The sequence below is a fragment of the Miscanthus floridulus genome, chromosome 5 (assembly GCF_019320115.1).
Source record: "Miscanthus floridulus cultivar M001 chromosome 5, ASM1932011v1, whole genome shotgun sequence".
Taxonomy (NCBI): domain Eukaryota; kingdom Viridiplantae; phylum Streptophyta; class Magnoliopsida; order Poales; family Poaceae; genus Miscanthus; species Miscanthus floridulus.
The window spans coordinates 134,910,721-134,981,727 of NC_089584.1; the positions used below are offsets into that span (position 1 = coordinate 134,910,721).

A 71,007-nucleotide genomic window follows, 5' to 3' on the forward strand; every position below is an offset into this window, starting at 1 on the left:
TGTTTCTATCTAGCTGGGATCCCAAAACCTCCTTTGTCATTCTAGCAAAGGTTGCTCCGGCATTCTTGAGTCCCTCCGGCATTCTGGTGTAGCAGTATGTCCTGAATGGGGTGGTGAAACTTGTCTTGTCTTCGTCTTCTTTTTTCATCCAGATTTGGTGATACCCAGAGAAACAGTCGAGGAGAGAGAACCTCTGGCATCTGGCTGCCTTGTCGACGGAGGCATCTATTCTTGGCAATGGGAAATGGTCTTTCTTGCAAGCTTTATTCAGATCTGTGAAATCTATGCACATTCTCATTTTGCTATTTTTCTTTGGTACCAAGACTACATTTGTAAGCCATTCTGAATACTTGACTTCCCTGATCACTTTTGCATCTAGCAGTCTTTGCACCTCCGCCTTTGCTGCCAGGATTCTGTCCTCCGACATTTTTCTCTGTTTCTGCTTTCTTGGTCTCATGTTTTCGTTGATATCCAGTTCGTGCTGTATGATGTCCCTGCTGACTCCCTGGAGGTCGGAGGCTGACCAAGCGAAGATGTCCTTGTTTTTGACTAGGGTTGCCATGAGCTCTTCCTCTTCTGCCTTGCACAATTTTGAGCTGATTGTTACTTTTCTGTCCGGTAACTCTTTTTCTAGAGGGATCAGCTTTGTCTCTTCTTGACCTACCATATCTGTTTCTCCTTTGGGCATGTCCAGAGGCTCTAGTTCTTTGTTCGCCGACTCGACTGCATTGATGTTTCTTTGGGCTCTGTAGATAGCTTTTTCTATGTTTCTTGCTTCTTTCTGGCTGCCTCGGACTGTGATAATACCATGGAGTGCTGGTATTTTCATGCACAGGTAGGCCATATGCAGGGCTGCGTTGAATTTGGTTGTAAATCCTCTGCCCAAGATGGCATTGTATGGGTAATACAGATCGACGACGTCGAAGGTTATGTACTCGGTTCTGGCATTCGCTTGGGTTCCGAATGACACTGGGAGTGAGATTTTTCCTAATGCTTGTATCTGCTTGCCTCCGAATCCTATTAAAAGGGATTTGGAGGGTTGTAGTTGATTTTTGCTGAGCTTCATTTGGTCGAATATATTTGCAAAGATGATATCTGCTGAACTGCCCGTGTCGACCAGTATTCTGCTTATCTCCCATGCTGCTATGTTCGTCTTGATCACCATTGCATCTGCGTGAGGGTAGCTCTCTAGCTGGAGATCTTCTTCTGTGAAGGTGATTGGGACTCTGGACCAATCTGTGTGTTTCGCCGGGCCTTGGACTGCTACATTGTTTACTAGGCGGAAGTGATCTTTTTTCTGCTTTTTCGTTTGAAACTCCATTGATGATCCTCCGGCGATTGGCAATATCATGCCTATTGTTGGCAGTGCTCCATGAGGGTTGACTTGGTTTTCTGGGTTTGGCTTGTTTTTTGGTGTTGGGGGTTGGTTGTGTGGTGGTGGCGGAGGCAGTTGCTGCATGTGGTGCTGTGGCTGCGGAGGCTCGAACCTTATTCGGTTTTGCTCCGGTGGGTTTGTTTCGAGGTAGGTTATATGGGGAGATTTTGGGTTTATGTAGGTCAGGCTTGCCTCCGACCTGTAGTTGCCCGCCGGAGGCTGCTGCGAAGGTGATGACCGCCATGCTGGTAGGAAGTTTGGGTAATAGGCAGAGGCCAGTGTGGAGGGATGTATTTGGGTTGCGTTTAGCGCTGGGTACATTGGGCAGTACTGCTGGTGGCTAGTTGTGTATGTGGTGTTGACCTCTCTTGCGCTCTGCTGTGTCGAAGGTTGGGCAGTCTGCTTGTTCTTCATCCTTTCTTGTGTTTCTTTTGTCTCCGGACAATCTTTGGTGCTGTGCCCTGCGTTTTTGCCGTGAAAGACGCAATATGGCCTGCGTTGTTTCTGGCTTTGGTTTCTGTTCCAGTTTTTGCCTTGGTAACCTTACCGACCTTGGTTCCTTGTCTGGGTCTCCGGCCGTGTTGGCGCTGCCTGTTGCCCTTGCTCGGGATGGGGTTGACCCTCGATACTGAGCACTTGCCCCTGGCCTAGCTTCTGATTTGATACATTCTGGTTCGTATAGGTTTTCTGGGAATTTTTGCTGCCGTTTTGTTGTCTGTTTTGACCTTGCTCCTCCAGCCTCTTGCGTAGGTCATTGTCTGATCTGTAGTACTTCTCAAACTCGTCATACAACTGCTGAATAGAGGTTGGTTTCTCTCTTGCTAAGTGTGCTGCAAATGGCCCGATTCGGAGGCCTTTGATCGCTGCTTCAATGGCGATCTCGTCTAGGACATCTGGTGCCTTCGCCTTTAGTTGCACAAATTTCCGGAAGTAGTCATGTAGTGTCTCTCCTTGCATTTGCTTGCACTGAAACAGATCTGTGGAAGTCAGTGAGTGTGCTGTTAGCCCTTTGAAGTTTGCCAATATCTTGTCCCGGAGGTTCTCCCAAGAATAGACTGTGCTTGGTTTGAGCATAGAATACCAAGCCAGCGCGTCGCCTTCGGCTGCAATGACAAATGACTTTGCCAAGATGGCATCGTCTCCGTCGGCGGAGGCTACTGCTGCCTCGTAACTCATAATGAACTGATGGGGGTCAGTCTTTCCGTTGAACTTGGGTAGTGTGATTGGCTTGTACGCTGTTGGCCATGGCGACTGTTGTATGCCTTCAGATAGTGGGGACTTGGGATCGATAGGCCTCCGCATCACCTGAGATGGCATCATCGGCTGGCTGATCACTGGCGTAGAACCTTAAAGCATGGCTACAGTTGGTGTTGCTGCGGAGGCTAGGATTGCGGAGGTTGTCGCTGGTACTGCATGCTGCATACTTAGCATCTCAGCATGTAGGACTGCCAATTGCTGCCTTATTTCTGCTGCTTGTGCTGACGCTTGAATAGCTTGCTGATTAGCTACGAATGCTGCTGCCATTCTATCCCTTTCTTGTCGCGCTCTTTGCAACTGTGCTTGTAGCTGTTGCAGTTCTTGGTCGGGTGCTGTGGCTGAGTTTGGTTGGGCCTCCGGATCTTGAATCTCTTGGTCTTGGGGTTCCGGTGGTTGACCCTGGGCATCTGCTCTGGTGTCATCCTCCGCTAGCGAGGTTGCGTAGGCGCTACGAATGTTGCGCCTAGGCCTTCCTCGCTGACCCGTGGTCACTGCTGCTCTGGTGGTGGTCTTTCTTTTCTCTGCCATCGTTGGTTTGCCTTGGCTCACCCACGGTGGGCGCCAATATTGAAACTAGCGGTTTCAATCTGCGTGGTGGAGACCGATGCCTCCGCCTGTCGGACGGTCGGTCTCGGGCGGAGGCTTGGGATACGAACGATAGGAGGGAGAGTGGTGAGTAAGGGAATGACACGGAAAACTATGGTTTCATTAACTCATTCACCAACCAACCTCCATGGTTACAAGTGTCCCCTATTTAATTTATAGGACTCAACTACCACATAACAGAATTTATTATAATGCCCCTCAACTGCTACAGTACATTCCTGAAATATTCTGCCGCTAGCCTCTTGTTCGCGGGGCAATCCTGCCATACCGTCTCCAAGTAATGGGCTTACACGAGCGGTCGGCCCACTGTAGCTTGGTCTTCGGCCCAAAGGCCAGGGTTCCCGGCGCTGGCCTTCATCTCCCGGGGCACGCCGCTGCCTCGGTGGGTCTTCGCCGGACGGTCGGAGATGTTATCCGCGGGTCTCCGCCCGGCCGCGCGGGGGCCATGGTTCTCGCCGCTGGCCTCCGCGTTCAGGGGCGCGCCGTTGCCTTGGAGAATCTTCGCCGGTCCGGGCGGAGGCATTACCCGCAGGTCTCCGCCCGGCCGCTGGCCTCCGCCGTCAGGGGCGCGCCGTCGCCTTGTAGAGTCTCCGCCGGTCCGGGCGGAGACATCATCCGTAGGTCTCCGCCTGGCCGCGCAGGGGCCATGCTGGCGCGCTTGCGCGGACCGCGAGCGCCCGCGCTTGAGTACCTGCGCACACTTAGGCAAGATCGTTTGTTTGATTAGTTTAGAGATAAGGCGGCCTCCGCCCGTAATACCAGAGACACCCGCCTGAGCGGTCGGCGGGATGCGTGCCTGGCCTTGGCGGAGTCCGCGATGAAAAGGAGATTCAGCACCCCTCGAGCATAGCCGGGAGATTTCCTTTAGTCAGCGCCGGGTCTCCGCCCTAAGACGGTCGAAGACGCCTTGGCGACACCCCGCTGCCGGGGGCCTTCACCACCCGCCAAAGCCATGTTACAACACCTTTTATCATACCTCACTTTTATTTTCTCTTCCTCTTCTTTTTTTAGTATGGACCACCTTCTATCTCCCTATTTTCATTGTCTTCGGAATAGTAGAATAATTTAATTTGGAATAGCGGCCAAGATCCTGGGAAAACCTAAGTTAATGATTAGCTTCTGCAAGCCACTATAACAAGTATAGAGCATATACTTTTTTATCCGATCTTGCATGGCACTTACTTATTATATGTGTTCCGTCACAAAGATACCGTGCGATACAGCGATAGGAGTAGAGCAATCCATCTGCAGCAGGGTTAGAAACACAAGATCAGTAGATCATTATGTATTATGCGTGTTACAAATCTGTGGAGTTTCTTCTCTGCGGAGTTTCAGCTAATTTGCAGCTAGGCTGAATAAATACATCTTTTACACAATTGAAGCTTGACAAATGACAAGCAACCATACACTTTCTTTACTTTTGCAAATTTATTATAAAACAACATAATCTACATATATGTCCATGTAGTACATGGCAATATCAGAGTAGCACAAAACAAATAAAAATTGGAACTAATCAACCCTTGGATTAGTAGCCAAAACTCAAAACTCCATTCAGTACATTATTACAGGAATACGATAACTAGAGCACCTAGTGATCATTACAAGGAAACAGCAAAAAGAGCCAACAGGTCCTGCATTTGCAAACGCTGCATTATGCAGACAGCAGACCACCCTGAGGAATGACAAGCTTCTGAATCCTTTCGTAGGAGCTCAGACCATGGATCTCAATCGAGGTCTGTCGCTGTTCCCGATCATGATTCCTCCCCCTCCCAAGTTTTTGCAGAAGCAGATGAGATCACTCATGTTGCTTCCATGCCAGAGAGCAGAAGCACCCCCTTTCGCTCCCCGTATCCCAAAACCATATAAACCAGATTCTTCAACCTCCAACCGACCTTCTTCGGTTCAGCCGTCATAGCGTACACTAACAGAAAGCAGCTAGCCAGCCTCTAGTTTAGCTGCAGAGCTTGACAGTGCATGCTACTGCTTGAGCCCAATACTTCAACCTGGCCTTCACTTCCTCTGGATCGTCACCTGCCAGAAGCAATGCTGATCAGCAAAGAAAAACGGGTCTTTCATAGTAGAAATCAATCAGGCAGAACAGAATCTCAGGACTAAACGGGTAACGGCCAAACTAGGTAATATATACGGTCTCACGGAGGACATGGTTGTGTACTTGTGCTGTTTTTTTTTCTTCTAAAAATATATATATATTTCTGATTACAAAAGTGCCGGTTTCTTTAAAATGGACCTTTGGTAAAGGTAGAATAATCTTTCTTCAAATTTACGCTCCTTTTTTGAGGAAACGTGTGCTGGAAAGGAGATAGCATAATTCAGTGGAGCCTAGTCTTGCTTTGCTTTGTCGTGAAGATTGTCTTGGAGAAGACTGTAAGCACTTACTGAGAAAAGTGACATCACTGAGAATGCATGCTATGTCTGGTCGCTTCTATATGGTGATATAACCAATAATGCAACTATCGCTTTGTTCCTCCACTGTGAATCAAAATGATGAAAGTTTTCTTCATTTTCGTTTGCTACCGAATTCAGATAGCACCAAAAGCATAGAATGGACAATACCCAAAAGGTAGGTAGAATCCCCTGCAGTGTCTACCATCCCTGTTCCTTCTATGAAATAGAGCATAGAAGAAGAGGTTTTTATTCTCTATGCCAAGCGGCCCAAGCCTCCTATAAAGTACTCCTAAAAGCCCGTCAAAAACAAAAGGAATGAATCAGTATGGCTCCTACTAAAGAGTCTAAGACAAAAAAAAGAGTTCTGAACCTGGCAGTCCGAGCACTTTAGTATGACTGAACTCATGACTCATGAGTTTTCGAATTAGTGTTTCTAAAAGAGATACAGTAATCTACTCTGCAACATATTGAGTTCTTTCATAACTAAATGTTGTCACAAATCCTTCTTAAAAAAAGATCTCACTGCAAATTATTAATCAAGAGGCGTTCAGCACCTTACTGAAAACGAGAAAAATGATGCACTAATTGAATCGAGCAAATTGTTATACTAGCAGCTCAAATAGCACCTACTTCATCAATCATCCAACAACACACCAGTTCAGCAATCTACCAAAACATGCTTAATATATTTTTTCTTCTGATTTTCACTATTCTGAAAAAAAATACACGACTGCCTCTTCCTGCTCCTCCACCCTCAACCGGGATGCATAACGTTTGAAACGAGTTACTCAGAAATAAAACATCATATGATTTATTGGTGCAGTGTATTTACACGCATAGTGAAGTATGCTTTGTTAGAAACTTCTGAATTTTTGACCAAAAGTTGTGATTCCTCCAGGACAGAAACCGCCACGCCTTTACAGTTAAAGCTACTAATTCACATCATCCCAGTTGAATTGAGAAAGAAATTTCACCAAATTCGAGAACTGAGTAGATAAAAGTAGTTTTTACCCGGTCCAGAGATCCTCCAATTGGGGAGAGGCGGCCACGCAGGCTCCTCCTCCTGCTCCTGCCCCGGCGCTCTCTGCTCGTCGAGGAACCTCCTGGTCATGGAGTAGCAGAGCTCGAGCGCGGGCAGCGTCCCGCAGAGCTCGGGTATCTCGCTGTACGCGAAGCCGAAACCGAGGTCGAGGCAGCCCTTGAGATCATCCAAGTCGTCCTCCGTGAGGCTCTTCGTCCTGGCCACCCCGCCGTAGCTGCCGCTGGCAGAGGACGTCTCCACCATCACGTAGCTGTTGCTTCGCCGTGGCTGCCGCACCAGCCTGTTGCTGGAGGCGGCGGCGGTAGGGTCCGCGGTGGAGGTCGGCAGCTGCGGCTGCGAGGAGAAGTAGGCGATGGAGGTGGAGGAGACGGCCGCCATTTCTCTGCTCGGCTTTGTTTGCCTGATGCCACTTCAGGTACTCAGGTTCGAGTTGGGCGTCTGGCCTATTTATAAACGAAGCGAGTGTTTCTTGGTTTAAAAATGGTTTTTGTGGGGTAGTATCTTTTAGAGTACTTTATTAGGCAATTTATATTTATGGTTATATTAGGTGGTAATTTAGTTGTGACATTTTTTACCAGGCTAGTACAACTATTTTAAAACTAGACATATATATCTTTAATTTTGTATTTAGACACGATGTATATCTAGATACATAGCAAAAATTATATATTTAAAGAAGTTGAACGACTTATAATTTAGAACGGAGAGAGTATTGAGAAAGGTTTTGGTGGTAGACTTTATGTTGAGGAAGGTTTAAATGGTTTGAGGCATAGGACAACTGTTTGTGTCAAGTACAGTTTAAGCCCATTTAGATTAGTTATTTTTTTTATAAGCTACAGCCTGCAATAGTTACTAGGAGCCAACCAGTAGTTTTTTATAACTAGATGGTTGAATAGTTCAAAATGGACAGTAAGTTAGGCTATTTGAAACAACTAGAGCTTTACCGTGCTATAATATTGTTTAGCTCTGTTTATCAATTGTTAGATAGGCCCTCTACTAAATACTCCATCCATTTCAAGTTATAAATCGTTTTGACTTACTATGTATCTAGACATAGCGCAAAACTAGGTGCATAGCAAAAGCTATCCCTCGCTCCAAATTATTTGGCTTTTCTATATACATAGCTTTTCTATGTACTTATATATAAATTATGTCTAGACACATCAATAAACAAATGTATCCAGAAAAGCTATGTACTCGCTTCATTCCAAACTTAGGGCTTATTTGGAAACATAGGAATCCCTTTCAATCCATACATATTGGGAGGTGTGAAGCGGAAAACTAGTATTGTTTCACTCCATTTCACATGATTCAGTTTTCATGAAGAAACATTTTGAGTGAAACGGGTTTGATTATCCAGAGAAAAGTTTCTCCTAATCTCTAGCAGAATCCAACAGTCATTTTTAATGAAGATAATGTTTGGTAAGAATCCAGATTCTCCTAGAAATGTTTCATATCCATATTCTCTACAAATGTTTCTCTGTTGAATCAAAATCACTTGGTGGAACCGCTTGATAGCTCGTTAGATTCTTGAAACTAGAACCGGAATCAAGAGAAACCAGATTTTGGGATGTTTGCATTGTTTGATGTACTAGTAAAAAAGACTTGTTTGTTTTTTGTGCCCTTTTTTATACTAGTATAAAAATAAGAATATATTCTAAGTGATTCTTCTTGAATCGTTCCTCTTTGTGGAGTTTGACAGGATTGTCCTAGTGATTCTGTTGAGAATCTAAATCGTTTCTCGCCGCAAAACGCAAATCTGACCCTGAATCGTTTGGTACAGATCCTCCGCTTGCTCTCCATAAACTTTTCGTTTAATATGGATTCTCATGTTTCTGCAGAGAGACGGCTCAAAAAATTATATGAAAAATAGGCCCTAAGCATATAAACCCACGCCGACAAGCCTCAGCCAGGAACTAAGTTTCCAAAACTACTTTTATCTAATTGCACGATTAGGTTCAGCTGCCTAAACCGCAGTCCGCAGACGCTAAAACACTTTCGCTCACATTTCCTTCACGAAAGTCTCTTTCATCAACGATTCGATCCAGTTGCCTACATTTTCCTTGCTGTACGTATCGATATATGATGTCGGTATGATGAATCTTAATTTTTGTATACGGGCCCGTCTAGTGGGGATCCAGATTCTTCTAGAAACGTTGCAGATCCAGATTCTGGTGAAACGTTTGGCTATTGATCTAGATTCTCCTTAAAATGAACTGGAATCATCGTGAAACATCAATTTGGGTGATTCTCCTTCCTAGTACAAAAATGAGAAACGTTTCTCTAAGAATTTGAAACGTTTTTTTGTCACCTATTTGGGTGTTTGGCAGCGATTATGGTGATTCACATGAGAATCTGAAACGTTTCTATCTTCCAAACGGGACCTACATAGCTGCTATTGGGTTCTGGCGTTCTGTTTAGGACAAGTCTCTATGTACAATACAACCTGAACACTTATTATGCAGTAATGAATTGAGTGAACTAAATAAGAGATGCAAAAATTGGCAATGGAGACTGAATATTTCAGCTCAATCCAGTTTATTTTATATACTATGTTTTTTTTTAAAAAAATCCTCAGTTTCTCAGTTTCAAAAAATGTTTCAGCTCGCAGCTAGCTGCTTGTCAGTATCAGCCATCACCACTCACCGTGGTCAGTCAATCAAAACCCAGACGAGGACCCTCTCTCCCTTTTCAATCACAGACGAGGACCCTTCATTTATCCACCCGTGGCTTTATTAACAGTCAGTAACAGTCGCATTTTTTTTACGTACTCCACTTGTGTTGTGCATGTGGCGTGTCGCTGTCTTGCCTCTTGCGCATGTGCATACTGCATGTGGCGCATGGCGCCCGGGCGCGGCGGCCCCACGGCCACGGCCACGGCGAGCCAGGGAATCTGCTGCACGGGTATAGGAGTATTGTGTATTTGTGTAGTCCATGTGATGTGGGTTCCGCCTGATTATCGTTCATTATTGGTTGGAGTTGGACACAGCGGCCCATCCCTGGCCACGATTGTGATCCCTCCCCTTGAAGCGCTGTCCGTGTGATATGCCAAATGTGCCTCGCTTTCGCCCCACGTGGCAACGCGTACCGTATTCGACCTGGTGGTGAAGGGTGGATGGCTGGATCATGCACGCAGGGACGTGCGTGCAACCTGCCGTGTGTTGCAAATTCGCAGCAGCATGCATTGTATGCAACGAAATGGAGTTCGTGATGCATGTGCCAAAACCAAAAGGCGAGGAGTCCCGCCCGCGCCCGGGCGGTCGGCGACATGCATGTCATTCTCACGAATTTGGACGGATAAGTGCTTTTGTTTTCTCGTATTGTTAACATTATATTGCGCCGTGCATGTCAACCACAGTTCACGAACAAAGACTTTTCGCTAACCAAAAGATGATCGAGCCACTTATTTGCGCCCTGTTTGCGCCAAACTGTGAAGTCGCAATCCATCTTTGAGAATCTATATTACCGATCGAGGCCCTCGAGCTATGTATTTGATTTGATCCACACAACGTACGTAACCCACATATGATTAAAGCCAGCAGCTAGTGGTGTGGATTCGGCCCCACAGGGACCTTTTCCGTGGCCTACCTAAATTCTAGCACACATTAATTTTTAGCCAAATTACCGATCGAGTCGTCCTCTCTGTCCAATTCGAAGACGCTGATATTCGCTGGACCACCGCCACTAGTCCGGGCACTACACTACACAGTGTCACACAAATTCAGGTCGTTTTTTAATTCTGGCGACTAATATACGTGTCGTGAGTCGGATGTGCTTGCTTCTGGACGTCAACTTGTGCATGATGCCTGCTTGGTGTTCAATCAAAATAAATAATAAATAAGAAAAATAAAGTAAATAAAACTCCAAGGGCAGTGAATAGAAGATGCGCCCTGTGCACGTAGTAGATGAGTATAGTGTCCATCTCAAATTAACTTTTTACTGGAAGATATGTCAGAGGAAGAGGAGTGAAAAAGAAGAAGGAAAAAGGCAGCTACATTTTCTTGCCAATTGCTAACTAGATCACCCAGGCGTTTTTATTTGAGGAGTTAGCAGGATTGCACGAAGTACAGAGGAGGTATCCCTTGTGTGGTTGCAGGCCTCTTGCACGTACCATGCGCTTCCACGATCGATATCAACCCGTGATGGAACGTGAAATTGTTGATAAGAAACGACAAACAACGAGGAGCCTGCGGTGCACATCCAATCCAAGCAAAACACATGTGTTTTTTCATTTTCACTCTACTCCTATATATTTTGGTGACGATCACAAGAGCATTTTATATTTTTGTGCACATTAGCTCCATAATAAAAGTTATTTAAGTTTTGACCTATAAATCAAACTTCTCTAATTTTAGTAGAGTTTATTAAAAAATATGTTAATATATTCATGATGTGGATTTTTTTTATCCAAACAATTTATAGATATTGACATGTTGTGTAAATTTATATGAACTTGTTCATCGAAGTTGACATAATGAGTAGCTTCGAATGGTGTACACTAAATTACTTATATAATTAAAATAAACTTGGTGTTACTGTTAAACTAATCTTTAATTGAGGCTGAAATTTGCATGGCCATCGATGTATCGTAGTATGAACGACGGTGGTGCACGCCTAGCTAAAAGTGGGCAATTCGATGGAATGTCCCATGCATACTCCCATCCGCCGTCAACAGTCAAAGCTGCCTCAACGCAGCGGCCTGCAGGCAGCAGGCTGCAGCGACCTTACATTATTGGCTTGTAAATTAGCGCTGATGATGATGACCCCAGGTTTTTCAAGTCCAGAAAATGGGCGTGTACTTCTCAAACAAAAAAAAAATGCACATATACATGTAATATACTATTAAAACCCCCCTTAGTTTGAACGAACTACTCTATCATGTAGTTCAGTACTAGTAGTCCCGGCAGCTAGCCACACTAATCATGAGCGACCTGCAGGAACCCTTAATTTTAGTAAACAACTAATCCTGCACCATTACCAAATCTAACTACTAATTGTGACCGACCCAACCCTCGATCATTGCGTTCTTCCGCGGCGCACAGCAGGCACAGCGCCGTACTCAGAATGCGCAGGCGCGGCTGATGATTGCACGATGCTCTAGGCTATCTTCACACACATCTTGGCGTTGGCGACAAGTCGATCGCGTCGTGTTCTATCGGTTGTCCCCCTTTTCCCCTTGTCGATCGATCGAAGCGGGACTCAAGGCCAGCAACTCCCTAAAGCCTTCTGCTTCTTTTAAGCACACTGCCACCGTAGTGCAGGCCGGCCGTTATTAGCTAGCTAGGTCCATGTCCTGATGTCCATCCATCACGACGCCCAATTTCAGCTCTCCAAAACCAACACTTATTACAAGTGCTGCTTCTCACTCCCATCAAAAAAACTTGGTCGAATTCTTGTATTGTACGGCCGGTCTTTGTCGGGTAAGGACTAAGGTGACACTGTTGCTGGGATCGCCAATCCAGATGGTACGAGTACGACGACTGTGCAGCTGCAACGGGACCCCCCACAAACGTGCACCAATTATCACATCAAGAGGTATCACCAATAATAACGATGTAGTTCGGCTGATGGTTTAGGATTTCTGCGGCTGATAAGTGAGCATCTCCAAGAGTTTGTCAAATTTTACTTGGCAAATCAAATCTTGTGATTTGCCAATTCTTAAAATTATATGCCAAGTAAAAAAACAATCCATCTCCAAGAGTTTGGCATTTTTGACTTGGTAAAATAAAAAAACCCGTTAACAAAACGAAGAGCCCCGCTAAGCGAACGAAGAGCCCCGCTAAGAAACGAAGAGCCCCGGATGCGAAGTCGTATCCCGCGCGCATATATGCGCGCTGGGGAGGCGTTTTTCCGAACTTGCCAAAGATGGGGAGGAGGGATGGGAAACTGTTGGAGGTTGTTTTTTCTCAATTTGCCAAAAAATAAAGGATGGGGAGGAGGGATGGGAAACTATTGGAGTTGCTCTAATGTTATTTTGTTGTGAGAGAAAAGTACTGTATTATGGCTGATAAGCAGGGCTGATAAGTTCAAGCGAACAGGACGAAGATCGACAGCACTAGCGCCTGGATGTCCGGATGCCTGCGTCTGTCCGGCCGCCCGCGGCTGCTCCGCCCCGTTCGCTCAGATTCGCGCGCGCGCCCACGCCAGCTCCGTTTCACGTGCTCGCATCCGAACCGCCGGCTTGAAAGTGCATCTAGCCTTTTAGTGGATTTTGGATGATTGAATGAAAACATGATTAAATGTCTAACCCGTTTGCTAAGTGTGGACAGGAAATATGTTATCTCACATATATTTAATGAAAGCCAAAATGATGTATTGTTGGAAACAATCTAGTTCAAACACAAGATGACAATGCAAATGTAATTCATGTATGGCTTATTCATTGTGGGATTTCGATAACTCATATGAAACAGGTATGTTAAAAAATAATTAATGAGACAAGAAGGATTGCATATGAAATGGTCTTAAACTTGCTATATGAAAGACAAGTATACAAATGAACTTAATGAATGATTCGACACCAAGTGTGATTAGATGTCTTGAGATGATGAAGATAGCAAGAAAAGGCTTCGAGGTACTAAGCAAGGGTGAAGGACAAGCGATGGCTTGGCGACCAAGGAACTTAGTTAGGGTGAAAAAAGAAGTACTTACATTTAGTCAAGGCACCAATCAAATCATGTTGGTCATATTGAAGTGAAGAATCAAATCCTAGATGACTTTATAAAGGGATGACTTGATATCTTTGAAGCCAACTCTCATATATTGAATAGAATCAAGTCAAATGCTCAAGATGGCAATGCTCAAGGATAAAATCAAAATCAACATGTTAACACCCTCACTTGATGAAGATTGAAGGCTATGGCATTTCTGTTCAAGGAAATTCAACTCAAACGCTTCAAACCCCATTTTCATTTGATCTTGAGTTAATAGGTATGCCGTACTATCAAGAGGGATGCATCATGTTGATAGATAATCATTTATAAGTGCTTAAGCCAACCCATGTGAGATCTGAGTGTTTGAGAGACAAAAGAGCTAACTTGTTTTCTGCTGGTCTGGCAATATTGCCTAGTCACAACAATTCCTTTGTTGTCTCGGCTTTGCTCGTCGGGAGTTTCGACGTCTCGCGCGTCACTGACAAAGTGACCGTTAGGGCTGTATGGCCTTGATACCGGACGTGTCCGGTATTGCCCAATGGTCACATAACGACTAGTTTTTCAAAGAAGCTATAAATACTCCTTAGCCTTCATCTTTGGAGGCTACTGATTTTGCTGACTCTCTCACACATTTTTGAGCCTTGAGAACACTCTCCAACCCTCTCTTAGTGAGTGATTGATTCAATCTTACAAAATTCATCTTGTGGGTTAAGAGAGATTCAAATTTGAGTGTAAGCCACCCTTGAGCACTTGTGAATATTGTTGATCTCGTGATTTGCATTTGTTACTCTTGGACTCTTCGGTCCTAGATGGCTAGGCGTCGCTGGAGAGCACCCAAGACATTGTGGTGTGCCTCAAAAAGTTTGTAACGGTTAGATTCTACCGCCGCAAGGGAAGAAATCAAACTAGTGGAAGGAGGAAAAAGAAGTTGGAAAAGACTTCGACTAGAGTGGCCTTCGTGGTCCTCTAGAGCTGACCTTTGCTGGGTCGCTCGTAGCCCCCTCAACGGAGAGTAGATCTCGATGGAGGCCAAACTTCGATAAAACACATCGTGTGTCTCGATCTCTCTTTTCATTGAGTATTTGTGATCCACTTGTGTTGCTTGAGCTTGTGAACAGGTTACTACTAAGTGCCAGCAGCTTGGTGTGAAAGGAGAAATTAAAAAGGATCAAGTTGAGAGCTGATCGGGAAGAACCTGTGTATACCAGACGCATCCGGTATTGATACCGGACACGTTCGGTATTTGTGGTCTATGTTGTTTTTATTCAATCTCATTTCTAACCTTTATGGTGCAAAGTTTTAGATCCTAGATACCTTACACATACCTTGTTTACTCTGTTAGCTGACTCGTGAGGGGTTTATTTCTCTGATTAGGAGTTTCCAATAATTTTTAGAAACACCTATTCACCCCCCTCTAGGCGGCATCCTCGATTCTTTCAATTGGTATCGGAGTCAGGACTCACTAAAAGCTTCACCGCCGTGAGAAAAGGATGTCGACGCCTAATGAGTCAGAGCCGGTGCTTCTCCAAAATGATGGTTCAAACTTTTAAGCTTGGTCAATTCATGTACTCAATGTTTTAGGGCTATTAGTCCTTTTGTTGAGCATATTATGGATGCAAGTATACCTCTTCCGGTAGTTGATTGGAGCAACTACAAAAATATTTCAAAAAAGAAAGAGATATGTGTGCAACTCAATGTTCAAGCAATTAATGTCATATTGAGTACATTGAGTGCAGAGGTTCTAGATGAGGTTATTTTCAATGAACAACCACTTCCGGAGAGTGCTCATCTCATTTGGACTAGACTTGTTGAGTTATACGAAAAATCCAAATACGATGATGCATATGAGCTCGAGTCTATGGAAAACATGTCCAATGAATCCTTATGCAGTGAAGAAGCCTCAAGGAATCAGCAAAGCATCAAGCTAGAGCAAAAAGTGCAAGTCGCAAATATCGTGTTGTCTAGGCGCAAATACCGGACATGATGGCCACGTGCGCGCAACAGTGGCGGCCTCGAACTAGGCCGGCAGCGACGCAGAGGGTACAACGGACAGGCACGGACGCGACGACGATGCGACGGCAGCGGCAGCGTCGCGGTGCGAGGCGGATCGGCAGCGCGGCAGCAGTGTGCGGACACGACAGTGAGGTGATAGCGCCGGCAGTGGCTTCGTCGTGGCGCGGGACGGCAACAGCTCTGCGCGACGGGCCAGCGGCAGCCGAGCCATAGCCAGGCCAGAGGTAGCCACGTCCGGCCGGGCGCGGTAGCGCGCGCACGCGCGACCAACGCGGCGACGCCGAGCGCCCGAGCGTGGTGACCGCGCCCACGCGGCCAACCAGCCCGAGACGAGTCGTGCACGAATTTTAAACCGTCCAAAACAACTAAACAGTTGCTTCAGGAGCCAAACCATCTTCACCATGCTTAAGATGGCATATGAGACTACCAAATCGAGCCATAACACTACACCACCCCTTAACCCAATCTCTCAAAATAATTTGCTAAACATAGTAATGTCTAGATGTTGACAGACTTGGAAATTTTCTAAGTTTTTGAGCTGAGCTTGATTTCAATTTGTAATTTCTAGGCTAGTAGAAATATTAGCTAGTAATATCATTTTTTGACAGTAAATATTTCACTGTCATCTACAAAGTTTGTACTTCAAGCTTTATTTAAGTATCACACACATGTTCTATAGCATTTTTGCTTAATAAAAATTAGTTTTAAACCCTACTCAATATACATGAACTAGTGAATCAACTTTCGTTTAACATTTTTATTAGTCATTTTAAGTTACAAGAAATTTATATACACATTCTATCACATGCATTAACACATAAACATGATGCTCATGACATGTTTTAGTAAATGATTTTGGGGTGTTACACCCCGTCTCTTCCACAGCAACACCGCGCGGCCTGTGCCTCCACCCCACACCGCCGGTGGCGGCCTACGCCTCCTCCACGCGTCGGTGGCCGCGGCTTGGCCCTGCCCGCCCTCATGGAAGCCAACGCCAGCAGTCTGCACTTGCAACTTGAAACACTCAATGCAACATACATTTGAAACATTTTGGGACATACGCTTGCAACATATGTGTGAAACATATGCAACATCCAGATAAAACAATTGCAACATAAAACTAAAACAACTGAAAATATTTGGAACATACTATTGCAACATATGAGTGAAAACAATATCCAGATAAAAAACGATTGCAACATGCGTCTTTAGCAGGGCTCCCCTGCCTCCGACTCTACGCTACATTAACCAGGGAAGCTGGAGTTGGATGAGCGACAAATCCTGGCTCCTCCTAGGCCCTTGTTGTTTTGGAGAAGATAGAGAAAAGAACTCCTTACTACAGTGGTCACTATAGTGCACTCGGAGGAGGAGCCAAAGCACTTTAGACCTGTGCCAAACAACCCCTTAGCTAATAACTATGGCACTGACTGCTCCAACCCAGCTAATGGATTGCTAATAGCACATAAAAGAGGAAGAGTATTATACTGAAAAATACCGGTGCATCCACAATCTTGATCTGAATAACACCAAGCTAATAATTAGCTAGCCAATTAATGCATAACTAATGTTAGTCATAAACCATTAACCAGCTAACTATTAACAGTAGCGAACCAAACAGGGCAAGTTGTTGAGCAGCAGCAGCCGTTGTTATTAGAGCCGGTACATAGTGCATGCTAGCTAGCAACCAATGAATACGCTTCCTATACGTATGTGCTAAGCACTTGGCTTCGTTCCGGTGAGTGTCGAACTCCAGCCAGCTGTGGTTAGGTGTAACGATTGGAAGATAGATAGGTGATGGTGCACTTGCACGATGATATAAGATATATATATATACATTGTGATGAGTCTGTGACGTGCAAGCCAAGATATTTCCCTAACGAGCGTGCATAACTATAACGATGTGCCGGCAGGTTATATGTGCAGCAAGTACAGTGGCAGTTTGCTAAAACAAATAAGTTCTTAGAATATATGGTTAGGACTAAGAGTACTGCATCATTGAGGACAGCGTGTTCCTAAAAAGATGTGGCTGGATGGATGTGAGTACGTGACTAGGAGAGCCAGCTGGTAGATGTAGAAGCTTGGCATATATGGCCAAAATGAAGCCTCCTAACAGGAAAGGAGACGCATGCACAATCATAGTTTTAGCCGAAAACGTATACTGAAAGATAAAAGCAGTGTTTACTAATAGAATAAGTGATTATGATATATAGTTAGGACTAGGAGTACAGAGTACTGCATCATTGAGAAGTACAGGGTGTTCTGAAAAGGAGTAGCTGGATGGATGTGAGTACATACGCGACTAGGATCGGAGAGCCAGCTGATAGAAGTACAAGCTTGGCATATGGCCAAAATAAAGCCTCCTAAACAGGAAAGGAGAAGCATGGACAACCATAGTTGTTTTAGCTGCAGACATATATTGAAAGGAAAAAAATAATCAATTTATATATTGAAAGTGCAATTTAATAAATACATATTATAAGGAAAAAGATGAATCTGTCTAGCTAGCAACCGGTTGTTTTAGCCCCTCCCAACAACCAGATTTTTTTCATGCACTTACACTGTCTTATAGTTATATTTACATCGCTTTATTACTATATTTACAATGATTTCTTCGGTGTAATTTATTGGATAGAGTGATATAATTTGGAAATAACAGAAATATATGCCATTTTTTCAAAAAAGAATTTAAATTATTTCTATGGATTTCAGACATCAGAAAAAATATATGTCAAATTCTTCATAAATTCTTCACAAATTTGAAAAGAAAAAAAAAATCTTCACAAAATCTTCGCCGTGGGCCTTTTGGGCCACGTGATCTCTAGTGAAGCAGCCTGGTCCTCCACGCGGGCGCTGAAGTCCCAGAAGCGCGTCCAATGCCCCGGCCGGCGCCGACTGCAGCACGGACTGCATCCGTCGTTGGAGCCTTGGCGGATCCGTGCAGCATCAGCATGTCAGCTGTCCGTCCAGCATCCAACGGCCAAGAATCCGCATGTTTTGAAGCTCCAAAACATGCGGTTGCCATTTAGCAAATCTGAAAAAGATAGTTTGGGAGAGGAACCTAAATACCTAAATGGCCGTTGCTCTGATAGGTTGGGTACCATGGTTCGAAGCCAATAATTCTTACCGTGTACTCTGGTTTTATAAAAGGAAATGTATTACAACGTAAAACTGTAGGACACGCTATGCAATTCCTCTGCAAACTACCTAGATTTTTTTTTCTAAAAAAAAGGATAATAATAAACAGTCTGGCATTCAAAGAAATAGATTACAGAGCTGCCTGGACTGCTGAACAGTCACATAATAAACTTTATTTTTAGTATACAAGCAATGTATTATTCACTGCCTAAGATGCAGATACACCAACTCACCATACCATAAAAAGTTCCACACTCGCATTACACACAGCTAGACAACCAGACGCCAGGGCATTACATTTTGTCCATTTACAGGGCTCCAAGCAACCATATCACTTCGCCAATTACCATTTACACATTCACAACTTGAAATACACACATGACACAACAGGTCAACAACTGATAGTAATATACACCAGCTCCTAAGACGGATGGAGTATGCGTTCAGAAGACCTCAAGTTTCATGAAGCCTAAGCTTCCTCTCATCAGAAAGGAGCTTTGCAAACCGTGTGAGCATAGCAGCATAGGTCAGATTACGGCTATCTTTCGGCATTGTCTCGACGTAGTTGATCTTATAATCATCCTTGCTTAGTGGCTTATGCAGAAGGTTTTCTCCAATCTTAACCAGACCTTGAAGCCTCTTCTCCGTTGAGAGGTCGGCTGGCACAGCCCCTATTGGTATGTTGCGGTCCTGCAAGAAATAAATGAACATAGACATAAGTATATAATGAGCATGTCCGTTGGTTGTTTCTGGGCTGATAAGTCTAGCTGGTGCTGGCGTGTTGTGAGAGGAAAACACTGTTGGCTGGCTAATAAACCTTGGCTGAAACCAACGAGCGAACATGCTGAGTATTTGATCGCCGGAGCAACAACTTGGATGGCACTGTGAAATTGATCTGTAACATACTGATGTCTAACCGCAAAACAACCTGAGCCAAATTCAGTTATGCTGCCCATATTTTTGGTCGCCCGCGTCCTACCCAGAGTTGCCTTCGTACTACTATGGTCATTGCCAAATTTTCATCGGCCTGAGTGCCTGACAAACTAATACGGAGCAGCAGTGAAGTCGTAGTTGGGCTGGACTTTGTAGTTTGGTGATTGGGCCGGCCCAGTAACAAAACCGAAACGTCTTCCGTCTACCACCATTGGCCGGAGGAGAGCCGCAGACCACAGCGTTGGCCGCCGCACCCACACGGCGCCGGCGAATAGCGATGCTCCGCCTCGGAGGCCACCTCCTTCCCGCTGTCCGCGCCGCCGCGCCTCTCCCCGCCGCATCTTCCCTCCCCCTCCACCGCTTCTTTCTCTTCAGCACCACTCCCGCCTCTCAGTTCGTCGTCGAGGACTACCTCACCACCAGCTGCGGCTTGACGCCTGAGAAGGCCCGCAGGGCCTCTAGGTACCTGCCCAGTCTCAAGTCGCCCGACAATCCTGACGCCGTCCGGGCCTTCCTCGCCGGAATCGGCGTCTCCAAAGCCGAGGTCGCCGCCGCAATCTCCAGGGACCCGAGGGTCCTCTGCTCCAAGGTGGACATAACCCTAACCCCCTGCATCGCCCAGCTCTGCGACGTCGGCCTTTCCCCACCGCAGATCTCCCGCCTCATTTCCATCGCCCCCACCATCTTAGTCTTCCCCAGATTGGTCCCCCGGCTCGCATTCTACCTCTCTTTGTTGGGCTCCTACGACAATTTACACACCACCCTCAGCAGGAGCATGTACCTGCTCACTCAAAATCTCGAGCGTGTTGTCAAACCCAATATGGTATTCCTGCGACAGTCTGGCCTAACTGATTCTGATATTGCCAAGCTCCTTTTGCGCGCCCCGCGCATATTGGCATTGGAGACAGGCCGTTTCAAGGAAATTGTGGCGTGTGCCGACATGCTTGGTGTGCCACGCAGTTCAGCAATGTTCAAGTATGCCATTGTGGCCGTCTACAACATAAGTCCTGGGAAGATAAATGCTAGGTCAGATTTCTTGAAGAAGGCTCTTGGATGCTCTGAGGCTGAGCTGGGCATTGCCATACACAGGTTGCCAGAAGTTCTGAATTTTTCAGATGGCAGGGTGAGTCGCGTGGTGGATTTCCTGAAGACGGAGGTTGGTCTGGATGCCAAGTACATAGTGCATAGGCCAGCAGTCCTCTGCTATAGCTTGCCAAGGCGTCTTATGCCCCGGCATTATGTGCTAAAAACTCTTAAGGCAAAGGGCTTGGTGGAGAAAGATGTTGACTTCTTTGCAGCTGTTACTCCAAAGGAGAAAGTATTTACCAAGAGGTTTCTTGATCCTTACAAGGATAGTTTTCCCGGGCTTGCAGATGCTTATGCTGCTGCTTGTGCAGGCTAGGTTCCTGTAATCCAACCATGACTGCCTGAAATGGAGACATCTTTTGACATGTTCAATCATTCTCATTTAAGTTTGGTTTTCTTGTGGATTGATTCGTCATGCTATGATTAAGATTGTACCTTGGTAGCATCACATGCATTTGGAAGGTTTGGTTATTTGCTGCTCTTCTTTCGCCTCTTTATATGGCTTACACATTTTTGCATGCTGCTTGTTTTTATACAGCCTGTTTGGTTGGCTGATTCGTATCGTTGCTGGTTCGTGAAGAAGTACTGCTGGCTGGTTTATGCGAGAGAAAAATACTGTTTCGGCTGGAAATTTACGATCGTTTACGACAAGCCACAGCCAAACGAACAGGCTGATAATTAGTGTTTCTTCCAATCTTGTTATAGGCATGCCTGGTCTCAATACTTTGTTCAAACAGAACCTTTTCACCATAGTTCCAAATTGTAGTTGTCCTCTTTTCATAGTTGCTTCTAACGAACTTACCCATTCGTCTCAGTAACAACAGAAGATATCTTATCATCTTGCACACTAAAATCATTTGAAATGCCTCAGGTGCATGCTATGAAATCCTTTTTCATGTTGCTGCTTGTCTAACTTTTTTTTAATGTGCAGTTGTATGAACTATGAAATACTTAAATCCTCACTTATTGACATGTTTAGTTTCAGTTCTGCAATGGCATAATTACTTGGCACTATCTGTATATTGTCTTTGAGAAGCTTATTGGTAGTTTGATCACTAAGCACCTACTCCCCTGTCCCAAAAAGAATGTAAATTTTATTTTTCGAGGAGTCAAAGAATCTCAGGTTTGACTAGTTCTTTTATGAAAAAAAATACCATCATACTCTGGTAGGACGCGGGTCTACAACTGTCGGGTCCCGTAGAACGGGGTACCCCGAGCGAACATCAAAGGGGTCACTTAAGTCCCATCAAAAAACAAAGCTAGAAGGTAAGCCGTGGGTCCCTCACCCGCCACGTCCGAGCCCACCAGGCTCTCCGCCTCACCTCGAGCCTCGCGCAGGAGGTCTCGGCGTCCTGACGCAATCTCCGCCTCGTGCGAGGCTCTTCACGGAAGGCCTCGGCAGGGAACGTAATCTCCGCCTCGCGCGAGGCTCTTCACGGAAGGCCTCGGCAGGGAACGCAATCTCCGCCTCGCGTGAGGCTCTTCACGGAAGGCCTCGGCAGGGAGTATAATCTCTGCCTCGCGCGAGGCCTCATCCTCCGTCTCGCGCGAGGCCTCATTTTTCGTATCGCGCGAGGCCAGCTTATCCATAGTCCGTCGCCCCCGCCTCGGCCGGTCTTCCCGACAGCACGTCATGTCCCATTAATACGTCAACCACTCCCGCAATCTCAGCCGAACGATGGCTCGACACCACAGAATGGCCGACGGGACATGAGGTCGCATCAGCCCCATACCGGCTGAGACAGGGCACGGCGGGGATTACCGGTCACTGTATCCTGACGCTGTGCCCACGATCAGCGCCCACACTGCACTGTGCCCCCCGATCCCCGCCTCGAAAACAACACGACATGGACGGCCTGGCCCGGTTCATCACCATCTCCAAGCTAGCACCCCGGATCAACCGCTCTCTCCGGGCCTTAGCACTATGCACCAGGGTCTCGGCTACCTCGGGATTCGTGTCTACCGAGACCCCCCACTGCGGTGCAGCCTCGGCACCGACCGAGCCTCGGCCTCACGCGCCGCCAATCCACAGCGATCCGCGCCCTGGCCGCCGCGCTTGCTCCGAGGCAGCCCAGGGGCTCCCATGACGCACAGGGTCGGACGTGACCAGCACGTCGCCCCAGTGCTCCAAGGATGGACCACTCCGACGACCACGCCGCCACAGGAACAGGCCACAGGGCTCGGACACGCGCCCCTGTTGGCACGACGTCGTATAGTCAGCACATGTACTGTCCTTGTCCTCCCTTCAACTATAAAAGGAGAGGACTTGGGCCACTTAGAGGGGGACTCATGGGGAAGAACACCTGGTAACACACACACATACACATCCTAGCCGCTTGAGAGCAGCGTCTCAAGCAGCCCGAACCACTCATCGCTGAGACCTGGGACTAGCTCCCTCTCTCACCTAGCTTGTAACCCCCTACTACAAGCACTTCGGTGCAAGGAATACAAGATCGATCTCTTAGACTAGACGTAGGGCACCGATTGTCTGAACCAGTATAAACCTTGTGTCTCTTTGCATCACCATCCGGGATTAGGGGCACGCAGTTCAAATTCACTAGTCGGTTGAGGACCCCCCGGTCCGAAACCCCGACAGTTGGTGCGCCAGGTAGGGGCGTCTGCGTGTTAGTTTTGTCATCCCAGCAAGTTTCGGATAGCAGACCCCGTACGACCGTTGCGTCTCGACACGATGGTTTGGTTTGGGAGCCTAGAGTTCATGTCTTTAGGGCATGAGTACGACATGGTACTTCTCACTCCTCGAGCCCCACCAACCGACGACGAAGTCACGCACCGGTAGCCCAGGTGCAGGTGGCGCCCGGGCGGCCGCTCTCGCCGTGCTCGCCAGGCACGACGCGAGCAAAATCACCCCGACGCTACGCGAATCCAGGGCGACACGCCGCTTCCCGCCGATATCCTACGACCAGCTGTTGGCGCAAGGTCCCTGGTCAGGAACCTGTCTGGCCTGAGCTTGGACAAGGGAAAAACACCGGTGGAACGCGGCAACGCCCAGTCATCAAGCTCCGCCCCACCACCCCCTGAGAACCCGACTCCGGCGGAGCAAAGCCTGGCGGCGGCACCATCCCCATACCCCTTTGGGTTGAGAAATGCTGCCGCCTCTTATGCTTATGCTTACACTGCTGCTCACGAGGATGCCATAGGACGCCGCCAGCGCTTCGCTCTCGACCTGGGCACCCACGCCGACTCCTCGGAGGAGGACGAGGCATGGCCCGGAGTGGATTTCTCCGGACTCCACGACCCTAGGGCTATGCGCCAGTTCTTGGCCGCAAGCGACTACTGCTTAGGCTACTCCGACTCCGATGACGAGGGCACCTACGACCCTACTCGCGAGTGTTTCCACGTCGGGCTCGGGATGCCGAGGGCGGGCGAGGAAGACGAGGGGGCGGGTAGCCGTTCCCCGCTTCGCCCGAGTACAGGCGCCACCACACCTCCGTGCATTGTCCTGTCGGTAGCACGGAATGAGAACCCCGCTCTTACGCGACCTCAACGTCCAGACCTAGAATAGCTTCGTGAGCTCTAGGCCAAGGTCGAACAAGACCGACTCCTTCTACAGCAGCTTCGAAACTCTCTCGATCAGGAGCAGCGAGGTCATGGCGATGGCGGAGGAGCCCGATGGAGGGCTCGCGATGTGCATCACCACATCCATGACGACGAAGGGAGTGAGCAACCCCCAGTTTTCAATCGCGCTAGCCAGAACATCGCGGCTGTGGCAATGCTGGTTTGTGCAATGCCCGAGCCTTCTACCATGGAGGGGCGGTGGGTCCGCGGTGAACTCCAGGATCTCCTAGAGACCGCCGCGGTACAGCAGGCCGAAAGTTCCGCCTCCCGACGGCACGGGGGCGCCTAGAACTTGCCCGTAGCCCCGCCTCGGCAGGATAGGGAAGCCTCGGTTCGTCCCGAGCCCGCTCGAGCACCGATAGCCCACAGGGCCCCCATGCTTCTTGACCGCCTCGGCAATCGACGCGAGGTGCAGGGAGACCATGAGGTGGTCAGCAGGCGACGACGCCACGACAATGAAGGGCCCGCTCGGGGTTACCACCCGCACCGAGGCGGCCGCTATGACAGCGAGGAGGACCGCAGTCCTTCTCCTGAACCGCCAGGTCCTCGGGTCTTCAGCAGGGCCATCCGCGCTGCTCTTTTCCCGGCCCAGTTTCGGCAACCCGCCAATCTCGCGAAGTATAGCGGCGAGACCAACCCCGAACTCTGGCTTGCCGATTACCACCTGGCCTGCCAGCTAGGTGGCGCGGATGATGACCTGCTCATCATCCGCAACCTCCCCTTACTCTTGTCAGACTCAGCACGAGCCTGGCTCGAGCACCTTCCTCCCTCACAAATCCACGACTGGCGCGACTTGGTTAGGATCTTCGTTGGGAACTTCTAAGGCATGTACGTGCGCCCTGGGAACTCCTGGGATCTTAAAAACTGTCGCCAGAAACTGGACGAGTCTCTCCAAGACTTCATCCGGCGCTTCTCCAAACAGTGCACCGAGTTGCCCAGCGTCGGCGACTCGAAGATCGTCCAGGCTTTCCTCTCCAGCACCACCTGCCGAGACTTGGTTCGAGAGTTAGGTCGGAACGTGCCGCGCTCAGCTACCGCGCTCCTCGACATCGCCACCAACTTCGCCTCGGGTGAGGAGGCTGTTGGAGCCATCTTCCCCAACAGCGACGCTAAGGGCAAGCAGAGGGATGAGGCCCCCGAGGCCTTGGCCTCCTGCCTCCCCAAGAGAAAGAAGAAGGGGCGCCTGGGGAAGCAGGAGGTCCTGGGGGCCGATTTGGTCGCGGCCGCAGAACGCAAGAATCCCCGAGGACACAAAGGCCCTAGGCCTTTTGATGACATGCTTAAGAAACCCTGCCCTTACCACCAAGGCCCGGTCAAGCACGCCCTCGAGGATTGCTCCATGCTACGGCGTTACTACACCAGGCTCGGGCTCCCCGACGACGACGCCAAGCAGAAGGGCACCGGCGACTGGGACGATGACAAGGATGATGGTTTCCCTGAGGTACGCAACGCCTTCATGATCTTCGGCGGACCCTCGGCGTGCCTTACGGCGCGGCAGCGCAAGAGGGAACGCCGTGAAGTCTTCTCGATCAAGGTGGCCACCCCCCGGAACCTCGACTGGTCTCGGGAGGTGATCACCTTTGATCGAGATGACCACCCTTACCATGTCCCAAATCCCAGGCAGTACCCACTGGTCGTCGACCCGATCATCGATAACACCCGACTCTCCAAGGTGTTGATGGACGGAGGCAGCGGCCTCAATATCCTCTACGTCAATACCCTGGAGCTCTTGGAGATCGACCGGTCGAGGCTCCGAGGCGACGTCGCACCCTTCCACGGCATCGTGCCAGGGAAGCGCACGCGACCCCTCGGGCGCATCGACCTTCCCGTCTGCTTTGGCACCCCGTCCAACTACCGCAAGGAAGTCCTTACCTTCGAGGTAGTCAGGTTCGGGGGAGCCTACCACGCCATCCTGGGGTGGCCGTGCTACGCCAAGTTCATGGCAGTCCCCAACTATATCTACCTCAAGCTCAAGATGTCAGGCCCCAGCGGTATCATCACGATTGAGTCCACGTACGAACATGCATACAACTGCAACGTTGAGTGCATCGAGTACGCCGAGGCTCTTGCGGAGGCCGAGACCCTCATCGCCCACCTCGACCAACTCAGTGGCGAGGCACCTGACTCCAAGCATCGCGCGGGGGCGTTCGAGCCCGCGGAGGCCATCAAACTCGTCCCGGTCGACCCCGCCTGCCCCGACGACCGAGCGCTGAGGATCAGCGCCACCCTCGACATCAAATAGGAAGCCGTGCTCGTCGACTTTCTCCGTGCAAATGCCGACATATTCGCATGGAGTCCCTCGAACATGCTGGGCATACCGAGGGAGGTCACCGAGCACGCCCTAGACATCCAGGCTGGATCTAGACCGGCGAGGCAACGCCTGCGCCGCTTCGACGAGGAAAAGCGTAGGGCCATCGGTGAGGAGATACAGAAACTCTTGGCGGCCGGATTCATCAAAGAAGTGTCCCACCCAGAGTGGTTGGCTAACCCCGTGTTAGTCAAGAAGAAAAATGGGAAATGGAGGATGTGCGTAGACTACATCGGTTTGAACAAAGCCTGCCCAAAAGTCCCCTTTCCATTACTCCGAATCGATCAAATCGTTGATTCCACTGCAGGGTGCGAGACCCTATCTTTCCTTGATGCGTATTCTGGTTACCATCAAATCAAGATGAAAGAGTCAGACCAGCTCACGACTTCTTTCATCACACCATTCGGCATGTACTGCTATGTGACTATGCCTTTCAGCCTCAGAAACGTAGGTGCCACATACCAGCGGTGCATGACCCAGGTCTTTGGCAACAACATTGGGCGGACCGTCGAGGCCTACGTAGACGACATCGTGGTCAAGACCAGAAAAGCCGAGGATCTCATCGACGACTTGAGGATAACCTTCAAATGCCTTAGAGAGAAGGGCATCAAGCTCAATCCCGAGAAGTGTGTGTTCGGGGTCCCCCAAGGCATGCTCTTGGGGTTCATAGTCTCGGAACGTGGCATTGAAGCCAACCCAAAGAAGGTCTCGGCCATAACCAGCATGGGACCAATCAGAGACCTCAAGGGAGTACAGAGGGTCATGGGATGCCTTGCGGCCCTGAGCCGCTTCATCTCGCGCCTTGGCGAAAAAGGTTTGCCTCTGTACCGACTCTTGAGAAAATCCGAGCGTTTTTCTTGGACTCCCGAGGCCGAAGAAGCCCTGACAGACTCAAAGCACTGCTCACGAATCCTCCCGTCCTGGTACCCCCGACTAGGGACGATGCCCTCTTACTCTATGTCACCGCAACGACCCAAGTGGTCAGCGCTGCCGTGGTAGTGGAGAGGCAGGAAGACGGGCATGCTCTACCCACCCAACGTCCTATTTATTTCATCAGCGAGGTGCTCTCCGAGACCAAAGCACGCTACCCCCACATCCAGAAGCTGGTCTACGTCGTGGTCCTGGCCCGGCGCAAATTGTGTCACTACTTCAAGTCTCACCCAGTGACTGTGGTATCATCTTTCCCCCTGGGAGAGATAGTTCATAACCGGGAGACCTCGGGCAGGATAGCCAAGTGGGTCGTCGAACTTATGGGGGAAACCTTGACTTTTGCGCCTTGAAAAGCGATCAAGTCTCAGGTCTTGGCTGATTTCGTGGCTGAGTGGACAGACACCCAACTACCACCTGCTCAAATTCAGACGGAGTGCTGGACCCTGTACTTCGACGGATCCCTGATGAAGACCGGGGTAGGCGCGGGTCTTCTCTTCATCTCGCCCCTCGGAGTACACATGCGCTACATAGTGCGGCTCCACTTCGCCGCCTCCAACAACGTGGCCGAGTACGAGGCCCTCATCAATGGCTTGCAAGTCGCCATCGAACTTGGGGCACGGCGCCTCGACGTCCGAGGTGACTCGCAGCTCATCGTGGATCAAGTGATGAAGGAGTCAAATTGCCTCGACCCCAAAATGGAGGCTTACTGCAAATTGGTACGTCGCCTAGAAGACAAGTTCGACGACCTCGAACTAAACCACGTCGCGCAGAAGTACAACGAGGCCGCCGACGAGTTAGCAAAGATGGCCTCGGCACGGGCCCCGATCCCCCCGAATGTCTTCGCTAGAGACCTCCACAAACCTTCCATTGACTACACCTCGACGATAGAGGAGGGCCCACCTGTGGGACCCATGGCAAAGCTTGACGCCCCCTCTGCTGCTGAGACCCCCTCGACCGAGCCCGAGGTCATGGAAGTCAACACCGAGCCTCCGCAGACTGATCAGGACATGGATTGGTGAATCCCGTTCCTTCATTGGCTTGATCGGGGGGAGCTTCCTGGCGATAGGACCGAAGAACGACGGCTTGCGCGCCGAGCCAAGACCTACGTCCTCTACAATGACGAATTGTACAGGCAAAGTCCCTCAGGTGTCCTCCAATGATGTATCACTGCCGAGATGGGCCGAGCCCTGCTTTGGGACTTGCACGCAGGCGCTTGCGGGCACCATGCGGCGCCTCGGACGCTCGTGGGGAACGCTTTCCGCCAAGGGTTCTACTAGCCGACGGCGGTCGCCGACGCTACCAAGCTAGTACGCTCCTGCGAAGGATGCCAATACTATGCTCGGCAGACACATCTCCTGGCCCTGGCCCTGCAAACCATCCCCATCACGTGGCCGTTCGCCGTGTGGGGGCTCGACATGGTCGGGCCTCTACAAAAGGCCCTCGGGGGCTACACCCATCTACTGGTATCAATCGACAAGTTCTCCAAATGGATCGAGGCTCGTCCGATCAATCGAATCAAATCCGAGCAGGCAGTGCTGTTCTTCACTGACATTATCCACAGATTTGGGGTCCCCAACACCATCATCACCGACAACGGGACACAGTTCGCCGACAAAAAGTTCCTGACGTTTTGCGATGACCACCACATCCGTGTGGCCTGGTCGGTCATAGGACACCCAAGGACCAACGGCCAAGTAGAGCGTGCCAACGGCATGATCCTACAAGGCCTCAAGCCAAGGATTCACAACTGGTTGAAAAAGTTTGGCAAGAAATGGCTCGCCGAACTCCCATCGGTCATCTGGAGCCTGAGGAACACTCCAAGCCGAGCCACGGGGTTCATGCCTTTCTTCCTGGTCTATGGGGCCGAGGCCATCCTCCCCACTGACTTGGAATATGGTTCCCCGAGGCTACAAGCCTATAACGAACAAAGTAACCGCACCACCCGAGAGGACGCCCTCGATCAACAGGAGGAAGCCCGAGACGTCGCGCTACTACACTCGGCCAAATACCAGCAGAGCCTACGGCGCTATTAGGCCCGACGCGTCCGAAGGTGAAGCTTGAAGGTAGGCGACCTGGTATTGAGGCTAGCACAGAGCAACAAGGGCCGCCACAAGCTGACCCCACCATGGGAAGGGCCGTACATCATCGCCCAAGTACTGAAGCCCGGGACCTACAAGTTGGCCAACGAGAAGGGCGAAATCCTCACCAACGCTTGGAACATAGAACAGCTACGTCGCTTTTATCCATAAATTTCCAAAGCATTGTATATGTTGTTTCTTGGAATACAATTAAAAAGCGTTCTTTAGTTGGTCTAATTTTTCGAGAAACCCCCCGAGCCCATCGTGGGTCTCGGTAATACAATAACACGGCAAGGGAGGCTCGGCTCTACCTCGGTAGAACCAAGCCTCCCTCGGGGGCTAGATGGGGGACTCCCCCTAGGTCCCACGCACCATTCTTCAGTTGTTTTTCATAAAAATTCCTACGCCAAGACTCTAGCATGCTCTGACGAATCGGTTGTAAAAACCCCTCGGACCAAGGTCTGTTTCCTAAGCAAGAGGCCGGTAGAGTCGCGAGACGGCCTACGCCTCTGGGCTATGGCACTCCCTCACTACCTCTCGCCTAAGGGACGGCTTAGGCCCCAAGGGGGTGTTTTGCAAATGAAATCTGATCAGGAGCAACAGAGGGCAGAGGCTCGGAAACATGAGAAAAACAACTAAGAAACACAAATACTTCAAAAATAAAGGCCTCGACGGCCACAAGCGTTACGATACAAAAATAACTCCTACTCTATTTTTACATAGCCCCCGGGGCCCAGATCAAGGCTCAGGGCCTTCAGCACCGGCAGATGGTAGGGGAGGAACCACCTCCTCTTCGAAGAGCGTCACCAACGCCATGCCAGGGCCTTCCGCCGCCTCCATCAGCTTCGTGACCGCCGTGTCGGCCTCCTCGTCATCATCAGGTAGGACATACCCATCACTGATGGCCGGGAGGTCGACGCCAACATAGTGAGAGGAGATGACGGCCAACGCCCACTTGACACCCGTGTGCAGCGCTCCTCGGAGCCGCTCGTGCATCTGGCTGCTCAGCGCAATCAAACGGCTCCCAAGGGAGCTGCCTGACTGAACACCTTCGACCTCCAAGGCCTCGCAGGCGGAAAGGGCGGCACGTTTCAGCGCCGCGTGCTCCCCGATCTTGGTCTCGAGCACCGTCTGCACCACGCTGGAAGCCTCGGCTGCCCGAGTAACCTCCGCCTCTGACTCTGCACCATAGAATACGGAATGAGGTCGAGCGAGGGAAAAAACAACCTAAGTTAGGGGCGGAAGCCCACAGAACTCACCCTTGGCCTTCTGCTCCCAGCGTCGGGTCTCGACCTGACAGGCCTCGGCTTTCTCCTTCCAGCGCAGGGCCTCGGCCCGAGAAGCCTCGGCCTCCTCCTTCAAGCGCTGGGCCTCGACCCAAGAAGCCTCGGCTGCCCTAGAAGCTTCACTCCCCAGCTCTGCGTCACACAAGGGAGTTAGGGAGCGAACATAAGGAAAAGAAAACAAAATGAGGGGCCAAAAACTCACCCTCAACCATCCCCCTCCAAACCACAGCCTCGGTTTGCGAGGCCTCAGCTGCAGCAAGGGCCTCATCCAAGGCACCTTTCGTTAGCTGGTGCGCCCTCTGTTCCGCCCCCAGCTACCCCACGAGAGCCGCGGCTGAGGCCGTAGCTTCAATGGCTCGGCCCCTAAAGGCATCCCGATCGCTGACCGCGTGGGTGAGCTCCTCCTCCAACTCCTTGACCCGCGCCGCCAGAGGGGCGAGCTACGTCTGGGCCGTGGCCGCCTCGACCTTCGCCTCAGCACAACGAAGGCGGAGGTCCTCGACCTCCGTGCTCCATGCCGACAGGAGCTCGTTGGCATCGGCAAGAAGGCCCTTCTACCGCTGAAGCTGGTCCCAGACGCCCCTCTCCCACCAGAGAAAGACCGACTTCCCAAGGGACCGGGTCTCGAGCTCCTGGGGAAGTAGAACAGGGGTCATTGATTGCAACAAAACCAGAAAAGGACAACATCGCGCGAGAAAGGAAAACACGAACCTGGGCGACTCCGGGCAGTTCGTCGGCCACCACGGACAGGGCCGTCCGTAGCGACCGCTCCACCAGCTGGTGGTATTGCTCAAAGGTGCCCCAGCGCCCGCCCTCGGCTGCGTCCTCAAGGGCGAACAGAGGCTCCCCCTCAGGGTCATCCCGGCTCCGCCACAGTACCCGCGGGTGATCCCACCCGCGAGGCTCAGGTCGCGCCCGCATGAGGGCCAAGCTTCCCTCGTCCAAGATCAGCGCCGGCTGTTCCACGGCACTGGCCTCCTCAGCGTCGACCACCTCCCGCGCCCAGGAAGTATCGTCAGAGGAGATCGGATAGACCTCCGCCTCCCGGGCGCTCTCTCGCAACAATGGCGGCCCCTGAACCAAGGGCGCCACCGAGGCCTCCGTCGCCTTCATCTCCGCCTCCTGGACAGACGGCCTCGCCGCCATCATGATGGCCTTGGTGATCTCAGGGGCTCCGACCTCCGTAATTATGGCCTCGATGGTCTCGGGGGCTCCGACCTCTGCCATCATGGCCTCGGTGGACGTAGAAACACCGACCGTGGCCACTGCGGTCTCAGCGGTCTTGGGCGCCCTAGCCTCCGTCGCCTCAGCCTCGGAGCACCCGGGGGCCTCGGCAACCAAGGGCACGCTGGCCCCATCCGACTCGTGAGCCTCGCCCTCGCGGGGCGGAAGCACTCCTTCCCTCGTCTGTGTAGGGGTCGCCTCGGCAGCCCCTCCTTGGGCGGCCGGCTCTTTCGGGTCGGCCCTCGCCGATGCCGCGCCGCGTTGGATAGCGGCTTGTGCCTCCGCCACCCAGTGGGCGGAGGAGCTGGGGCTCGCCTTGAGCGCCTTAAGGGGCGCCAAGGGAAGCTCATCCGCAGGCCGCTTCCGACTAAGGAAAAATAACCTACAGGGTCAGCGCGAGACCAAAAGGCAAACGGAAGGCACTATGACCCTGCCAAAAATATACCTACCTTGAACGGGGTGGCAACCGCTTCGCCACGGCAAACCTCATCCGTAAAGGCGGAGGCGGCGGCAGAGGCATCGCCTCCGTGTCCATCGGCACTGGCCGGTCCTCAAAGGACCCCGGCGCCCCGTCGGTCCTCTGCGGGGGTGGTAGCATCGCCTCCGCCGTCGCTTGTTCCACCATCGCCATCGAGCCCACCGGGCTGACGGCGCGTTTGCCCAACGCCCGCGCCTCGGGCGTGTCGACCTCAGCCCCGGAGCGGGCAACCGCCGACCCTGGGTCCGCTTCTCCTCCTCCTCCCGGGAGTGCCGGGCTGCTTGCCAATGCCCCGGGCACCACCTCCACTACGTCAGGAAGGTGGTCCAGGGGACCTCGCCCCACCTCGCCCCCGTCATCCTCGTTCGAGGCCTCTGTCGATAGCGACGACGATGGGGATTCCTCCAACGGGAGACCATCCTTCTGTTGTTGACGGCGGCGCTTATCCAGCTCTTCATGCGCGAGGATTTGCTTCGTGCGCTTCGCCACCTTGGTGTCTTTTCGCTTCTTCCGCGCGTCGGCGTGCGCCCGGTTGATCACCCGCCGCCTCGCGTCCTCGGGAATGGGCGGCGAAGAAGAGCGCACGTCCCTCATCCCCTGTAGGAACGACGGACGCACATAAGAGAACAAGGGGTAAGGGGAGACTGAGGAGGCTCGAAGGCTACAGCGGCATACGACTTACCAGCGAGAGGAACCCCCGCGACGGCCGCATCATGATAGGGGTCAAGTTGCCGCCCCTCAGCTTCGCCTCTACCATCTCCCCCACCCGACGAAGAATTTCCTCGTCGGAAAGGGCGGAGGAGGACATCCGGATGCCCTCAATGGGCTCACCCGGCTTCATCTCGAACAGCCACCGCCGCCGAGCCATCAGCGGCAGCACCCTCCGGCGGTGGAAGGCGGCCACGACCACAGCCACGGTGAGACCGTGGCCCCATAGCCTCGCCAGCCCCTCTAGAAGTGGTTGTAGCTTGGGCTAGTCGTCCTTCGGGACGCCGTACTTCCATCTCTCCGGGAAACTCCCCACAATCCGCCCAGTGTAGGGGGGAAGTCCTTCGTCGTCGTTGCGAAGGTAGAACCAACTCGTGTACCACCGCTGATTGGATGACGCGAGTTGGGCCAGGATGTAGAGGTGCAGGCGGTCCTGGCGCACTTGGAGAGTGCAGCCGCCGGCCCTCGTCGCCTTCCTCGTACCTGACGTGCCCGTCGGCTTGGTAGTGTGCCCCGCCCGGAATAGGTGGAGCCACAACTCCCAATGGGGAGCAATCCCCAAATACCCCTCGCAGACGGCAACAAAGATAGCCGCCTGAGCGATGGAGTTGGGTTTGAAGTTGTGGAGCTCCACACCGTAGTAGTGCGGGAGCGCCCGCATAAACCGATCCGCCGGGACGCCGAGGCTGTGCTCGTGAAAGGAGACGAAGCTCACGACGTAGCCGTCGCGAGGCCTCGGCCCTGGCTCGCTGTACGAAGCAATCCACTCTGGCTTGGTGGGGTCTGTCACTGGGCGAAGGAGTCCATCGTCGACAAGCGACTAAAGAATCTCCTCGGTGACGTCCGACGGATCCTAGGGGTCTGCCTCGACAACAACGATGTCGCCGGCCATGAGTGCGATGGAGGAATCAGATGCGGCGGTGAGTTTTTCTCTGTCTCCCACGCTCTCGCTTTCTCCCTAGGCTCGCTCTTCTCCCCTCTTCTTCTCGGCACCCGCTGCTCTAGCGATGGCTCGACGAAGGCAGTGCTAATGCAGGCAAGGTAAGACGAGGAGGGGCGAGACTCTTTGGGTATTTATGCAGGGAGGAGGCGAAATGAATAGGCGACAAAATCGGGGAAGTTTCCCCCCCCCGATCCGGCGCAGTTAACCACGAGCCGATTTCGCCGGCCCACGCGCCCACGTCTTCCTCATTAAATGCGAGAACAGTTACATCCCATCCACCACGTCACACCCGGCCACTACGGCAGCAGGCGTCGTTTCGCCTCCCCAGAAAACCGCCTCAAAAGGCGCGCCACCCGTTGCCGAGCCAACGGGGAAGATATTCCCCCCGGCCTATTCCTTTCATATGAAGGAACCAGGCTCTGAGCCTATTACGGTCCAGGGGTTCGAAGGCTGGGCCCCAAGGGGTTTCGACAGCCGCCCTAGGATAACAGAGTCAGGGACGACCGCGGGCGAGCCTATATGGGGTCGAGACCCAAGCAAGCGAAACGCTTGGGACGCCCAAAGTCGTGTCCGAGACCGGTAGGAAGGTCTCTGAATGGGATCCCACCGTAGGGAGGCACCGAGCCACCGAGGCCTAGCGAACAGCCTCGGCACCCACTGGAGACATCCTCTGGTACTCTTGGAGTGTGTCTCTGGACCGCTAGCCATCCCCTAGCGAACGGGGTACGGGCCTCCACTCGGACTACCCGATAACAGCTCACCGAAAGTGCCACCGCTCGTGCCCATCGAGGGTAGCGAGGCACATTCCACCCCTCCTTCCGAGCAAAAAGGAAGCGCGAGGGTCGCACAAAAAGTCAGGGGAACCCCCGACGGCCTTCTCGTTTTATGCAGAGGCTAGGGGGCTCTTCCTGCAACCTTGCCGAGACCCAGCGACCCCGGCTCGCACACGAAGGGGCTCGGCAAAACAAACCCTCCTTCCGAGCGAAAAGGAAGCGTGAGGGTCGTACAAAAAGATAGGGGAGCTCCTGACGGCCCTCTCGCCCTATGCAGAGGCTAGGGGGCTCTTCCTGCAGATACACCGAGACCCCACGACCCGGGCTCGCGCCCAAAGGGGCCTCGGCAAACAAACCCTCACGCACGAGGGGTGTATAAAAAGCCAGGGGAACTCCTGACGGCCCTCTCGCTCCACGCAGAGGCTAGGGGCTCTTCCTGCAACCTTGCCGAGACCTGCGGCTCCAGCTCGCACCAGAATGGCCTCGGCAAATAAACCCTCCGTCCGAACGAAAAGGATATGTGAGGGTCGGATGAAAAAGCCAGGGGACCCCTGACCACCCTCCTACTCCTGGCGGAGGCTTGGGGGCTCCTCCTGCACCCAAGACAAAGACAAATGGTCTAAGTCCATGCTAGAAGTTTCGTTACAAATGCGATAAAGGGCACCGAGCCCGTTACGGTCCAGGGGTTCAAAGGCTGGGCCTCCAGAGGTTTCGACAGCCGCCCCAGGGCAATAGAGTCAGGGATGACCTTGGGGCGAGCCTATGAATGGCCGAGGCCCGAGCGAACAATCGCTCGGGGCGTCCTAAGTCGTGTCCGAGATCGGCAGGGAAGTCTCCGAATGGGATCCCACCGTAGGGAGGCACCGAGCCACCGAGGCCCAGCGAACGGCCTCGGCACCCACTAGAGAAACCCTCTGGTACTCTTGGAGTGTGTCTCTGGACCGCTAGCCGTTCCCTAGCAAACGGGGTATGGGCCTCCACTCGGACTCACCCGATAACAGCTCACCGGAAGTGCCCACGCTCGTGCCCATCGAGGGTAGCCTGGCACATTCCACCCCACCTTCTGAGCGAAAAGGAAGTGTGAGGGCCGTACCCAAAGTCAGGGGGACCCCTGACGGACCTCTCGCTCTGTGCGGAGGCTAGAGGACTTTTCCTGCAGCCTTGCCGAGACCCCCGCAACCCGAACTTGCGCTTATGGGCTCGGCAAATGCGATAAAAACTCCTCGCTCAAACGCGAAAACGAAAAAAGCCCCTAGAGGAGTAACTCCACTCCTCCAGGGCCTCGGGGGCTACACCCGGTGGGTGCGCTCACGCGCACCCACCGGAACCTCAAGAAACAAAACCCAGTTCCTACGGGAGCGGGTATAAACCAAGCCTCGGCAAACCCTCAGGGAGAGTGCACGCACTCCCCCGGAGGCTCGGGAGCTACTGTCGGGTACCGTAGAACGGGGTACCCCGAGCGAACATCAAAGGGGTCACTTAAGTCCCATCAAAAAACAAAGCTAGAAGGTAAGCCGTGGGCCCCTCACCTGCCACGTCCGAGCCCACCAGGCTCTCCGCCTCGCCTCGAGCCTCGCGCAGGAGGTCTCGGCGTCCTAACGCAATCTCCGCCTCACGCGAGGCTCTTCACGGAAGGCCTCGGCAGGGAACGCAATCTTCGCCTCGCGCGAGGCTCTTCACGGAAGGCCTCGGTAGGGAGTATAATCTCCGCCTCGCGTGAGGCCTCATCCTCCGTCTCGCGCGAGGCCTCATTTTCCGTATCGCGCGAGGCCAGCTTATCCATAGTCCGTCGCCCCCGCCTCGGCCGGTCTTCCCGACAGCACGTCATGTCCCATTAATACGTCAACCACTCCCGCAATCTCAGCCGAACGATGGCTCGACACCACAGAATGGCCGACGGGACATGAGGTCGCATCAGCCCCATACCGGCTGAGACAGGGCACGACGGGGATTACCGGTCACTGTATCCTAACGCTGTGCCCACGATCAGCGCCCACACTGCACTGTGCTCCACGATCCCCGCCTCAAAAACAACACGACATGGACGGCCTGGCCCGGTTCATCACCGTCTCCAAGCTAGCACCCCGGATCAACCGCTCTCTCCGGGCCTCAGCACTATGCACCAGGGTCTCGGCTACCTCGGGATTCATGTCTACCGAGACCCCCACTGCGGTGCAGCCTCGGCACCGACCGAGCCTCGGCCTCACGCGCCGCCAATCCACAGCGATCCGCGCCCTGGCCGCCGTGCTTGCTCCGAGGCAGCCTAGGGGCTCCCATGACGCACAGGGTCGGACGTGACCAGCACGTCGCCCCAGTGCTCCAAGGACGGACCACTCCGACGACCACGCCGCCACAGGAACAGGCCACAGGGCTCGGACACGCCGCCCCTGTTGGCACGACACCGTATAGTCAGCACATGTACTGTCCTTGTCCTCCCTTCAACTATAAAAGGAGAGAACTTGAGCCACTTAGAGGGGGACTCACAGGGAAGAACACCTGGTAACACACACACACACATACACATCCCAGCCGTCTGAGAGCAGCGTCTCAAGCAGCCCGAACCACTCCTCGCTGAGACCTGGGACTAGCTCCCTCTCTCACCTAGCTTGTAACCCCCTACTACAAGCACTTCGGTGCAAGGAATACAAGATCGATCTCTCAGACTGGACGTAGGGCACCGATTGCCTGAATCAGTATAAACCTTGTGTCTCTTTGCATCACCATCCGGGATTAGGGGCACGCACTTCAACTTCACTAGTCGGTTGAGGACCCCCCGGTCCGAAACCCCGACAACAACATACCTGAATATGCAACAGTTGGTCTGAGCACCCAATTGCTTTGAAAAGGTCTGCAACATAATTATCAGTCATGTCTGAGCTAGCATGTAAGAACATTTGCAAAAAAAGGCATGGTATTCTCCCGGCCAAACCATCCAAAAATGCCCCACTTGGCAACACGACACGCATCAAACTTGATGTCTTCCTCTGGAAGACCTGTGCCTAATGATACTACCAGATATCTATGATAGTTCAAGGGCTTGGTCTCAGGGAATTCCTTGCTCTTCTGCCTGATCTGTTCTGTTATCTCACCCATTGCCACCAGAGTCTGTCAAATTAGAGGACAAGGTGGTCAGTTAGCATTTACATTGTTTTATGACCATTTTGGGCAAACAAAGTTTGATGCTTAAAGGCTACAAAAAAATCATAACAAAATATACACATAATTTCATGCTAATCAAAACGTACAATTAAATTAAAGAAATAGAGCACACAGGATTTCGGCAGGAAAACCCAACCACAAACTATAACCAAAGAAGTATAGATCACCGGATTGTTTGCGGCGAGCCCCCCATCAATAACGTTGAAGCTACGTGATGAACCAGTGTGATAATCCACAGTTTCAAAATAGTGTGCAGGGAGAACTGTTGGTGCTGCAGATGTGCCAATACACACATCAGCAAGACGAGCATTCATCAAGGTATTAGATTTCGCCTGCACCGCAACCAAAAAGTTTAGTTCACCCTAAAGAAATCAATGGAAGCTATCCCATGCACCAAGTTTAGAAATAGAACCTTGAATGTGCTGAATATTGTTGGCTTAACACACTTATAACATCAAACGTAGGAATAACAACATTTGTCATTGTTTCTTTCACTCTCGTATTGCCCAGCAAATCATTGGTCATTTTGTGCAGGTACTTTCCATCATATTTTGGCCCAATTATCATCTTAATTATTTGTAGGATCTTGAGGAACCAGCCAAAAAATTCCAGTTCTGGTTGCAACACCAGAACGAGTAAGGTGAAGTATTTTCATATATAATTTTATAGATATAGTACTGAGATTCACTTGTACATAAACAATTTATTAAAAAAATGAGCAGTATAAGATGGAAAATCGTACAAATATTTATTATAAGTGCCATGATTAACAGTAGCCTCTTAACCATACAAACCTGCATGGAAAGATGCGAGGACCATGTTTGAGGTAGAATGGCAGAATATCCTTGGCCTCATAGCATGGTTGCTTAGCATTACTCAGTGATGGAGCTGCTAGCATAGCAGTAATAATACCACCTGTGCTTGTGCCAGCGATGACATCAAAGTAGTTAGCTATGCGTGCGTTGCTCCCATCAAGCTCCTAAAAAGGTAAGAGAACACCAACGAATAAATGGCCCTCAAACTTGCATGTGTGCATAGAGAAGATGTCAGTTACCTAAGCAGATAAAATTTCAACTTCCGGTGTCCGGTGATCAAAACTATGTTATGTCGATAATAGTGACGATGTGAGAAAAACTGCTAAGCTATATACACAGTAAACATGTAGAATTTACCTGAAGTTTAGACTCAAGGAATGCAAGGAAGGTAGCAGGGATGATACCCTTAACCCCACCACCATCGATACTCAAGACAGTGATCAGGTTTCCCTTGCTCGGTGGTGGGCATGCATAATTATTTTCCATTGCAATGGCAAAGAAGTATGATCTGTGACCGTCTTCTCAGCTTTTGTTAAGGTCAAGTACTCATGAATTCTGACCTTTGAAAGGCTATTTATAGGCGTGGAGGCAAAAGACAACTCATACTGAAAAAGCAAAAAAGTTTTGATTTGGCAAGCTTATCCGAGATGGTTTCGGCACTGTTTCTCTGGAAGTATCTTTATGCACTTGTCCAATAAGATATGTAATTTACACTGTAGGGATTGCCCATATGTTCGACACCTTCAAGACCCTGTTCTTTTTGTTCTGATTTTTCTTTACTTCTAATAGAAATAGCATACTAGTACAAGCTTGGTTATCCTGCAATAGTCATATTGAGACACAACTGGGCAAGTAAATATTCATCCTTTATGATTTAGAAGTACTACTTTATTTTAGCTTTTAGTTTCTTTGAGTTTTATCTTAGTCCAAATTGAGGATTGAGTAAGACAAACAAATAGAGATTGAGTAAATGGAACCTTGGAACCTTCGAAAAATCATCAACTCAACATTATTGTTGATAAACTCAGAACCCTGCTCCTTGGACGTGAACCTAGCGTCCTCTGCTGTCATCTATTTTGGATGTACAAAGGAAACATAGGAAGATTTACTTGCACAGCATAACATTAAGGAAGTTCTCCTCTTAGTGAAACACGTGCCGATGCATGTATGTGAAAAAAAAAACATTAAGGAAGTTCTGAACTTAAGATTATGATTATGTTTCAGTAAAGAGTGTCAGGACTTGTATAGCACAAGTACACAGCTTCAACTTTCTAGCCACCATGACAAGGATTGTGGTAACAAGTGAACTTTTTTTTATACTTTTAGCATTTATGTAAGCTACTATAAATTAAATTGTAAACAAGACGTGGAAATTTCCTAAAAATGATAGAGCCAAAACTTTTGTAGGGAAAGATCGAAATAACATTCAGTCCATAGTTGTTTATCTTATCCCAATATCATTACACTATACCATGTGACATAGTAGTGTGTCATGGCATCAGCTACCCTATGAGTAATTAAACCATCAGGGGTAGAACCAGCTCAAAAAAACTGAAGTAACGAGCCCTGGCATAGTAGCTTTTTTCGAAAATGCTACTTCTTGTGCGTCCGATGGACCGCACGACGGTTTTTCCACCCCACCGCTTGCTCCCGCCCGCATGTATATTAAAAAAAGTCCCTTAGCGTCCTCATCTCCATCCTTACCCTTCTACGCTTCTCATCCCCTGCCACAGCGCACCAACGCCCGACGTCCTCCCCCACCCTGACGTCCTCACCGGGAGCCCCAAATGCCCAAAGATCCGGCGACCCTCTCCCGCATCCCAGCGAGATCCACTCGGCTCCAGCGAGATCTATGGAGGTGGCGCGACGGTATTGCCGAGGAGTGGACGGCTCTCCCCCACCTCGGCGCGGCGCCCTCGCCACCCCGGCGACCGAGCTCCCTCCACCCTGGGGGCCATGGCGCTCCCCGTCCCCAATCCCCCACTGTCGCCGCCGAGCCAAGCTGGGTGCCGGTGGCGCTGGTGTTGAGTGGTGCTCGTGCACAGCCGCTCGCCGCCAGCTCCCACCCAGTTAGTCGGAATCAAACGGCCCAGACCTCTCTCCCCCTATGATGCAAATATATGTTTCAATTGTTTCAGACGTTTCAGATGCATGTTGCAATTGTTTCATATGAATGTTGCAAAAGTAGATCGGGGATGTTGCACATGTTGCAAGCGTTTCAGAGACATGTTGCAAGTATTTATTCAAACCGTTTCATCCGTTTTCATACGTATGTTGCAAGCGTTTTGATATGGATGTTGTATATGTTTTCACACATACGTTGCAATAGTATGTTCCAAAATATTTTATTTGTTTCAGTCTTCTGTTGCAGCAAGTGTTTTCACGTTGCAAGTGTTCTATCTAGATGTTGCATATATTTCATACATATTTTACAAGTGTATATTAGATATGGGCAGGTCAGGCGTCGGGACAGACTTGTCAGGCGTGCGGGCAGGCGTCCGATGGAATTCATCCCCATCGGACATCCGTGCGCTAGCATTTCCCCCTTTTTCTTTGATGCTGACCAACAGCCTGTTCGGTAGACCGTAAACGATCGTATACGATCGTGGATTATAAGTTGAAATAGTATTTTTCTCTCACACCAAACCAGCCAGCAGTAAATAATCCACGATCTAGCCCAGCCAGCCGCTGCAAGACTGAAGTGATGAAAATCTATAAAAGAGCATTCAAAATTGAGCGAACCCGTGATGTGAAACATTAATACCGTGTAAATTGCCCAAGGAGCATTACGAAGTTCTGATTTTATTGCCTTCACCTACTTCCGAGCGCCTGAGGTTTCTGAATCCCAATTCCCAAATCAACACATTGGCTGCTCATCATTCTGCCTCCAAAATAGCTAAGAAAAAAAATCAGCGATTTTGCTTCATTATATGCAAAGTTGCCGAAAGGCGCGACCTCTGCTTAATCTCAAATCACATGTGGGAGCGGAGCGCCGCGTTACGCATACAAGGTGTTCATCACTAGCTCAATCCGCAGTCAGCAGTCAGCAGCAGAACAAGTTCGCCGCCACGGAAGCTGTAGCGTTGTAGAGCGATCGGATGCCGCGGCGACCGCCGCGCCTCATCCATCTCGTCTCCTTTTATCCTTCTTGTTTGAGTGCGGAGGCTTTGGGGATGGGGAAACGCGCGAGTGCTCTGGTCGGCGGCCATGGAGGCGGTCTGGCCTCAGACGAAGCGGGTTGGCGGGGACCGGAGCGGAGACGCTATGGTCGTGGTGAGATCGCCGGTCGCCGCGGCGGCGGGGTCGGCTGGTGGAGATGGAGCTCCTTGACTGATCCATATTCCTCAATCGGACCGCACAGTTCGGATCTGACGGCTGCAGGTTGCCCTATTTTTCAAAAGAAAAGGTCGGTCCCTGCCTTCCTTTATATTCCTTCCATCCCAAATTATAAGACATGTGACTTTTTTATCCTAAATTTGACCACTCTTGAAGTCAAATTTAAGTCATTCTTAAAGAACTTTTATTAATAAAGCAAGCTACGATAAAAGAAGTGATATTGTACACAAATTTTTGAATAAGACGAGTGGTCAAACTTGGTGTAAAAAAGTCAAACGTCTTATAATTTGGGATGGAAGAAGTACAACCTTTTGCATTAACCCCTAGAAAAAGGATCAACTCGCCGACAAGAGATTTTTATAATTGACATCACAATTTAGATTTTGATAATTGACATCACAATTCGCTAGCTTTGTAAAATTTGACAATCACAATGATATATAGGCCCCGTTCGTTTCGCTGAAAAAAAAAAGCCGAAACACTGTTCCGGCTGATTTGTTGTGAGAGAAAAACATTGTTCCAGCTGAAAAAACAAGCTGAAAAGGACGGATTATAAGATAAATGAACACGGCCATAGGATCAACCTGAGGGTTATTGAAAGGCTCACGAATTAGATGAAGTTTAATGAAGCGAAACCGGTATGGGGATAACATGGATTATCCACAGTGGATAATGCCATTACCCAATCTATCGGCATGCGGCTTCCAGCGAATTATGTCGGCTAGCCTTATTTTGCAAGGGTTAGTCCAGCGCGGGACGTCTTCTGGCAGCGCAAACGAACCCTATGGCATAGCAATGACTGACAAGACGCGGAACATCATAGGCAACAACGGCACAAGCAATGACGATGACTTATCGACTGGTGGCTTTGTCAACGAGATGGGTGATGCGTGGTGTAGTGTGGCAACCATCTAATAGGGATGTGGAGCGCTAATGTGGCGGAGCGGTGTAGTGGTGTACAGCTACAACGAGGTAAGATATGGCAAAGACTTGTGGTGAAGTGTGATTGTTATCCCAATCCAACCGTCTGCTGCCTTTATTTGCTTTAGCTGTTTTCTTTTTGTTGCTAGTTTGTTGTTTTCTATTGTGGTGATCCTTTTGGGATCACTGTTGCTCTGTTGTTTTTCTTGTAGATAATCTCTTAGGGCTATTTGCTTGTAATTTCTACTATATCAATAGAAACAGATAGTGTCACCGTCAGTTCGTTCAATAAAAAAAATGTCATTACCAATTCATTATTTAACAGAGAAACGGCAAGATTTGGGTAAAAAATATTCCTTTCACGACCAACAAATGAACAAATACTTGCGTGAATATGAGCAGGCGCGATTACCTATACATTTCGGTTTATTCTAAAGCCTCCAACAGTAACAGAACTTTATACACCTTGTCGAGGAATGTAAATATACATACACTTGAGAGAATTAGACTCCGAGAACGAGAGGGTACCGAGGAATGACTTGTAATGAACTCTCATGTATACAGACTTCGCCAAGTTGCCACAACTGGACCAAGCTACCGTCCAGCTGCTTTCAGGAACTTGTCGTATGGGCTAGCAGGTGGCAGCCTGAACGAACAGTCAGATTCGCTGGATGCTGAATCGCAACGGCGCATGCGACCCTTCCTCAACTCTGGCTCAGATCGCAAAGAAGGCTGCAGCGCGTGACAAGTGAGGACAGTTAGCTAAGATCTGAATAATATTTTCCACAAGAAGGAAAAGATATGGAATCTGAATGAAACATCGTCGGTAGATTTCACAGACAAGACATACATACCTCATTCGTTTCGAGCCCATCCACACCGGCTGAACCATGCGAGTCAGTCCTCGAGTGCTTGAAGCTCAAGAGAACAGACATCTTCTGTTGTTTTTCCATGACCAGGGCTTCACACTGACTCTTCATTTGGTCGTATGGTACAGGGTTGGCGGAAACTGGAACATTAGCAACTTGCCTTGCAGTCTCATGAACCTGCATGGCAAACAGCACCACGTAAAAACATGATGGCACATGGTCTAAAGCTAATATAGGTGTGGAGGTCAGTAGATAAGGGCACATACAGATTCTATTAGTTGATTGACAGTTAGAACATCTGACGAGGCCATGGAACCTGATGTTTTCCTGTCAGATTGAGATCCACTATGCTCAAAGAAGATGTCGTCGTCGTCCAGCTCAGAAGGAACAGTATCCTGTGGACAGGAGATGAGCAGACAAAAAGAACAGGTTACAACAGCAATACTGCAATTGTCAATACTAACATTGTAACACAGGATCAACTATTTTGTGAAGGATCAGTAGCTACCTCATCAAAACATTGTTCATCCTTTTCTGCATACACTAAACAAGAGTGTGGCGTCTCCATGAATAGTGGGGCACCAAGAGGAAATGAATCATCCAGAGAAAACTCTTGGAGAAGTTGTTCTTCTATCCCATTAAACTTCTGAAGATCACAGGTAAAGACAATCGGTTATCTATTATGTTATTGGTTCGAGACAAATAAATAAAAAATACTAACAAGAGCTAAACCCACACCTCTGGTAAATTTTCAAACTTCTCCTTAAAGTGGCACATCACGGTTTCTATTAGTTCCGTGTCATGCTTGTTTATGGCTGAAAGAAAGGCCAGTGCATCACTTTCATCTTCCTCAGAACCATAAACCATCTCACTGTTAGATGACTCTGCAGAGGTATTAACAAGTTGGCAGTCATCCATCAAGCAAAGATGAGGGTCACCCTGCAAAATCAACAAAAGCGTAAGTGCAAACTCGAACATTACTAGACAAACTGCGTCCACAGACAGGTGCACACAATGCTACAACGGTTAGCAAAGAAACATGGGAATCAACAAACCATTTTCTCTGGTGCTGCGGCTTTCACAAGAGGAATTATCTGGTGAAGATCAGCATTTTTTGCTGAAAAGATGAGCATCGCTGATGCCATCATATACAGACACCTTCTACGAGATGGCTGCAAATCACCTTTATTTACAGTGAAAAGGGTAAGTGAAATCAGCAGTAAACTTAGCTGCAATAGATATGATATTTGATATGGTAAAGTAAAATAAGAGAACAGCAGGTTATAAGTTCTTGAATCATCATTTACTTATGCTTTTTTCTCAAATACACAGGAGAGCTGCATATCATTGTATTAAGACATCATTTACTTGTGTAAAAGTGGAAAAGGGAACAAAGCAAAAAGTGAAGGAACATACTTTCATGGCTAAGAGACTTTCTCCTGAGAGAGAACGCCAACTGGAAACAGCGAACTAGTGCCACATGACTGGAGCTCTGCAACAAAAATTTCAGCGGTTACACAGGTCTAAAGAACATGATGATATTGCAGGACCCAATTAGACAGGAAATCTATAAGGGTACTTCATGCTCTCCACATAATAACATATGCAAAAGTGTCTATGCAATAAAAAAATGCCTAATGGAACAAAGGACAGCTTAACACAAACAGCGAGAATCTTTCTCTTTCTCTGCTCTGTAATTATTTAAGGGCTTCCTTCAGAACAAAACAGTAGCATCCAAGCTCACAGATCTTAGTTACATATGCTTGACATCATTACAAGAAACTAAGAACGAAATGGTTTCTTTGAAAAAAAAAAATTAGAACGAAAAACTTAGAACAAAGTAGCATCTAAGCTAAAAAAATCCCAGACATGTGCGATTTGATAGGTTTGTGGTTTGCCTTGGCTATGGGATAGCAATAATAATGTATCTTGAACCTTGTCTTACTTTTGATTTTGAACATAATAAAGCAATGCTGTAGGCAAGGCCCATTGCTTCAAAATTTGCAGGTGAGTTATCATTCAGAGATGCTTGACTCCAAATAGTTGAAAGGAGGAGAACAATCTGGTGGTTGTTCAACTTCATGAATTTTAGGTTCTGCATGGATGGAAGAAAATAAGATGAAAAATCACCAGGGCACTTAAAAGCCCACAAAGCAAGAGAAGTACATATGGCGGCTGGATTTCATACTTCATCATTAAATGCATAATGCTCATTCAGACATGGGCTCCCTGGATACTTCCTTTTATCTGGTTCTGTCTGTGAGTATCCATTCTCAGCATCAACTATAGCTTCTGATTTGTTGTTTGCCTGCAAGGATGCTTGGATCTTGTTTTTGGTCCGTGTTTCATTGATTATGGCCTCGGAAGAGAAAGCTGAGAGAACCAACAAATGCAAGTTCTGCGAATCATCACCCTTCATTGGGATAGGAAAGCTCATGCCCGACCATGGACACAGCAATGAAGGTGCTACAATGGTGGATAGAACACGATGTGAACCAATCCTCGTCTTATTGTCTGGGTGCAACATTGCTAACAGAAGCTGGTGAAATAAAGCTTCAGGAAATGCCTGAGATATGCACAAGGAATATCCATTAATATTTTTAAAGCAGAAATTACTTCTCATGCAGTAGTTGGCATGCCAGGCACTTGCCTTCTGATGGTATGATGACTTGTAGACAGACGCTGCTATTTGTGATGTGCGATAAACAGATGAAATTGTTGTTCTTGCGATTGTAGCAGTATGAGAGAGATTCTCAAGCATTACCCCAACCATGTCAAGAATAGGACCAACATCCCCAACCTATGAAGTGATTTGAACAACTTAAAGATCTCAACGAGAGAAAGGTTTAGTTAGTAATAATGAACCAAAGTAATATGATAACCTTTTCTGTCAACTGCACTAGGCACTCCTCCAAGGCCACATAAAGTGCACTGTGCCACTTGTCATCATCAGCATGTGCATTAGATGCTTCAATAGCAAAATGCATACATTTGCGCAAGTGCTTTATTAAGTCACTGATTGCACTTGCTATTGTCACTGATGCCTTCAACTTTGCATGCCTTGCAAGATGTGAAGCAACTTTTACAATATTGATTTGCTTGACAGAATTCTTGGCAATACTTTTATGATCTATGTGCTTTATAGTGAAAGATAACAACAAATGACCATATTGCCCTGGCAATATAAGGGGGAAAAGGATGTTAATAGAGTATTCAATTTCTTTGCTGTTGAACGCTGGCAATTGAAAGGCATAATGAAATGGGGGAAAGGAGAAAAAGAAATTACATGGGTGAAAATTGCTGCACCTGATTTGTCCATCAGTTTCTGCATTTCTTGCAGAACAGAAAGGGCAATCCCACTTTCAGGAGACCAATAGTCGTGGCTGTCAAAAAGGCGGAAAACAGGATCAAGAATACGCCGCACAGTTGTGGCCTCCTTGGCAATATTAGCCATATTTCGCAAGCAAACCCTTGCCCAGTGTGCTGGATTTTCAGATGCAGACTTGCTGACACATTAAGCCATTATAGCAGTGAAGAAAGATGCACAAGGCTCTAGAAATGGGGGCATTACACTGGCAGGAGGGCTCACATTGTATCAGATGCCACTTTGGCACTATTTTGTCCAGACACTGGTAACACAGCCAAGTTCCCATTAATGACCAAATCATCATCATCTTGAAATCTGACAACCTCTTTTATTGAGAGTGTTTGATTAGCCTCATGACAGTTTATGATCACCGAGACAACCTGTGTTCAAGAATAATTCAGAATTTAGGCAAAGCGCTCCTAGTTTCAGCAATGCTGCTTGAATTTATAGTTGATAAAGTATTGTTTTTCAGCACCCATCAATTAAAATTAGTTCTGTACTCCTTTTATATATTAACTAGTCTAGATCTACAATTTTCAGAATTCTAGTAGTCTCTCTAATACAATGAAACGCAGCTCTCCTGCTTTTCCAAAAAAAAAAAATCTAGTACAGAGTAAATGCGCTCATTCATATTTCGTTTCCAAGATGCAGATAAGAAAGTTCAAGAACATCTGCTAGAAGTTATCCAGCTATCTTGTAGCAATATAAAAAGCACAGAAGAGATGACCATGAATAAATTAATTATGCACCTAGTAACAATATAAGAGTAACAAAGACTTACTTCATCAAGTTCCATTGAAATGTGTGAGTGGTCACCCATGTATTGGACCTGATTACAAGAGATGGCACGGTTAGATGGTGCACACAAGGCAAAAAGAATATTAGGCACAAGGCATACTGGGTAATTTAGACATGAAGAAGAATATTGACACGAGTAAATATAAGACGCGGGCTGTCAACGGAACAAAACAAAAGCAATGTTTTCCTTTTATCCTACTTGATTATGCTATATTACTGTGATGATATGTTTTGCTAGAAAAAAGGATCCTGCAATGCAAAGCAACAAGGAAAACTAAATCTTAGAGACTAAATGTAATATACATATTGGACCTAAAAATCTTCAAATTATAACAATGTAGTCAACGCAATATATCTGCAATGAAGACCTTATACCATTCATAGGAACAATTTTGAAAATAAATGTCCTACCATAGAAGCAAGAGCCTGAAGAGCTGCAGATCGAAGACGGAGCCCTTCATCATCTTCCCTTAATTGTTGACCAATTTTGCAAAGTTTGGGTACGAGACCTTCCAAATTAAACATATGTGTGCTGTCAACCTACAAAACATATCATATCAAATTAAATTAAATATATGGGAACATCTACCAGTAAAAGTAAATTGTTGCAAGTTATGTAAACAACCTGGCCATTGAGGAAGTCAACAAGCATAAGACAACCCAGAACCTGTAGATCATCATGTGCTTTCATATCAAGAAGAGTGCAAATGGTGCTTAATGAGCTTGTGGCTAGCAATGGCCTGAGTTAGGAATAATTATGATAAGCACAGGAGCAAGGGGTGGTTATGAATGCATCATTGGCAGAACAGAACTTTAACGCTTACCTGAGCTCCTTGCATGAACAAAGAAGTTTCCTATAGATGCATGGCACAACTTTGGCCAACGTAAAATTCTCGTGCCTCAGATCTTTATAGAATCTCTGCTCAAGATACTCTGTGATCTGCACAAACAAGACGCAAGTGTGAGTGTCTGACCATAGATCATGGTTTCACCAAGCTCATCCTTTCATTTCTTGACATGTTAGCAATTTAGCATTAAGTACAGAACAAATGCATCAGCTTTTCCATTGTGGTGATTATTCAGTTCAACTCAAGATCATTTCCGGGGGGGGGGGGGGGGGGGGGTGGGGGTTGTGCTTGCACTGTTGCATTTCTCACTGCCTTGAGTTCAGTCCTAACTACTGGGAACATCTGCAATGGTTGAGTATTTCCATTCTACGAAAAAAGAGGAGGATGTTGAGTGTGTTACCTTTGGTATGCGTGTTGGATTTCTCGAGACATAATCACAGAGCTTCCCAATCCTTCTATCATTTGGCTCTCCATCCTAAAACATCATCAAAACTTCAATTGCCATCCAATTCCCTCACAGTTTGACCACACCCCCAATTGCAGAATACAACTAGGATTGAGAAAATGACTGAAATGCAAAACGCACTGCAGAATTTGACATACCGGTGGCAGCTGGTAGATGTCTGCTATGATCTTCTTGTACCGCTTGACAGGCTGCCGGGAGCGCGCCCGCAGAGAGGGGCAGAAGTAGCAAAGGCTGCTGCAGGCGGGCAGAACCCGCTGTGACATTACCCCCATTTCCCTAGTCTTTTGATTCGATCAACAACGAAAGAACGAGCTGAGCAAGTCGTCTTCCTCCTCAAGCACTCGCCGAACAGGTGGACAACAAAAAGAACGAGCTGACCGAGCCTCCTTGTTGTTACTCTCTTGTAGCCCAAAAATCGATTTTTTTATGCAATTGGGATCAAACAGCACACGCCAACAATTCACGGCCTAACTCGCCCTGTTTTAGGATGGGTATACACTGAACTAAAACCCTCCGATCCAACTGAGCTCAGGGAGCAGAAACTTTAGCAGCAGCGATTTAATGACCAACCCAACCGCTTCCCACCAGTTGTCGTAGCCAATGCACAGCCTTTCGGATCCAAACCAGACCAGAAAAATTCCCCTTACGTCGGCGGTCGGCCTGAATTTTGACCGAATCTACTTCAACGCGAGATGAAGAAAACCGATTCTTCAGTCAAATCCGACGTGTGGGGATTTGCTGGAAATTATAAAAAAAAAAAGAGAAGCGGAGAATACACCGTCGCGCAGGAGGGCCGCCCGATCAGATCAAGCTCCTGCGAAAGATCACAGCTTTGTTAACGCCGAGGCGCAGATCACGCCGCCAAACGAGGATAAGACGCGGCAACGAGCAGCAACTCGGGCGAGAAAGCCGAAGCGAGGACGGGGACGGATCCACCCACCTGGAGGAGGCCGGAGGCGACACGATCGCCCCCGCGCGCGCGGCCGGCTCAGCTCAAGCGCTCGACTCAGTCCAGCCCACCGGACGCCGTGCCGCGCGGGTGCTGGTGCGGGTGCCGGCGGCGGTCGCTGCCGCGGCGTGGAGTGGGGGCGGGGGCGGGGGCGGGGGGACAGGGGGCGGCAGGGTAGTTTAATGCACGGCACCGCAACGGTCGCCTCACCGCAGTCGCTGTAATTCACCGGCCCGGATGCTGGGAAGCCTGGATGGAGGCTGGAGCGCTGCTGCGCTGCTGGATACTCGTAGCCGGCGTGCGGCGCGATGTGACGCAACGCGTGGGCGAATTTTCCCACTGCGCGTGTGGGATGGGAGGGAAGAATATTTCCGGGGGGGCTTTTGGGAAAGAAAAAAGGCACGTTCTGTTTGCCTCTTTTCTGAGGTGCTGACAGATGGGCCTCGTCGGGCGCACAAGGCTCAAGGCTGGCTGCCAGCTCGGGCTCGGCGCTGCTTCGGCCGGTCCTGCAGCCTGCAGGTTAGTGGGTGAAAACGCCTCTATGCCCTCGGGGGTTCCGGCTTCCTCGCTCAGCGACAACTCGAGCGGCGGAGGGCAGAGTGGGCATTCGCTCTGGTCGCCCGTGCTGTGACTGCTGTCCCATTTTCCGGATCGCGGGGCTCCAAAGCTGTGTCGCGCGCGATCCGAGCCCGAAGCACGGCAGGAGCAGCACCCGGAAGACAGGAAGGGTTGTGAGCTGGGCCAGACCACCTGTGCCTGTCCTGCCCTTTCCGGTCGTGCACCCGTGGCGGGTGGGCCGAGTGGCGACCGAGTCCGTCCTCGTCGTGGCGTGATTGCCCTCTCTGTTGGCCTGTTGGGTGTTGATTGTTGGTGATTAGCCAGCGAGCTTCTTGTTCGTCGGGCGATGATGATTAGTTAGTACTGTAATTAGCTGGGATCTCTTCAGTTGGGTAGTACTCCATGTATTGGTGGTAGCTAGCTTCTCAATGGTTTTTTATTGCTGACGACGACGGCTGGTGAGCTCGAGCTCGACAGGCAGGCCCTTATTACTCTCGCTTTGAGAGGTGCAGAAAGCTATAGCTCGGCTCTCGGCACAGGCACATGCCAAAGCTTTCGTGTCTTTTGATGCGCGGAGACAGCAGGAGCAGTAGAAAGAGATGTTTCACACGGCAGACACCAGACAGGACTCGCTGCATGGGGCCATGTAGGCGGTTTGATTACGTAACTGTACAAATCTTGCTTGGACCATGGACAGTAGTACAGTGTAGATGCGATGCCAACAGAGTAGATGCGATGCCAACAGCGCGCCTCGTTTAGCCCGTAAAGTTTACTCCGTATCCTGTAGAATGTTAGACATATATACGGAGTATTAAATATAGACTAAAAAATAATTAATTCTACAGTCTATGGCTAATTTACGAGACGAATCTTTTAAATCCAATTAGTTCATGATTTGATAATGTAGTACTACAGTACACACATGTGCTAATGACAAATTAATTAGGCTTAATAAATTTATCTCGTGGATTACTGACGGATTTTATAATTTATTTATTTTTTATTAGTATCTAAACACCCCATGCAACACCTCCATGACACACTGAACTTTAGATTTAAACAAGGCCATTGACAGCAACGGATGTTGCAAGAGGAATGGATATCAGCCGCACACACGTGCTGGCGTATGTTAATTAAATAAATAAATCCACAGGCAGGATTTAATTTGTTTATGTTTATGTATTACTACAATGGAGGCGGCTTTGGTTGATGATCTTGCGTTCTAGTAGCCCGGCCAGCATCGTGATTCCTTCTTTTATGTTATTACTTTTACGCATATTTCTTATTTTTCACTTTACGCTTGATATATATCGAATCACATCAAAGTGTTATCTCGACTAAATTTCGTCCGTTTATACATATCCTAAGGCTAATCACATCGATATGATGGCAATAGTTTTATCAGCTTCCCCTAAAAAAAATAGTTTTATCAGCAAATGGTCTGCGCTGCGTCACAAAGGCAAATAGCCAATACCCCGGGCGTTGCCGCGGGTCAACCAAATGCAGCGATTGGTGCGGTATGTGATTTTGTTGTACATGTAGCCAATACCCCGCGCGTTGCCGCGGATCAACCAAATGCAGCGATTGGTGCGGTACATGATTTTGTTGTACATGTTTGTTGTTTGTGACGCTATAAAGAACATATGTGAAGACTTTAGTTTAACTACCTATTATAAGTGCATGAAGAAGAAAGGCTACATCTCCAATAGGTGCTTAAAAGAACTGATGGCAGTATGGCACTTTTCTAATCTTCGGGGTAAGGCTGCAATGGTCGTTGTGAGGTGATTAGCACACAAAAAAGCTGAGAACTAAAAAGTGATTACAAATGCAGAATCAGATCAGTAACCATAAATTCACAAACACATTGCTGCAGCCCCGGCTCGTGTATTTTTTTCACCTTATTTGTATTGCAATTTTTTAGACAAATTAGCAGAGCCGGGAGATGTAAAATCAAGAACGAACGGACCAACAATTGTACAACATCATTAATAGAGCAGGTGTGAAAAAACCAATTGGAAAACTACTATTTTAGATGATAACAGAATCGGAGATACAACAGCAATAATCTTTGAGACAGTTTTGGTCAGGGCAATCTTTGTTTAATCAACCAAAATCTCAACATGTCCTGTTGTTGATCCTCCTTACACGTTGTGGGGTATCCAAGAAGTTGAGAACATGACTAACAATCACAACGGATAGCTGTAGCAGTACCTGAGAGAATAGGTCAGCCAGGCAGGTTAGCATGCTCTTTTCAGCATCTCCAGAGATCAGTGTCACAACAAATTTTGCAATGGCGGTTAGAATGCTCTTTTCTTTTTTCTTAGACACTGCACATGTGTAGTCCCAAATAATTAAAGAACCACAGATACACAATTATTTTCCTACATTAATGTTAACCTAATATGAATTCCAACATTGCATACTTTGACCCAAAAGAATGTGTCTTTGAAAAGGCTAAATAATGACGGGTGTCGGAACATCTTTTGTGAATAAGTTGTGGGAAGGCTTGTATGCGCATCTTAAGAGGCATTTTTGTTTTTTGCTAACAATTTGAAGTTTGGTTGTTCATGTCAGCATGTTGTCTGTAATATGTATGCATGTACCTACAAACAATGCCCTGCATAGAATCGCAGTGAACGAAAGGAATATCTAATTAAAGAAATTAAAATGTACTGTAAAGATTTTTGTTTTTCTGATTTTGAGAAGCAGGGGGAAAATATGGTACCTGAACAGCAGGGTTAAGGAAACTGTGGCTGGGGACAGAACTATTATAAGACGCGTTGATTTGCGAGAAGATGGATAAATGGTTTCCTCTTTCTTTCAGTTTCGAAGCCACTGCACATCAGAAATTAAGAACTATTAACAGGTGGCCCCCATTTCAAAATTTAACGCATTGAGGTAGGGTGCAATGGAAAGGTGACCTTTTGAAGCAGTCGGAGCTTGCCTGATGCAGCAACCAATGAAAGGAAAGCATCTTCTGCTTGGTATTTAGTTTGAAATTCTTGAAATGACATAGTAAGGATAGCTGCAAAGATTTTGGATTGCAGTGTTCGAAAGGCAAGATAACCTTTTTTGTGAAACCCAACCGAAGCTGTACAATCAGGGATGTTCCATTCTGGCATAGAAGAATTACGTTATGCAGAAAATATTCAAAGTAAATTAGGAATGGATAATAGGGAAAAATTAATGAGAAACTGTAAAAAGCAAACATTTGAGTGATCTAACATGCACGCGACAGTATTGTATGTCGATACCTTCGGAGCACCTGAATGAATTGAAGCGAAATGTCATTAGTCTAACATTAAAAAATGCTCCCAAGTTAGTCCAGACTTCTGTATTAGGCAACCTGGGATAAAACAGGGAACTAACTATTGTATTAGATGTCAAAGTCATTGGCAATTCAATGGAACCATATTATGAACAGAGAGCATTGTAGATGCAGGTAAATGTGAATGAGGCAGGACCTATAGAAGGAAAGAGTGCGATAATCCAATGCAAAATATGTGAGTTATCATAACATAGAAAAATGACTGGAGATTACACACGCATTACATTAGCTGAATCTAAAATCTGCTATTTCTGTGTTCATCTTTGCACGGGCCATTCTAAAAAGAATAATCTATATATTATTTAATCTATGAAATATTCTAAAATATGCTATTTTTTTTGTTCATCTTTGCACGGACCATTCTAAAAAGAATAATCTATATATTATTTAAATCTATGAGAAGAGCGGGCCTGGTGCAAGCGGTACGGCCTGTGACCGGAAGGTTCCGGGTTCGAGTTGCGGTCTCCTCGCATTGCACATGCGAGGGTAAGGCTTGCCACTGACACCCTTCCCCAGACCCCGCAGAGAGCGGGAGCTCTTTTTTATTATTATTTAAATCTATGAAATATTTTAGCACAAACTTCGGCAGGTCAAACCATTCAATATCGCAACCAAATATGAATTTCTTAGAGTTAGAAAACACATGAGTCATGAGTAAACACTGAACAATGTATGAAGCAGCCCAACGTTAGGGTGAAAGGTAGGAGCAGATCGGAGGTGCAAGTAAGGCAGAGACGGCAGTACCTAGATCTGGTCGCGCCGGAGGCGTCTCGCGCTAAGGCGCGCAGGCTGCGCCAGGGTTTGCCCACGCCGGCTCCAATGGCAACACGGCACAGCGTCGGTCCGCCGGAGCCAGGAAGAGGGAGGAGCGGAGGCATGGAGGCGCGCAGTGAGGGCAGAGCGACGGCCTCGCGGGGCCGGCAGCGTCTTGGCGACTAGCGGCGGTGCCGCAAACTCCGGAGGGGCGCGTACGGAGGGCGGCGCTCGGCAGAGCAGCCTTGCCGGGGTCGGCGCCGGAGATCGGCGGGGGCGGGAGCGGTGAGGGTGTGACGCAGCGGGTGCGGGAGAAGCGTCGAGAGAGTCGAGACCGGGGGAGAGAGGACGGGTGAGAAAAGAAGCCGAGTATTTTTTTTTTTTTTGGCTGGCTCTTGAGCAGGAGCGTGGGAAGCTCTGAAGAAACATGAAAGCAGCTTTAGACGAAATCCACTTCAAGCGATCACAGCCTTTGGATGGGGGATCGGATGGACAGGATTTAATGGTGACGTGGCCACGTAAGGAAACGAAAGTTGGTATACAGAACTGTAGTAGTAATAATGGTAGATGGTAGATGAGTGACTCCTCTTCGGAATTCTCTCGAGCCCAGAAAAGTCTCTGCGCATCTGTTGCGAAGACTCCAGCTTCGAATCCCTTCAAAAAAAAAAAAAACTCGCCACCTTTGGAAGTGGAACATGGAGCCTCGATATGGCTCTCACCACCACTTTGTTTCATATTTGTTCTTTTCGCAGCAACTAATTTAATTAATTAATTTTCCAGCATAACTGATCTTCGTCTATTTGTGCCTGAAGATCCAAATCTTGAAAACGAAACTGCTGACAGACTCGAGGCTGGTTTTTCAGATGCCATGGATGTTTCGCGTATTGATTTTGTTCCGAAGCGTTTTGTTCTGTTTTTTTCTTCAAAAAAAAACCCGGACGGGTTCCTGTCTGATTCTTAGCGAAATGCATATCCATGTTTCTCTGTAGGGCGATCAACCTTCTAGTCTGCACTTCCGAAGAGGCCAGCACGAACTCTTTTTTTTTAAGAACCAGCCAGCAGTCTTACGTGCGTGGCCAGTCGTAACCGCGTCGGTCAACAAGGACCGTAGCCAACCCAACAGATGCAGAACCACTAAAGATCGTCCCGAGAGCTTGCTACGCTACTTGCATCGGACGTCGCAACCTAAAGCCTTACTCTCACGGGGGTGGCTGGTTGCCCCTCCTAAATTGTTGTCCCGACACATACATAGAGTATTAAATATAGACTAATTATAAAATTAATTGTATAATTTATGACTAATTTACGAGACGAATCTTTTAAACCTAATTAGTTCATGATTTGACAATGTGGCACTACAGTAAACATGTGTTAATGACGGATTAATTAGGCTTAAAAAATCGTATCGTGGAGTACTGACGGATTATGTAATTTGTTTTTTATTAGTATCCAAACACCCCGTGCAACATTCTCTCGACACACCTCATAAATTTAAGTCACCGGATACAAACACCACCTAACTCCAAAGGCCCCATTCGCTGGGAGAAATTCTGGAGGAATTCTGGATGAATCTGAAGGAATTTGTGAGAGGAAAATACTGTTCCGGATAAAAAAAAAAGCGGATCCAACCGGGTTTAAGGGCACGCGAACGGGACCAAAGTTGGCAGTAGTCTTGCACTGTTGCCACCAGCGTATCCGCTCTGCCTCATCAACCAAAGGAGCCACTGTGACCCCGCTGAAACTGGCCGCCGCTAAGCGAGACCATTCGCCATGGCCACGACCACAGTGAGCCATCGTAGACCTGAAACACAGCCAATCTGATGCAGCGCCAGTCGTTGATGGCCGTCGTCAACCTGACAAACACCCGCCACCGCGGAATGCCCTAGGTTGGACGGGCATCCCCAGCCTAGCAGTCCCACCAATGTCCGCGCACCAGCCACCGATAGCCGACCGATGCAGCACGAACAGGGGAGCGAAGCTACCGCAGAGCAACACCACCTCCGTCTCCAAATCGGACCGCAGCTGAACAAGCCGCAGCAGCAACCACCTGTGACCACCGTCCATCCACCCTGCCGACATGCACATCCCAACACTTGAACCGAAGCCAAGGGCGCAAACGGCCACGTCCTCGGCCTCCACGGCTGCGGTCTTCGAGCGCAAGCCCGGTCGCCCTCGCCTTGGCCGAAACACGAGGAGGAGGACGACGAGACGAAGCCGCCGCCGCCGCTACCTACGCGCCGTTGGGCCCACCGGGGGGATGCTAGATCCTAGCCTGGCTAGCCGCCGCCGACCAGGCCACCAGCGCTGGCCGCCTCCCCGACCGCCCCCGGCCCCCGGCCAGATCGTTGTGTGGGCGTGGTCCTCCACCCTAGAGACACCGGATCCGGCCACCCGGGCGACGTTGGATCGGCCCCCCAGACCCTGGAGCGGACCAGGGCGATGTCGCCGCTGCTGCTCTGCCAAGGAGAAAGGGGAGAAACAGGGGAGAGGAAGGAGTGCCCACGCCACCACTACACTCGCCAACACGAAGGAGCCCGTCGCCGTTATCCCGGCGGCGCGGCAGGAGAAGGGTGGGGCGGCGCTAGGGGGGAAGGGGGGCGAAGATGTAGTAACCTTGAGGCCGAACTCTTAGTCATATTTTAATAGCAAAATTGGCCACCGGACACTGAGGGTGGTCTCTTTTTATTAGCGGACATGCAAAGAGAGGTCACTTTTCAGTCTCTAGTGACCAATTTTGCCTATTTTAGTTGAGGTTTATATTCTAGCTTGTGCTTCTCAACGTAGAGTAGTTCTTTTAGAAAGAAATACGGAGGGGGGAGATTCCTCGCTTGGATTTTATTAAAAGGGAGCGAGCGATCCAGCACTAGCACTGGTCGTGAGATGATCAATGATACATGAACAAAAATACATTTTCCATTCTCGCAAACCAGGGACCATGGAGGCTGAAACAAACCGTCTTTCCATACCCGAGAGATAATGCTTCGCCAATGGTGCGTCTCTTCTCTGAAGATGGCACCATTCCAAGCATCCCACATGTGCCATAGAAGTGTAAGAAGAACCAATGGCCATGTTGCTGAATCAGCCTTCGAAATAGCTGAAACTTCCATTCGTTGCTGGATACTACTATGGCTCTTCTCAAGGCCTTTGGGCGATGGTGCTCTCCTAGGCCTGCGGATGGGGGTTGTTCGTCTCGGTCGATGGAGGAAGTTGGCAAAAGACGGTGACTCCGGTGGACACGAAGGCTCTCAAGGACTTCCTTTTATTTTTATTTTTTGCTAAGGGCCTTTGTGTAGTTTGGATGGGGCAGCTTCCTCTCCTGTATCCTTTGCGTTTGTGTTCGTATGTGTATGCATATATGTATGTTTTTTTACTTGGTAATATATGCCGCACGTATTGTGATAATTGTGATCTATCGTACCCTATAATACACCAGTTAGAATAAATCTACAGCCACACAATAAATGCCTGCTCCACAGTTATGACCTATGCTACATCCACACCCATGAATGCACCCAGAAAATATAACACCATCAAAACGGATGCACCAGATTATCTCTTAGCTATTTTCTCTCATTACTCATCCAAATCTGACGACTCATGTTTAGTGTGTCTGCCGCTGTGCCTCCTCTCCCTAGTCGACACATGCGGCGCCCTTCACCCCCGCCGCTGTACATCATGGGATCGTTTTAATGAACTCATCATCACTGACCCAGACTTTGCCATTCAAGACCCTGTACTTCTTCAACATTTTTACATGGGTCTTATGAAGGATTACATGGAATCCCTTAATGCAGCCTCTAGAGAAGCTTTCCTTTATTTGTCTACTAGTGAAGCAAGGGCTATGCTTGATAGAATTAGTAGAAAGACTCCCTGCACTAGCATTCATAATGAACTCCCCAAAAAAGAGAAGAAACCATCTTCCGATGAAGAAGAGGCAGTTCTGATAGCCAAATCACAACCACTTCAATCCCAATTTTAGCTATCAATCCTGAACAACCAATACCCCCAAAATCCCCCAAGAGAAGAAGGAATTCCATCTTTGAAAATTCCTGTTTAAATTAATAATGACCTCTTTGGTGCTGATTTTAGGAGAATATTAAATTCTCATCTTCATAAGAGACCTTCGAGCAAATATAATTATAATCCTCTCAAGGAAAGATCTCTTAGAAAGTGTCCTTATTCCCATATAGGACATTGGGAAGAATTCAAGGATGACATTTCAAGTAATGCCATAGAAGGAGAGCTGAGCCATCTAGAAGCCATTCATATCCTCTCCTCTTCTATGTCCACATTAGATGTCTCGTCTGAACCCATCTTTCAACCCATCCTTGACCCCAATGATCCCTCTTATGCTCTCTCTCCTAAGTCTCATGATGACCCTAGAAATCCACTAAGACAACCAAAGCATAGGAATCATGAAGGCCACAAGGATGACCAAAAAGAGCAATGACAATGGCTGAAATGTATTAAGAACTTGTATGCCGTTGCTAAAGAATGGATGGACAAGGACGAAGCCTCAAGGGTAGAATCCAAACTTGGCTTAGATCCAAATGGTGAGCTTAAATCAATCTCTTTAATAAACATGACTCATCTAAGTTTGGAGGAGGCCTTAGACGAGATTAACCCGAGAGTCACCAATGCATGGGAACTCATGGACAATAAAACGTTCAATGAATGTCATAGGCATGGAATGATGGAGACAATGTTTACGTCCATAGATATTCATGAAGAAACACCCTTAGAGCCTGAAAAGGAAGATAACATCAACGAGCATGGAAATTATTTCATGAACAGAACACCTCATCAAATCCATGCTCGCATAAGAAAACTTCTGAATTAATTGGTCTCTCCAACATTGCCACACACAAGATCTTCAAACCCCTAATTCTCCTTGTCCGTAAAGACTTTGAAATGGTGGTTGTAGATGCATATGTTTATCATAAATATTACAGATCTCGTTGTGTGAATCTTGAGATAGGTACACAAATATTGATGTTGGAGGGGAAACCACTTCACCAACTTGAGTGCAATTTGAAGGTTTCCCAAGAACGAGCTTTTTTGCTAAAGCAAGCACTTTTGGGAGATAACATGAGCTTTTATTTTTTGCTGTAATGCCCTTGTGAAGTGAGCAAAGAAACATAATTGTAAAAATATTCCTTTGGGTATTTTTGTCACTAACTATTTCAGATTTGAAGCAAAAAGAATAAAGGATGATGACTCAAGGTATGTCCAACCAATCATCATACAACACTGAATCACATCCATCCAAACTTGACTTTGCCTTGCAAAATTCAAGCCTGGGGGATGGGCTTCTTTGAAAAATTTTATGCCATGTTGCTAATTTATCTTGGTTGTCCCTACCTTTAAATCATGTTCATTAACAATCATGCTCTTTCATCTCCAATTGAATAAATCTCTGTAATACTTTCGTGCTACCTTTGTTTACTAGAGTATGTTCGAGGTTTGGAATATGTTCATACATCTTTTAAATTAAGCATGGAGCTTAGTTTAGGGGTGCTGATCATACTTCCAAAGGCTTTTAAATTAAGCATGGTGCTTAGGTTAAAATGCCTTCCTGGATCCAATTTGGCATGGTGTCTAGGTTAATTTTTGAATCAAGAATATGCTATAGTAGATACTGGTTATTTTGTTAGACTAACCGTATGTAGGAAACTTTTAATTCAGTATTGGAAAGTCACGAGATGAATTCAAATTAGAGATGAAGCAAGACACAACTCATTCATTATAGATGTAAGAACTACATACCTCATTCAACATGGATGAAAGAACTGTAAGTACCCAAGTTCATTCACTTTGTTTTCTACTACAAGTTACCTTTGCCTTGAGCCATGCTTGTATAAAATATGATCTCTATACTAAAGTAATCCCAAAACCATCTTTTCATTAGCATAAAGGAAAATTACAAAATTCTGGACAAACAACCCGTGTTTCAAAATTGTATATTCCTTCGGGTATGTGTTGTCCATTAATCCTTTGTAGGCATAAAACAATGAGTGAGGCAAAAGGTCTAACAAGGTGTCAAAAGATCGAAGAGCAGAAAAATGGCATGATAAAAGGATGAGAAAGAAAAGGTGTGAACTAGAAAACAAGAAGCTCATGAACAGCTCAACCTGTGAGACTAGCCGAACAAGGAAAACTTCAATCAAAAGGGAAGGATCATCACGAGTCATCTACCCTTCATCATATGGTGACATTATGCTCTAATGACAAAGGTAACATCCTAACGTAAATGGTCATTATTTAAAAAGCTTTTCTTTGATTCTGGTAGGCACATAAATAAGAAACAAAATATGTTTGAGTTATAATTTACCTGATCAAACCTGATTAGCTCAACATGTCTTCAGAGTGAAACGAGGTACTTGATCAATGAACTTCATAAGGACAAGTCCAATTCGAAGGACTTAAAACACCAAACCCTCTTTGAAAGAGCTAGCTTGGGGGAGAAGCACTCCCATGTATCCAGGTAAGTATGATTTCCCTTTGTTCTAGTTTTAGTTTCTTTTAAATAATTAAGAAAATGGTGAATTGAAAACAAAATAAAGGTGTGTCTAATTTGCTTTAATTTATTTTTAAGAGTTGAATAAAATAAAGAAGACTTAGAATAATCTCTTAAATGGAAATGATGAATAGTTGCTCTGTTGTAATTCCTTTCAAGTACCTAGTTTTCAATCTTGAATTCTCCTGAGTTTTGGATACGACTGATTTGATATAAAGATTTACTCTGAACTTGAAACTCGTGGGTAGCGAATGCTTGATCTAAGTCTAGGTAATTGACGGATATGATATGAGAATGTCTGAGCTGTTGTTTATCTTGTTCCAAGTGACACTAAAGTTTTGGAGATTTATCTTTTAAAAAACGCAAAAATGTTACATGATGAGTTCTTGTATGACAAAGCTTGAATTTCCACCAGAGCCATACATGTTATTTAGGCTAGGAAAACCTCCACATATACGTTGCTTGCTTTTGTATTGAGTTTTGTCAAGCTTTATTGACCCTTATGAGAGGTTTATCATGCTCTTAAAATCAAGATCACGTACACACCACAGATACCTACTGCTCCTACACTGTGAGTACGCAAAACATGTCTTTCATCTAGATCCACAAAAAATGTTTTACTCCTACACTGGGGTGAACACAAAACATGCTTGATAGGTTTTTCATCTACCAAAAAAATGCTCCAAGTTCTTGTTGTTATCTCTCAAAGTTTTGTTGCAGAAAAGAGACATGGGGCTATGCAAAAGTTATTCAAAAGTAAAAAAAGAAAGAAAAGAAAAGAAAGGAGAGAATGAGAAAAAATGGACAAGTGTCCGAGATATTTAAAATAATGGGTACTTAGATGCCCGCCTGAAAAAAAAGAAAGAGAGATGAATAAGATAGCCCCTGCTCTCTAGCAAATATTTCCAAGTTTCAAAGGAGAGATATGTTTTCAAGGAGCATAGTAGAATTAGGTTAGCCACCTTATATCCACCATATTTCACACACATGCACATCTTGATTTGATTGTATGACTTACTCTCTTTGGATCCATTGTTTGACTTTACAATATATGCATTGCAAGTATGCTCTAGCTTTCTCCCTACCTATGAACTCCTCATAAGCTTTAGTTGTAGGAAGAGAAAGAAAAGGCATAACATCATTATTGCCTTGGTAAGGATCCACAAATACCATATATATAAGAGACTTGAGAGTGTCATACAATAGAATCTCTGAGTTTTATTTTGAAAACTTATAAAAACTCCAGAACAATGGTGGAACAAAGAACTTGAGACATAGTGCTTGACTTGATCGTTCTGTCTTTTAATTGCGCAAGACCCAAGTAAAGGTTAAGAAGCCCTATGGTTGAAGGTAATATGGGTAAGTTTGAAAGTCAGATCAGTTTATTGTAATCCAGAGGAGAATTTTTGATTGAACACATATGTACTTTTGAGGCGTGAAAACATTGCAGCAACTCCTAATCCATTGCTAAGTTTAGCTTTGCTCCAGGACTAGCAAATGTTAAGCTTGGGAGAACTTGTTGACAGTCACTAACATCAATTATAAACCGTCAACATAACCTATATTTATACTTAACTCCATCACCAAACTTAGGTATAGGGGTTTAAACTAATAAATTCTATGAGTTTTGGTGAATCTGTATTTTTAGCAGGGTTTATCCAGAAAACCATCAAGAGGGACCTATTCGTCAAAGGAAATTATGGAATTCCACCGCGTAAACAGTGTGGGAAGATTCTAGAAGGATCTAGGAGGCTCTCCACTGAAGCAGACCCCGAGGGGCTACCATGTGGGGCCAGCCGCCCCCACCTATAGGCCGTCCAGCCCTTGGGCCCATCTGTCAGCCTCCGTGTCGTAATGTCGGTTCTCCACCACCTCCTATATTGCATCTACACCGTCCTTTAAGTCGGTTTGATCCAATGGCTCACGTTGGACGCTCTAGCCTATATATACCAATCCTTGTCACCCTCCCTAGAGCCATCCTGAAACCCTAATTCATATCATGAGGATCAGAGCCAGCTATCAAGAGAAGATTAGTCCTCTATAGGATCTAGTCTTGTAAATAATAGGGAGATAGAGAGTGAGGGAAGAGTTTGGAGGAGGTGCCGGCCTATTGGTGCTCTCTCTATGGCTTGTACCTTGGTGGATCCAAGTTCTACTTGAGCTTGCCATCAAAATTTATCTGGTAATCAACTTCTGATTCAAGTAAGTAATTGTTTATATTGTTCATTAGGATCATGACTCTCTTTTGAGTACTTTAATCTATACATGCTCTAGGTTAAAGTATTAATCATAAGTGTAAGCGTGGTGCTTAGACTTAGGTTAATCGTGGATGCACCCTGTATTCTAGATGGTGGTAGATCGCGTGTGTGACATCAGTTCTATATAGCATGTACTATATAGCTTCGTTGATCCTTTATAGTCCACCTCCCATCTATAGGTGCAAGTAGGACTCGGTTATGAAGGAAAGCATCCTTTGCTGGTGTCTTTTCCTAGTAATGTCCCAAGTTAAATAGTAGAAGACATAGCTTACCCAAGTCAGAACTAGAGAACCTTAGTTTTTCTATCTACGCTCCTATTTATCTCAACCTTGTTGCTACCCCTAGTTAAGTTAGATCATAGTTAGTCTCACATGTTTCCCTATGGATATGATACTTAGAATACTTCTAGGTGAAATCTACAGCGGTATCCATGTGCTTACGGATTTATCTATGTGCGTTAAATATACCAACACACTTGAGACACAAAAGGACCTATCCTGGTTTAGGCCTCTAAGCCCTACGTCTAGCAGTGAGTTCTTCACGTTAAAATGCTCAAAATAATCTCATACAATGAGAGAAAGATGGCAGAAGAGCGCTAAGCTAGTTCTAATCTAAGGTCTACTGAGGTTCGTCCCTAGTGTGGGATCGATCCTCTCCTTCTATAGGAGCCTATGCCCCCTGATAGGATCTAGATGGCTAGAGGGGGTGAATATACTACAAAAATTTTCTACAAAAACCACAACACTAGAGCTAAGGTGGTTAGTAAAACAAATGATCCTAATAGCCACTACTTGCTCTAGCTCTACAAACACCCATTGTAAGCCCCTACACAAGTCTAGTAGCTTTGATTTCTAATCTAAAACACAACACCACACAAGTTACAAAGAACACTAGCTACACTAGAGAGCTATTAAAAAGAGAGTAACTAAAACTAGTTACTACTACAACTAAGCTACTCTAGCTAGCAACACAAGCAAGTAATAGGAATGTAAAGAGCAAGTGTGTAGTGAGCAAACCACTAAGGCAAGAGATGAACACAAGATTTATCCTAATGGTTCGGTTGCCTATCGACAACCTAGGTCCACATTGTGGCGAGTCCCCAAGTGATGATTCATACACTAACTAGCATGACAAGCTAGACCCACAACTTGGGTACCACAAGAATCAATCTAATGGTGCATTTCATCTAGCCATGAGCATTCCACTAGAGTATCCCTTTGTAACATTGTGAGGTGGGATCAATACCTCTCACAAATCACAGGTTGGAGGTAGAGAACAATCACCAACACTCCCCTCAACAACCATAGTTGCTCCAAACCATCTAGGAACTAGTGCCACTCACAACTATAGATTGATTTATCACTGTCGCCACTTTTATTGCCGTAGCGATAGAAGCGACCGTGTGATACTTTCACCATCGATTGGAATGATGGTGAGGCCTCCTAGGAATGAAACCGACAATTCAGACTTCTACCACCGACGGGTTAATGTTAGATGTGGCAGTGGTATTAGGGTTGCATTTGCTCCGTCGCATGAAAAGCCAGGCTGACTAGGATACATATTTTGTCCACCGACCCTAAACTAGCGTTTGGTCAAGCGACAGTAAAATCAGCGTGAGTGTTGAATTGCCTCAACTTCTAAGGCCATCAAATCACCTTTACTTCCGCCACCTGAAGCCTAAGAGTCATATCCACTGCGCTACATATACTTCAAGCCCGGTGCCCTCTGAAACCACCACTCTTCTTTATCCATCATCCCCTTCTCTTCCAATCTATAAAGAAAATGTCAGACAACCCAATCAAGTTTCTAAGCAGCCTGCGTCCAGTGAGGATGACTTGCTAGCCCACCAGTCCTCTGAGGAGGAAGTCTCCTTCGATGACTGGAGTCCTTCTGACTATAGTCATCCATGGAGCTCTGAGAAGGAGGACCCAAAGGAGGAGGACAAGGAGGACGAGGATGAGGACGATGCCGATGCCGATGCCGACGCCAACGCCGAAGATGACCCCGACTCTGACTCCGACTTCGCCTCACCTCCTCCCAAGCGAGCAAGGCGATATGTGTAGATTAAGTAGTTTATAATTAGTATAAGTAGTTTTAATAGTTTAGGTTAGTTATTATGCTTCTAGACAGATACAATCATGTACTCGTCTAAATTGTATCTATATGTTACATATACATAATGAATCAATGAAAAAAATTCTATTCGCGTAGATTTGATCTCTTCAATGCCACCTTTTTATATGAAATGCAAAGCAAGTTCTTTCCAATACTACTTCCAAAATGGCAGTGCACGGATTTGATCTCTCAACAAATGTTTTTTTGTTTTTCTATATATTTTTGGTGAATGAAAAGGGAAAAACTATCATGTATAGTTGTGTTTGTTTCTAGGAGAATCTAAAAGCAGTTTAACCACTGACAATCATCGTATTATAGCGTTGGATTAGCGTGGCAATGGTCGGCTTAATATGGACACTGTTTAACTTATCCCATGCCGTTTGTTCTCGCTGTCGATCAATCTAGACCGTCTATTTGACAAGATACATAGAAGCGCCTGGCCTATTCCCAACTCCCCTCGGGTCCTGTTGGCACCTTGGTGGTGGTTCGACCAACTAAAAAACCCCAATACGAAACCATTAGTTCTCCCCACCTATTATTGCTTCATCTTCATTCTCCCCCTCCCCTGTTGCTTCATCTTCATTCTCCCCACCCGTTGCTTCATCGTGGACAATGCCCCATGAAAGTTAGATAGATTTGGTCACCTGGCCTATTTGCATTTGGTTCCAATTAGTTTTGGGTTCGGTATCAGTTTTGTTTATATTAGGAATTGTTCATTGCAATAGATGTCTTACTTCGGAAGAAGCCATTTCAATGAGAGCAACCTTGCATTTTGGTGGCTAGGGGTGGCACCAGGACCCCAGATGATGTTGTTTGCTACTTGGGGATGGAGCATTCACCCAGACCGACTGTTGATTGTTGAAGCCATTGTACGTCACCTTCTCGGACCACAAAATTTGACAAGAATCATTCAAGACCCTATTTGTGGAGAGATTTTTGTGCTTTGTAGGACTGGATAGGAAGTAGACATACTTTATAGATACAATGTGTCCATGGATAGAGATGTTGTCATCTTCACTATGGTTCACTACCTCTGGCTTTCGGGACCACATCAACCAATTGAGTACCTTAGCAATTGCCTACCCATCTGACATTAAATCTTAGAATTTATGAAACTTTTATGTTAATGAAGTTTATATATACTGAAGAAACCTCTAGATTAGTATGTATGGGTACTACATAATTGTTAAACTATTACTTTGATTGAACTATTAATTGAATCAATTGGTCTTGATTGTGGTCCACGTGTACACCTCTATGTAAGCACAGAGGATCCAAAATAGGCCTTCTTCTATAGGCGGATAGTACCCTGAACCGACGGTGAGTGCGAGGGTTTTGAAGGACATTTTGGTGCCTTAGCGGGAGGCAAAAGCATAGACAAAAGACCTGGGCCGACCTCTTCACTCAGAGTGTGCTACACTTTGAACCCTGACTGCTCCATGGTTGCATCTAGCTCCAACTCCTCCTAGTGGTCGGCACCATCGCTAGAAGAACACTGGCTTCTAGTGGAGGAGGCTATAATGGGAGGGGTGTGCCCATCCCGTGCTATATCGAGAACCACCCCTACGCATACCAGCCACCACTTTTGTGTCGCTGTGGCTTGAAACGCCTCGGTGGATTTTGTGGAGTGATGGAAACCCAGGAATAATATAAGTCGATTTCTTTCTTGTTCATTCTGTTTTCGCAACGCAAATGCTGAAATCCCGTTGTACTTATGGTAATTTGGTTTTTTCATAGCCCGACTTAGATTACGGGTTCTTTAAGTGGCACGAACCCCAATATAGAAAATTTTTGAGGACTTTGATTTTGGATTTACGTAACAAGACTTGGGAGCTGAAGGCGGAGGCCAATGTTACAACAAATGAAGAACATCTATAGGAGGAGGAAGAGATTATGCCACATATTGAAGAAATGACCAGGGTTCCAACGAAGATGATGGAAGATTTTGTTCCTTTAAAAAGAAATGTGCTTCCTGTTTTTTTCACCTATTTTGTACTTACCTTAGTTCTTGGCATGTTCAATGGCAAGTTGTTTAGTTCACCGCACTAGATTCAAGTATCAATTTATGATGTATTGGACTAAAATATGTCATTTTTGTACAACTATTGTTAAACTAAATGCAAGGTGATTATCCAGGTGTTCAATTTATTGAAATGTAAATGCTAGTACATCCAAGTATCAATTGATGTGTTGGACTAAAATATATCACTACTGTACAACTATTGTTGAACTAAATACAAGGTGATTAACCAAGTGTTCAATTTATTAAACTTTAAATGATAGTAGATCCAAGTATCAATTGATGTGTTGGAGGCATCCTACTTCTCTAGACATGAGGCCCTGGTACAGGGGCAACTAATTTATTGAAATGTGTATATACACTCCTATGGTCCTACCACACCCTCCCATCTTTTCCCCACTCTGCTCCCTTCCTCTGCTTCACCCTGCTAGCGTCGGAAGAAAGGCATCCTCTCACGTGCTCACTACTCCTTCACCTCCAACCTCGCTGGCGCACAAATCTTCAGCGCGTCGTCCTTGCTTCTCTGCTCCATCCAGGTCTAAGGTAATTGCACTAGATCTGCTCCTTCACTAGATTCTATATTCCTTTGTATTGCTCTCTCGTGCTCTCTACTCCTTTACCTCCAACCTAGCTACAGTAATTTTGATGGATCTGTAGATGAAATTGCATCTTCTTGTTTTGGAGTTTGTGGCCTTGTATATCCGTGGAGTGATCCTTGTGAGCCTTATTATCCTCAGTATTGGTTCATCGAATCAGTGCTTTATGAATAAAGTCGATGAGCTAAATGAAAGTGTACCAATGGATGTGGATAGGGTTGTAGTGGTCAAGGCTCGGGATGACATGGAGATTGACAACGATCCCATGGAGGTCAACAATGACCTGCAGGATATTATGGAGATTCACAACGATCCCATGGAGGTCGACTAGGATCTGCATGGAGAATGATTAATTATGCAATCAATGATGTACATATGAAGGCCTTTTAACTTTTGCATAGTGTCGGCCTAATTAGTATCTGCATTTTAGCTTTCAGCATGCTTGCTAGCTCAGTAGTGTCCACCTACTTATTCAGTATGAATGTATGGAACTAAAGTTGGATTCCTTTTAATCCAAGAGTACTGGCATTGTGCTTTCCTTATGTTTTTTAAGTGCGTAGTTTGGCTTTCTTTCAATGTAAATCTATGTGCCTTATTATTCACCATCGAACTCAAGTTGGCTTCTTTTCAATCTGAGTACTAGAATTGTGCTTTTCTTAATTTTCTAAGTGTGCGGTTTCACATTATTTGAATGCCAAACATTAAGATTGTGTGCCTTATTGTTCATCACCGTATCATACAGCGGTCTCTGAGTGGTAATAGGACCCAGCCGTCGGTGATGGTACTGTGCATTCACCATCGCTTAGTTGCAAAATTTCCAATCCTGTGTTTGAACCCTCCCGTGTGAAACTGATGAAAGTTCGATTCCCATGTGGCGTAAAAGTTACACAGAGAGCAAGCAACCCCTACCCCAACATCCCCCCTAACCCTTCCCCTCCCCTGCCGTCGCCCCCCTCTCTCTCCCCCCCCAACACACATAACTTTTCTTGTCCTCATTGATGTTGTTTGTCATCGTCGCTCCTGCTCATCACCACTGCTTAGCTCTTGCTCTGTGCTGGTGCACATCGTCAGTTTGCCCGCATAGATCCACCAGCACACAAACTGCTGCTGTCACCGGCATTGCCACTTGTGCTCATCACCATGAGATCCAAGGCAAGTGTAATAAGGCCTTACTTGTATCGCCGTCCCTTCTCCTCAAAACTCACCTCCTTACTAATGTTTATTGATGCAATTCCATGGCAAGGCGGCCTCATCTCTTCGACTGCTGGTGTCCTTCCAAATGAAGGTGGACCGTAACATGAGGAACACAATGGACACCCTCTCAGACAATGTGCTTGCCGACATCTTGAGCTACCTCCCCGCTCGGTCCTTATGCTGCTGCAAGTGTGTCTATTGCTCCTAGAAGTGCGTCATCTCCAACTCCTATCAATGTAAGAAGCTTCCACAGACTGTCGTCGGCTTCTTCTATGGCAGCTAGTGGAAGGGCAATCGTAACTTCACCAGCATCACTGGTGAACGGCCCTCCTTGTCCTTCTTGCCCTTCCCCTTAAAAAAGTCCTAGTCTCAGATTGTTGCAATGGCCTTGTCCTTTGCTGGTGTGCTGGGCCTAATGGATTACATCGCTATGTTGTCTACAATTTGACGATCGACAAATGACATGTACTGCCGTGTAGCATCCGTTCTGTTGGTCAGGCTCGCTTAGGTTTTGAACCAACATCCTCATACTTCCATGTGATTGAATTTGTTGAGGTGGAAGGTGCGTGCATTGGTGTGGAGATCTACTTATCTAAAACTACAGCATGGATCTTTAAGGAATCTGAATGGGACTAGGGTAGTATTGTTCTACGTTCAAAATTGACAAGTGTTTTTCTTAATGGTTTTATGCACATGGTTGAGTACTCTACAATAGTTGCTGTGGATATGGAGGGAAAGACATGGAGGACAATTCATAAATCTGGTGGTGCTGAAATGTCCATCCATCAAGCTCAGAGTCACATGTGTGTGTTGTGCTAATTTTTGCAATAGGCCTTGGCTTTTAGTGTGGATACATGAAGACTATAGCACGGATAACTAGAATTTGAAGCATGTTGTGGACACGGAGGAACTGTTTAGACACATGAATATTAAAGTTAGTTCTGAGCTTTGTGATGAGGAGTACAGAGTGATTATAGTTCACCCAGAATGGAATTTCATTTTCCTTGTTGGGAAGGATAGAACATGGATTTCATATGACATGGACTACAAAAAGGTTCATGTCATCCATGCCCATGTCATCTGCTTTTGTAGATCAAGAGGGCATTTCCATATGAACAGGTCTTACTATCTTCTTTATGTTTCCTTATTCATGGAGTCATTAGTAGAGCGGTAAAGCGACATTTCCTGCATTTCGTCATCACGATAGTCTTGGGAGTTATTTTCATTCTATATATGTATAGGCCAATTTTGGCTTGTTAACTAAAGGAATGGTATGTTCAATATTATTAATTCTACTGCTTTGTTCGAGTTGTGGATCAGAGATGAA

The 71,007-nt window shown here is 47.5% G+C and overlaps 3 protein-coding genes and 1 pseudogene across 6 annotated transcripts; all 4 read right to left on the minus strand.

Moving 5' to 3' along the window:
* Positions 1 to 4,647: 4,647 nt before the first annotated feature.
* On the minus strand, positions 4,648 to 7,094 carry LOC136453714 (uncharacterized). Its single transcript, XM_066454270.1, has 2 exons — positions 6,659 to 7,094; positions 4,648 to 5,272 (listed from the first exon to the last, which is right to left on the minus strand). Exons 1-2 carry the CDS (start codon positions 7,065 to 7,067, stop codon positions 5,193 to 5,195), a joined length of 489 nt encoding a protein of 162 aa, XP_066310367.1. The 5' UTR covers positions 7,068 to 7,094; the 3' UTR covers positions 4,648 to 5,192.
* Positions 7,095 to 18,943: 11,849 nt separating this feature from the next.
* Positions 18,944 to 39,273, minus strand: LOC136455411 (patatin-like protein 3; annotated as a pseudogene).
* A 4,160-nt stretch (positions 39,274 to 43,433) lies between these two features.
* Positions 43,434 to 50,593, minus strand: LOC136450868 (protein SEMI-ROLLED LEAF 2-like). Of its 4 annotated transcripts, none has more exons than XM_066451514.1 (21): positions 50,333 to 50,593; positions 50,171 to 50,206; positions 49,530 to 50,069; positions 49,327 to 49,401; positions 48,903 to 49,018; positions 48,704 to 48,818; positions 48,490 to 48,618; positions 48,062 to 48,109; positions 47,503 to 47,660; positions 47,220 to 47,419; positions 46,796 to 47,088; positions 46,564 to 46,713; positions 46,102 to 46,479; positions 45,859 to 46,008; positions 45,330 to 45,405; positions 44,969 to 45,096; positions 44,652 to 44,852; positions 44,422 to 44,559; positions 44,180 to 44,308; positions 43,899 to 44,090; positions 43,434 to 43,776 (listed from the first exon to the last, which is right to left on the minus strand). In XM_066451514.1, exons 3-21 carry the CDS (start codon positions 49,662 to 49,664, stop codon positions 43,639 to 43,641), a joined length of 2,949 nt encoding a protein of 982 aa, XP_066307611.1. In that variant the 5' UTR covers positions 49,665 to 50,069; positions 50,171 to 50,206; positions 50,333 to 50,593; the 3' UTR covers positions 43,434 to 43,638. The 4 variants fall into 4 exon arrangements, with proteins under 4 accessions (XP_066307611.1, XP_066307610.1, XP_066307609.1 ...); XM_066451513.1 differs by having other exon boundaries at positions 49,530 to 50,072; positions 50,169 to 50,206; XM_066451512.1 differs by having other exon boundaries at positions 49,530 to 50,206.
* A 2,180-nt stretch (positions 50,594 to 52,773) lies between these two features.
* LOC136453715 (uncharacterized) lies at positions 52,774 to 55,350 on the minus strand. The gene is made up of 5 exons (XM_066454271.1): positions 54,972 to 55,350; positions 54,154 to 54,245; positions 53,821 to 54,014; positions 53,625 to 53,734; positions 52,774 to 53,110 (listed from the first exon to the last, which is right to left on the minus strand). Exons 1-4 carry the CDS (start codon positions 55,103 to 55,105, stop codon positions 53,720 to 53,722), a joined length of 435 nt encoding a protein of 144 aa, XP_066310368.1. The 5' UTR covers positions 55,106 to 55,350; the 3' UTR covers positions 52,774 to 53,110; positions 53,625 to 53,719.
* Positions 55,351 to 71,007: the final 15,657 nt, after the last annotated feature.

Coding starts and splice junctions, on each gene's coding strand:
- LOC136453714 (XM_066454270.1), bottom strand. CDS start 7,067: ATGGCGGCCGTCTCCTCCACCTCCATCGCCTACTTCTCCTCGCAGCCG. Junction 5,273..6,658: donor TTGGAGGATCTCTGGACCGG/GTAAAAACTACT, acceptor TGCTTCTGGCAG/GTGACGATCCAGAGGAAGTG.
- LOC136450868 (XM_066451514.1), bottom strand. CDS start 49,664: ATGGGGGTAATGTCACAGCGGGTTCTGCCCGCCTGCAGCAGCCTTTGC. Junction 47,089..47,219: donor GAAACTGATGGACAAATCAG/GTGCAGCAATTT, acceptor TTATATTGCCAG/GGCAATATGGTCATTTGTTG. Junction 45,406..45,858: donor TATTATGTTCAAAATCAAAA/GTAAGACAAGGT, acceptor TTTTTGTTGCAG/AGCTCCAGTCATGTGGCACT.
- LOC136453715 (XM_066454271.1), bottom strand. CDS start 55,105: ATGCCTCCGCTCCTCCCTCTTCCTGGCTCCGGCGGACCGACGCTGTGC. Junction 54,246..54,971: donor TCCGGCGCGACCAGATCTAG/GTACTGCCGTCT, acceptor GTTTTATCCCAG/GTTGCCTAATACAGAAGTCT. Junction 54,015..54,153: donor TTCATTCAGGTGCTCCGAAG/GTATCGACATAC, acceptor CTTCTATGCCAG/AATGGAACATCCCTGATTGT.